The sequence below is a fragment of the Lipophrys pholis genome (assembly GCF_963383615.2).
Source record: "Lipophrys pholis genome assembly, chromosome: 5".
Lineage (NCBI taxonomy): Eukaryota > Metazoa > Chordata > Actinopteri > Blenniiformes > Blenniidae > Lipophrys > Lipophrys pholis.
The window spans coordinates 31,645,154-31,706,101 of record NC_137628.1 but is presented as its reverse complement, the minus strand read 5'-3'; the positions used below and the strand labels follow the sequence as shown (position 1 = coordinate 31,706,101).

The following is a 60,948-nucleotide window of genomic DNA, read 5'->3' as shown; positions in this document are numbered from 1 at the left end:
GTGTTCTTCGAAAACTAAGTTCTGCCAGAAACAAAGTTATCGGTTGTACAACTAAAGAGACAATTCTGGATAAATTATGCAGATATTGTGACAATACTGGTTTTAAAACACCCTCACACGGGCGGCACCATTATGTTGTAATTTATGGTTGGTTATTAGCATTAAATGATTGTAAGTAATAGATTACCGAAAGTAATAAATCACTGGAAGTAATTTATGAAAAATTGAAATTATTAATGGAAGTAAACGGTCATTTACTTGTTAACAACTCCCAAAGTAATTGAGTAATTACTTAAAAAGGGAAAAAAATGAATAAATTATCAAAAAAAATTATTAATAAAAAATAATTAATTTGCATAAATTTGTTATTTATGTATTAATAATAAATCGGGGCAACACCAGATAAACTGGAAATAGCTAATACCAAAATATCAGTCTCGTTTGTAAAAAGTTTATATAAGTTAGTTAATATTTCTGCATAAAATATAACAATCTTAAATAGAATGGAAGGTGTGAGATCCGAGCACAGACTGTTACAAACCAGTGAATTGTCAACAATAAATAAACAATAATCACCAAGAATTAATAATTAATTAATTAATTAATAAAAATGTATTAATTCATAAATAATTCGGAAATCATCTCATAAATAAACACATTCAAATAGCAAACGACATCTAACACAGAGATCTAATCTATTAAACAGCAAACACTATGTACAAAGAGCAACGGACGGGCGGTTCCGTTGGCCTGGTTCTGAGCACCGGAGTCCTAAGTGGAGGTCGGGACCTGCAGTTAGAACTCTTGTGATCAAGGCAGATCTGCTCTGCAGCAGATAACATGCAGTTGTGTGTGAGCTTATCTTGATCAGATAAGAGGAGAGCAGGGCTGCGAGGAGATCCAGGTTAGTGGAGAAAGGGGGAGAATGAGAGAGGAGGAAGACAAGAGAAAGACAGAGAATTCTGCGAGGCTCGGTTCTGAACCCTGGTTCCTCCACACAGAGCTCCCAGTGGGCCTGGAGCTCACTTGGACCTCTGGTTCTGAGTTGGAAAACCAGAGTCCTGGACTTGGTTGGTGCCCGTGAACGCACGTACACAAACATATGAGATGCTGCGGCCTTCTGAGCGGCACATTGAAACACATTGCATTTTCAACAGAACATCATTCTAACTATTGTCTGCCCAGACAAAAGCTCTCACCCTCCGGTTCTGGCTGAAAAAGCACCGTCCGTGGTTCTGTCTGTTCTGGGAGGCGGTGGTAACTGGTTGTTACCGGGTCTGAATTCAGGACGCTGAATTCAGAGGCTTAGCTTCAGCTGCAGGAGTGGACAGCTGAGAGGATGATTTTGGAGAGGAGATGATGGCTCTGGTCTCCAGAATCCCCCAAAAACAGGAAAAATAGAGGAAAGAGATGAAGAAGTCCAAGCTGGGTTCTGCTCGTCTAGCAGGTTGGTGTCTTGTTTCCTTTGGTTCCCACTTGATGCTCTCTATACCATCCTGAGGTAGGAGAGACATGTCTCTCCCTCGATGATCAGATTGAGATGCCGAGAGTGTTGGTAGAAAGTGAGTCTCACCAATTTGAGTTTTGGACCCCTGTAGTGTTCGGGTCGGATTCGGCCATCCCCATTGGTTATCAACCTGGGGGGTTGTAAAACTGGCTTGCTCCCCTGCTGTTTTATGGCCTGTTCATTGTCTCTGGTGATTCTCCTCAGTCAGAGAAACTTCTGGAGGAGTTCACTGGAATCTTCAGCCCAACACCTGCAAGAAGAAGGCTGAAAGCCTAAAACAAGTAATGAAGAGCTATACAGATTTTCATGCATATACAAACACGTAATACAGAATATAATAAAGTATATAAATTCTACATGGATCTAGTGTGACAGAGTAATGGATCGCTGTTAATTCTGTTGCACAACATTCAAACAAATTTCCATAAAATCTTTTTGGAAATTCAACATTCCATCCATCCAACCATTAGTTGCTGGCTTCGTTCATCCTCGGGTTGCAGTCCACAGGAACAGATCGCTGCTTATAGAGATTAAAGTTAATCTCACAGGCTACTTTGGGGACTTTCACGTTGGGATAGTCTGGGACTCGGTTCACTTTGGGAGGGAGAGGCCGAGAATTTTCACACCTTCATTTGGTTCAGGTGGCGTTCACATTCACTTTTGAGACCGGACCAAACCACCTGGAATATGTCATACAATTACAACGGCTGCTGATATAGTCTTCAGACCAGATATCAATAAGCGCCCTTTTCACTAATTCTTTCTCACTATTCCGCGTCTGGCCGCCAGATATTTTCCAACTTTTTCTTTCTGCGTCTGCGTCTTCTGATTTATGCGGTTAGTTTTGTTTAATCTCTTGTTAGCTCCGGTTCAAAGTGTGTGGGCGTGTTCTCGTGGCCCAAACCAAACGTTTTTTGCCTGAAGAGAACTGCAGTCCGAACAGGGGAATGTGAACTCAAACACTAAATGGAACTATTAGAGGATAATATTTCAGGCAGTCATGTTGAAAATGAAGAAGAGGACGACAGTGAACGAAGCACAAGTGCTCGCGGCTCCAGAGACGCCAGTAATTGTCCACCCCAGCCACTAACATCTTTAACCGTTCGCTGCAGCAAGCCACAGTCCCCACCTGCCTGAAAACTGCCATCATAATCCCTGTGCCCAAATCCTCTGCCATCACAGGGTTGAATGATTACCGGCCTGTGGCCCTAACTCCGGTGATCATGAAATGCATGGAGACTAGTGTTAGAACACGTCAAGGCCCATATCCCACCTGGCTTTGACCCACATCAGTTCGCCTACAGGTCCAACAGATCCACAGAAGACGCCATCAGCCACATTAAAAGCCCCAAAACTTACATCAGGATGCTGTTTGTGGATTTCAGCTCTGCTTTCAACTCCATCAGCCCCAGCCGACTGATCAACAAGCTGCCGACACTGCAACTTGGAACCTCCCTCTGCCTGTGGATCAAGGACTTCCTGACTAACAGACCCCAGCAGGTCAGGATGGGCACCTCAACATCCTCCACCATCGTCCTCAATACTGGTGTTCCCCAGGGCTGTGTTCTGAGTCCAGTCTTGTACACGCTGTACATCCATGACTGTGTCGCCATCCATGACTCAAACACCCTCATCAAATTAGCTGATGACACTAACACCAAACGACAAATGACAGTTGTCTTTAAAGGGGTCATATTATCCAGTTTTTCAACACCTTGACATGGTTTTGTTGGTCCAAAAACATTGTATTCCAAGTTTATTGCTCCAAATCCAGTTTTTCTTTGATTTTCCTCAATTTGAGTATTGGATCATAGGAGCTACATTCAGAATCTGCTGTGTCTGTGTGAGCTGGACTGGCTCCGTCCACACATGCCAATCTTGGGAAGAGGAGGAAATACTTCCTCTCGTGGTGCCATGTGCCAAAGCAGAGAAGTCTATTTGTGGGAGGGTCAAAGGGAGGGCCTACCTTGATTGTTTCTTACCCAGTGAGTTTCATACCCTGTGAGTTTCTTACCCAGTGAGTTTCTTACCCAGTGACTCTCTTATCCATTGAATTTCTTACCCATTGAATTTCTTACCCAGCGAGTTTCTTCCCCAGTGAGTTTCAGTGAGTTTGTTACCCAGTGAGTTCCATTGAATTTCTTACCCAGTGAGTTTCTTACCCAGTGAGTTTCTTACCCAGTGAGTTTCTTACCGAGTGAGTTTCTTCCCCAGTGACTTTCAGTGAGTTTGTTACCCAGTGAGTTCCATTGAATTTCTTACCCAGTGAGTTTCTTACCCTGTGAGTTTCAGTGAGTTTCTTACCCAGTGAGTTTTTTTATCCAGTGAGTTTCTTACCCAGTGCGTTTCTTACCCAGTGTGTTTCAGTGAGTTTCTTACCTAGTAAGTTTCTTATTCTGTAGGTTTCTTACACCTTCAGTGAAAATGAAACTTGTCTCTTCTTAATATCTTTTACAGGTATTGCTTCATAGGTGACTTTTTGAAAGAAATTATCTTTGTAATTGGACTTTCCTCATGGAGGTTATTTTGAGCATTCTCAATGTTCTTTACATGACATCTTACATTAACCCACACAGAAAAGAAACTCATGATGCTTGAAGAAATATTGGGAGCCACTGGTGGTGTGTCTTGCCTAAGGACATAATGACCGGGCATAATCGGGTATCGGACCTTTAACTCTGGAACTGGAAGACAATCCACTCTACTAACTAAGTGATATCCACCCGATCTGCTTTTCTTTCTTCCTGATGTGATCTTGCTTTTCAAACATCTTGTCCTTTACTGGAACAGATTCAGTTGTTCCACTTTTCTGTGGTGAGCTGGGTTTCCCCTCGCGTGACTCTGTGACAGATGTTGGTCGCAGAGCTGTGGCTGTGATGCGTTTATAGGACATAGGAGATTTGAGCGCCACAAAATAGAACCATTCGTTTTCTAGATAAAGTTGCATGCTGAACAAGCAGCGACTTCATTCCAGACACAGATTTCAGAATCACTTTTTAATTATATAAAAAAAAAGAAAAATCATTTTTGACAGGGCGAGCCTGCTGCCCCTGACTGCACACCACTGCACTCAGGTTATAACTTATAACCTAAAATGACAGTAAACTTTAAAAAAAAAAAAGCACTTTTTATATAGGCACTGGGTGGAGATAAGGATTAGGTAAAAGGGTGATGTTTTTTCGTCAATATACAGTATATGTGTATTGTAACAAGGACGTAGGGCAGGGGTGTCAAACTCAGATCCTCGTGGGCCGCAGCCCTGCACGTTTTCAATGTCTCCCTCCCCTGAATGTCCTGATGGTTCATCACCACATTCAGCACAAAGCCAGATAACGAGCTGCTCATTGCAATCAGCTGTGTTGAAGCTGGGAGACATGCAAAACGTGCAGGGCTGCGGCCCTCGAGGCCTGGAGTTCGACACGTGTGACGTAGGGGTTTGTAAATATTTACTTCTTCCTACTTCTTTTAAAGCATTGTTTTTTGTTTTGTTTAACATAGATTTTAGTCATTGTTTGTTTTATTATGGATCAACAACGAACTAAACATGACCAAACAAAAGAATTATTATACATCTTAAAACAAATGGAAATCAAATGATTATAAAAACAATTATCAGCAAAAATGCAATTACTTGGATATAAATATATGCTTTTTACTGGGGATGTCCCGATCCGATCGGTAGATATCGGATCGGGGCCAATATTGGTGATTTGTAAGTGATCGGGAATCGGCAAATCCAGCCGATCACCCCGCCAACCTAAAAAAACAAAAAAACAAAACAAAAACTTTTTCACGTCAGCTGCCGTAAAGCGATCCCCGTTTGCGACCTGCCGTAAACTGAGGTTAGCAGCCTAAAGCCATTGAGAGGATAAAATGTCAGCAGTCTGGAGGGATTTTAAGGTTGATAACCAAACCAGTCCAGCGGCCAGTTGTACTATTTGCTTCGTCACAGTCCCGAGAGGCAGAGCACCAGAGCTTCACCACAGTCCCGAGAGGCGGAGCACCAGAGCTTCACCACAGTCCCGAGAGGCGGAGCACCAGAGCTTCGTTTAACACAACTAATTTGATAAGACATCTAAAAAGTAAACATGCGGCGGGGTACGCTCAGCAAAGACCATCATTCGTTGAAAAAAGATGACGTAATCGCCCCCCTCCTCCCCCCACCGCTGTCCGCTACGTCACCTAATAACTACAACAATCAGGGACGACAAGCTCCAGTCGATCTGCAGAAGCTAGAAGCAGGTGGAGCGGGGCCATAGACCTATAAAACTAGAGTTATATATAATAATTTATGTGCAGAAACCTACTTCTAAATTTCTATGTGGTCTATCTTCTTCTGCGTTTTTGTTGTGTTTGCTGAGTCACAGCGCCCCTAAAGGCAATTGGGAATTGGGTTCTTCTGATTGCTTTTACTGAATACTGTTTATGTTGTAGTTTTTTATAGTTTATATGTTAGTCAAACTGATTCACTGGGTTTCATTTTTTTTATTTGCCACAAAATCCAGGTGAAGTTGTTTAAGTTAACATAAATAAGAGAAACAAGACTGCAGAGTGTAATTGGTTTTTTTGTTGTTGTTATGACTGAATAAAGTTTAGATAAGTTCTTAAGTCATTCTGAGAAGAATTTTGATTCAATAAGTGAGTTTTACAATAATTTCTATCTAAACAAAGCTTCTGCCAATAGTGCTTTTAGCTTCAGACATCTTAGTTGCTCCAAAAATAGACTGTTGAGTATCTTTGCAATAGCAATGTGATACTCATTTCTGAAAAATCGGATCGGTATCAGGGGCCAAAAAGTGTGATCGGGACTTCCATACTTTTTACTGCTCAATAAAAAAGCGACACAATAACTTAAGTGATGAAAATGTATGCAGTAAATGAAGTTATATTGCTGTAGATTGCAAAGGTTTCTTGTAAGTTGTGAAGATAAGAAGCGGGAGGAATGTGTGATGTTTCATTTCTTCTGGGATTCAAGACTTATCAGGTTTTATCATGGCGTTTCACAATAATCATTCAGGTCTGAAGTGTCCATCAGATAACTGTCGTGGCTTTCGGTTTCAGTTTCTGGAGATTATTGTGCCACTGACCCAAATTTACATTTACAGACTGGCCTTTACTGGCAAAGAGTTCCCCCACAAAGGCTAAAATCAACATATTAAAGATTGATTAATGTCATTGGAGGAAAGACTTGTCACTCAACTCGATGTAATGTGGGTCAGTCCTCTCATCCCAGTGATATTCAGATGAGCTGTAAACCCATAGCTTTGAAAGCAAACTGGAAATCTGCTCATCTGCTGAGCAGACTTAAAAAAAAAAGTGATGGCACGTTTAGCCCCGATTAATACCTAAAACATGAGTTCCTCGAAACGTATTGAGAATGGCTTACTACCATCCACACAAGTAATGGTATTGGCAGGTAACTGACTGGTTAGCGAGCTAATAAAACTAGTTGACAGAGTCCCGGTGTGTGTCAGTAAAAGTGAGCGGGTTGTTTCCTACCTGGAGATGTTTCTTCAGGTTAAACGTTGACACACTTTCACGGCTGGGAGGCATCATTTGTATTGTCCAGAGAGGTTAAGAGCCTTCTCCGACGTCAAAACAAAATGATGTCGGAGTTTCTTTCCCCGGGAGCAGCCATGACCAGAGCAGCTGCCGGCAGTATCCAGGGCAACGCATGGTTTTTCCATTGTAATCCCGCTAAATAATCCCAGTTTTTATCTAATATACCTGTAACGAGAATACGCATTTTTTTATGTACTGTAACGGATTACAGTTACATTTTTTTGCATCCTAATTACGTAGCACCGTTAAATGTAGTCCGTTACTCCCCAACCCTGGATGTACGCTCCAAAAATTCATGTTCCTGCAGTTCTGTCAGGCGAGACCCTTAACCTAATGGGAGGCTGCAGAAACGTCCACTTCAGTGAACTCTGTGTTCTTGAGCATTCAACATGAAACATTATGAACTTACTGTAAAAATGAATAACTTGTGTTTTGTGTTTGCACATTTTGAAAATGTCCATTTCCAAGGAAATGGTAATAAGAATCCAGGCAACTAGTTAGTTGTTGTTTTGGTAATTAAACCACACACACATATGCACAGAGAGAACAATGCGCCATAAATAATAACAATTGGAGAACACTGACATTCGCGTGGACAGACGAGTCGGATTTTTATTACAGTGACCGTCAACTATAAAACTACCAAGTCCCAGGAGAAGATGGACTGGGAGTCATGACACTCTGGAGGCAAACATTGTTGTTATTGTGCATCTACTGAGCATGAAGAGAACAACTATTTATTAGGGTTGTGTTGTGCATTAGCAGCGGCAGAATTTCAGAACAAGATTTTTTTCTCCCATTTCCCGCCACTTCCAGTGATAAACATTGACGCCCAAAACGCCACAAAAGTTTCCTGTTTTCACTTGAAAATGCTGTCGTCCAAATGGTGCCTTAGAAGATATTTATCTTCCCAGAATTATTCCAATGAAAAAGGGTCACATTTTCTTCATGATTATTTATAGGACCATGAGTGGGTTGGAAAGTCTTCTGTTTTGTAATGGAAATCAAGTATTCAAGGATTTTTAATGGCTATCACTGGGAAAGAGGTACACTGATACCATTAGCTTTCTACAACAATTTCACATAAGCGTCAGAGGCCAAACACCATTGTGTTTAACATGTATTTCCACAAATCCAGCCTTTGTCCTGAATTTCAGCCAGTCTAAAAGTCTCTCTTGTGAGCTCCACTGAGAACAGCCTGTCTCTGTGTCTCCTCCAGGCCCTTCTCAGGGAGACGACCAGTGTTGCCAGGTTGGGCGGCTTTCTGCCCTATTGGAATTCCCATGTTTTGAAGGTGCAGCTCAGGAGAAGATCTTACCGAAGTTGCTGGCTTTGGTCCATCTCCTGTAGCCCTTCCCAGTGAGATGTAAACCGGTGGGCGGAGCTGGATCTCTTCATGAACCCTTGGATCCGAGCCTGAAGAGCTGCGGGATCTTGTGCACGTCGAAGGCATTTAGGTTTATTGGAACCGGCTCAGTTTTCAAGACCTCTCCTGTCTTGTTGTCTTGCTCTCTCTGTCTTTAAGGATTTATCAGCGAACCCAGGTACAGAGAGAAATTCACTTTTTAAAGGTCAAACCTTTTATGGTTTTTCAACAATTTCACACAGGTGTCAGAGGTCCAACAACATTGCATGTATTCATAGTGTCTTTCCCCAAATCCAGCCTTGGTTCTGAATTAGAGCCCGTCTGAATGAGTCTCCAGCTTAAAATATTGTGTGTCTGAGTGTGCTACTTAGTTTGGTCCTATGTCTTGTTCCAGTCTGCCTGCATACATGCTTCCTGAGTCACTGTGGTTGTGCCCATGTGATTCTAGTCTTGAAGAGGATTTTGACTGTGTGCCTCACCTGTCTGTCTCTTGCTGCCAATGGAGAGCAGCGGAAGCAATTTCCTCTGCTCATCCATCTCTTTGAGCTCAGCCTCCATGCGGACCTGTTGGATTGTTTTCGATCCCTGGTCGGCTCTCTCAGAGACCCAGTTGTTCTTAGGAAAAACAAATGGATTTTATGAATGTGAATCAATGAGGTTGTGTCAGACTTTGCAGTTTCAGTTCAAATAACCAAAGCTTATTCTGAAATATCTTCAGAGTTTTAAGGAATCTGACCAATTCACAAACAGCTTTTCTGAAGTGCTTGGAAGCTTGTCAGAACCAATAACTTAAATTACCTGGTTACTCCTGGTTATCAGATTTTTAAGGTCAGGTAAACATGATCAGTCACTCTTATTGAGTTATTGTGGATGAACCACCAAAACTAGCTTGATGCAATTATTTAATTCAGATCGACTAGTTTTGCTCCTCTAATCTTGACAGTCTAGTTCTGATCCATTTCAGTTTCTGAAAGCTTGAAGCTCCTTAAGCAAACACATTTCACTCAGGTATATTAGTGTAGTGTCGGGAGTGTGTTTTGCTGATACCTGTGCTTCCAGCACTTCAGGATCCTTCGCATTCAGTGACATGTTGATGTCACTCTTGCTGGGGGAAGGCAGCCATGTCTGCTCAGACTGATGAGCCTCCACATGTTGCAGAGCCTCATCAAGTTTCTGAGGCATCTCAGTGTTCTGAGCCTCCTCATTTTGCTGGTCCTCCTCAGACCCCTCAGCCTCCTGCGACTGATGAGCCTCCTCCGACCGAAAAGGCTCTTCATGCTGCTGACCCTCCTCACGTTGCTGAGACGGCTCAGTTTGCTGAGCCTCCCCACGTTGCTGAATATCCTGAGACTGATGAGGTTCCTCATGTTGCTGAGTCACCTCAGACTCCTGAGCCTCCTCAGACTGCTGATTCTCCTCATGTTGTTGATGCTCCTCATATTGCAGAGTGTCCTGCAACTGACGAGCCTCCTCACACTCCTGAGCCTCCTCAGACTCCTGAGCATCTTCAGACTCCTGAGCCTCAACATGACTGCTGATTCTCCTCATGTTGCTGATGCTCCTCACGTTGCAGAGTGTTCTGCAACTGATGAGCCTCCTCAGTCTCCTGAGCCTCCTCAGACTCCTGAGCCTCCTCAGACTCCTGAGCCTCCTCAGACACCTGAGCCTCCTCAGACTGATGATTCTCCTCCTGTTGCTGATGCTCCTCACGTTGCAGAGTGTCCTGCAACTGATGAGCCTCCTCAGACACCTGAGCCTCCTCAGACTGATGATTCTCCTCATGTTGCTGATGCTCCTCACATCGCAGAGTGTCCTGCAACTGATGAGCCTCCTCAGACTCCTGAGCCTCCTCAGACTGATGATTCTCCTCCTGTTGCTGATGCTCCTCACATTGCAGAGTGTCCTGCAACTGACGAGCCTCCTCAGACTCCTGAGCCTCTTCAGACTCCTGAGCCTCCTCAGACACCTGAGCCTCCTCAGACTGCTGATTCTCCTCATGTTGTTGATGCTCCTCATATTGCAGTGTCCTGCAACTGATGAGCCTCCTCAGACTCCTGAGCCTCCTCAGACAGATGAAGCTCCTCAGACTTTTGAGTCGCCTCATAATGCTGATGCTCCTCAGGTAGCCAAGCCTCTTCAAACTGAGCGTGGAACTGTTGCTCTTGAATGTGGCTGCCGCTCATCTGCTCCTGCAATTTGAGGTAGAAAATGGGAGGATAATGAGGGGGCGGCCATTAAAACTAGCAACACAGAAAACCAGACAAAGATTCACCGAGATGGAGGCAAGCACGCACGCACGCACACTAACAAACAAACACACAAACAAACAAACAAAGAAGCCAAAAATGCAGGATCTAGCAGAAACAAGAAGTCCAATGATGTGTGATCAGATAGACAAAGACACCATTAACATCCACGGAAGCACACAGGAAGGAAGAAGTCACAACGCTCTTCAGAATCCAGGAAACAACTAATTTGGGTTTCTTTTGTTTCATTTTAAAAAAGTTCAAATTGGCAAAGCAGATTTTGGCTTCAATCTCTTTTAAAAAACGGTATTTTACTTTATAGACACAATCTCAGTATTAGTATTTTTGGACTACAGTCTCAGCCCACATTTCCATACTTATTGTCAGCAGTGCACCAAATGAATTCAATTTCTTTTGCTGAGCCAAACCAGAGGATCTGAGTGGATTCTGGAGAAGGAGTAGAGGCATATTGACTACATATGCAACATACTGTAAAAGACAGTGCTATAGCAGATGAGTTAAGAATTACCCCATCATTTATTTAAGTGGTATTAAAGGTTGGAGCTTGAAGTATCAGATCATTCATAGTACTGGTCTAGATTCTGCCTGGACCTAATATTGCAGTTTTGTGTTATTTACATGTAATTAATTCAAATTCTAAGAACTGAAGGCACTTACCTGTGGACTGTGGTATTGAGGAGCAGGGAGTGGGCAGTAGTAATAAGGAGCAAGAGGAAGGATTGGGCTGTAGTAGTAACGCGCAGGAGCAGGGAGTGGGCAGAAGCAGTAAGGAGCAGGAGCAGGGAGTGGGCAGTAGTAGTAAGGTTCAGGTGCAGGGGCAGGGGCAGGTGCAGGGGCAGGGGCAGGACCTGTATCTCCTCTGTGTCAAAGCAGTCTTGCACACTGACATAATGTGCGCCGTTGTTCCTTTATCCTTGCACAACTTGCATAGCAGGTCCTCCCTCATCCCCTACCTGTGCAAATTGACTAGGGTTGGTCAGGCATCAAACATTGCTCGGAGCAGAAAGGATATCCAGAAGGGCTCCAGCTGCCACACTTTGCTCCATGTCAAAGATCTCTTGGGGAGGTTCCTCCTCGCCCAGCCTCCTTGAGTTGCGAGCTCGCTGGATTTTGATCTTCTCCTTTCTTCTTCAAGGTTTCAGACTTCCTCTTGGATCAAGGTTCTCTTCTGCTTAGCGGTGGACTTTCTCCACTGCTGATTCTAGACCCTGTGTTCCACTGCAAGGGTTTCCCATGATAGCCTTGTTCCTGAGAGAACATTCTGCCTGGATGGTTGCAATGTTGGCACCCCACTTGTGACCAGATCTGGTCCCGCCTCCCTGGTGAGCTGGTCTTGATATTCCCTATATGTCAGGGACAGTCTGCACTTGGCGACTTTGAACTCCTTCACCACTGATGGCAGCGGAAGCTGAAGCTGGAGCTCGCCTGATCTTATGTAAAGGATGTAAAGCTCCAGGGTATTCCCAACCATCTACAAAGGAACTTGTTGAACCTCCTCTCCATTTCTTCAACAGCAGACTGGGGCATCACTTACACAGTGAGAAGCCACATGAGTCACAGGAACGATAACCAATGATCATCCCATTCAGTGTCCTCTTGAAAGTCCCTCTGAGTTCTGAGCATATATACCAATTTTGTGCATCATATTGTTTCACCATAATCAAGAAATTGTTGATGAAATTAGATGTAAGAGATTTTTACATGATATGAATTTGTACTGTTTTCAAACAAAGCCTTTGTCTTTGACACTGTTATCTGCTTCATTCCCTTTTAGCTGAATGATTCTGACTGCAGCTACACACTTACAAACACTCTTCAATCAGAGTCTTAAAGAAACGTCACACATTGTCCCATTTTCACAAATCTTTATTGTATAAAAGACGACTCATAAGCACACATAACAACAAACAGTCAGTCAGAAACACAACCAGCCCAGATGATGAGCTGAAGCAGAAGGAATACTTCGCAGGAGTTTAGCATGCATGCTAACAGCCAAACGGGTTGATGGAGCAGATGAAGCGCATTTGAACGAAACAGTTGGTGCTCCTCCAATTAGCTAAAATGTGAAACAAACAAAACTGCATTAGCACATTGTTGTGAATGTCATCTTTGTCAACCAGAGCTGATCCAACAATGACTTACTGCTGCTGAGCAAATTCAGGCAGGCGCTGCTGCTGGAGTAAGAGGGTGGACTTGTGAAGGAGAATCCCTGACGATCGATCCACATCCACTGACCCTGAGGGACAAAGATCACTTCAGTAAGAGAGAGTCTCTCCAGCTTCTGCTGGTGACCTCCGTTGGAGCAGGTTGTGGGTTCAGACCTGCAGGTTGAAGCCTCCCAGCCATGCCTGGCTCTGACCGGCCCCCTGAGTCAACTGCTGCAGGACCTGATACTCTTGAGGGCCGTTGGCCGTGGCCAGGTGACCACCCAGACGGATGCAGGTCTCCTGTTGGACAGAAGAAGCATCATGTCATTGTGTTTCGCTGCAGCTGAATACAAAGCTTCTGTTTTCATGAACTGAATGTGACAGAGCCATGATCATGTACCATCACCATCCAGTGGCATCAGGAAGTCACTCTTTATACAATTAGCTGGAGAAACAGTCAAACACCTCCAACCAGGTCCTCAGAGTAGACTGTCATCACTCCATAGCTCTGTAACTGCTGCTATTATCTAATTGGTGTTTTAGATTAAAGAGCAAATGTTGGAGCATAAATGTGATTTCTAATTGGTTGTTTACAATCTTTTATTTTGAAGTTGGGGAGGAAGTTACGCAGAAATGAACCATGTACACTTACAAGCATCTCACAAGTAATTATGTGTTATGAGGTGACTTCAACTGTCTTCACTGATCCTGTAATAATCAATAGAGCCTCTAGAGGGCACCTTCAAACAGCCTCCACCCATCAACACCCAGCATGCTCATGGTCTGCAGTCAAGTAGAGTTTCTTCCCACAGAACAGGATAAGATGTTGGTGAAGAAAAGCTCTGATGTGAACATCAGCAGTACCTCAGCATTGTACCAGTTCAAGACCTTGTTGATGAACTTGAAGCAGCGAGAGTTGTAGTTGAACCAGCCACTGGGACAGAAGTTAAAACGAGCTGCAGGAAGACAGAAAGAGTCTGCTGAGTGAAACACTTTCTGATGTCACATTTCACAGCCTCCATTGAAAAACAGTTAGCAGAGATGTACCACACCACACTACACATGACTCAGTATGTATTTGTTGGACTGACGATGTCACTAATGTGTTCACATGGAGAAGTGATGATCAAGTCGCTCTTACATTCAGGATCCGCTCCTTCCTCTGACACGAGACCTGCACAAGCACAGAGAAACTCCATCAGCAGGTTTGTTCATGTACATACAGGAGACAAAGGCGTGGGCACATTGTTCACTTTGTTTAGAACATATCACAACATATGAATAGCTGCAGATGTGACGCTGTTTCTGGAGACAGGGACGGGGACGTCTGGCACCAACACTTTATCTTTGCTCTTCGCCTGCAGCTCCACCTCTGTAACACTAAGAGCTTCATCAGACCTTCGACTTTTTACTGGAGACACTGACAAACAGTCAGAGTGATCAAATTGAAGACATCAGGAAGCAGCTGCCCACAGCACTACAACACCCCGAGTACACCAGGATCATAAACAGGCATTTTATTTATAAGTTACCATGTTGCAACTGTCACACTGCTGCACACTTTCTCTCTGACAACATGATATTTTTCTCTTCCACACTGTTACAGTTGACTGAGAAAGTCCTCAGCTCCACACACTCACTGCTTCTCCTCATTCATCAAATCAGTGACCTTGTGAGGAGACGACAGTGAGTCATGGTCACTACAAGGAGCCTGGAAGATCTAAAAAACACTCCTCACACTCACTTGGTCTTCAGTCTGATGTTGTTCCAGTTACAGCTGGTAGTCTGCTAGATCGGACTTCTCCAGAGGTCTGCTGCAGTGTTCTTACACTGGTTAAATCTACGATTTATTATATATTGATCTGACAGGTGAGGTCCACCATGGAGCAGAAGAAGCCAAACACAATGAAGGAAACTCACCAGGGCCAGCAGCCAGGTCTTCCTTCAGTTCCATCACTGCTGCTTCTGTGGATAAAAACAAGCAGAGTCCATGTCAGACAGAAGCAGGTCTGACTGTCTGACTGATTACATTCAATCGAACAGCTTCAGTACTGACCTGAAGCGGCTTTGTCCTCAGCTGGAGCTGCAGAGAGAAACACAACACAGTGAGTAGGAGCAGCACATGACTTCCTCTTCTGTCTCTCCTGACGTCCTGAATGACTGAGCCATGATCACATTGATGATCTGACCTGCGGATGCAGCACAGAGCAGAAGAGAGAGGAGCAGGACTGTCTTCATAGTGACGATCAGCTGATGATCTGTCTGCAGGAAACTCAAAGTACCAATCAATCTACAGAGAGAGACGAGACGCAGGAGCTCCACTGAATGAGAAGCAGTGCAGCAGCAGTGGAAGCTGTCAGGTGAAGGCCAGGAGCTGTTCAGGTATCAGCTGAGTGATGGTCTGATGACAGGAGCTGCTTCTGCACTTTATATACACAACCTGGAGCTCAGCAGGGGAGGTTCATGTGCACGTGAAGAGCTACACAGTGTTTTTCCATAACTCAGCTCTGCCAGCAGGAAGAACTAGAAATTAGATCAAGTTTCCCAGCAACGTTGAAGCGTTGGCACTAACTGCACCCTGATTAATTACAATTGATTAGCTTCATAGGCAGTTATAGTATGCATATCATCTGTGTGTTCTGGGAAACAATAACTGTGGTGACACATTAAGTGAAAAGAAAACACAAAGTATCTGACCTCTTGAGAGATGTACGGTTAAGTGTCTCAGAAAACAAAATATATTAAAAGAAAATTCAGCTATCATATAACCTACCACATAACCCTGGATTTGTCAATGAGCTAATAGTTTGTGCTATTGAATGTCAAATCAAGAATGGTTTGGGGAAACCCCTTACAGCATTGCTACACACAGACTAGAATACTAAACAAGAAACCAGTGACATTTATTCCTGTGAATCTTACAGCTGAATGGGTGAAAAATCTCCAGCAGGAGGAACATTGTGAGTCTCCACGGTTCTTTAAGGATGAAAGAATGACATTGCATCGATACTAGCAGGTGGTTTTCTGTGACAAATACTGCCATTTTAGTTTCTGCATCCATGAATTCTTTATATTCATCACACCTCAGTAGCAGGAAAGTGTGCAAAGCACAAAAATTGGTACCTAATACTAATCACATTATATAAATGTGAGTAATTATATTAAGTACTGCAGAGCTCTCAAACTGCACCAAAAGTGACATGTAAAAGTCAAAATGTAGTTCCCACAATTAATGGTGAATGGACTTTTCAACTAATGTCATGGAGGAAAGACTTTTCAACTATTCAACTAGATGTAATGTGGGTCAGTACTCTCATCCCAGTGATATTCAGATGAGCTGTAAACCCATAGCTTTGAAAACAAACTGGAAATCTGCTCGAATGCACTTTGAACACACACATTCCATGTGTTATCAATATGAATCACGTTAAGAGCTCAAGTGCTGATAAGATTTACCGGTAGCCTTATATTTGTTTTCCGGAATACTGCTTATCTGATAAATCTCAATGAAAAGGGAGTTCAGAAACGTGACCAAACAAAACTTCAGACCTGCCAACCTTTTCAAAATATTTTTAGTACCACTTGTTTTGTGTGGCATTTTTTCGCAGACCTTTGCAACTCTATTGCTTTGCACGCAGTAATTTCACCATTCACTGGCTGGAAATTGGTTATAAAAAAACAATAAAACCTATATTTCTGATAACAATACTTTTAATATAGAAAATATTGACATTTTGCACTCATCAACAGAAAACCAAAAAATACTATGTCCTTATCATGACAGCCTTTCAATGAAACACTTTCAAAACATGAAAATGCTGTTAACAAACCAAGGTAACTATATTATTTAAAAAAATAAAGATTTTGTTGTCCATGGCAGTGGTTGCAAAACTTTGCAAAAGCTTTGGTGGTTACATGTTCAAACTGTATAAATAATCACATTCCTCCTTACAGTATATACAGGCCGACTCTATCTGCAATGGATATATATAAAGGCTAAAGCACACACACACACACACACACACACACACACAAATGGGTCGCTGTGGCTTTATCAGCGGCACATTGAAACACATTGCATGTTAGCTTCACGCTAATCTAACAACTTCTGCCCAGACAAAAGCTCTTACTGTCCGGTGGTGCTGTGCAATTCTGTGAGGCTGCAGTAACTGGTTGTTACCGGGTCCGAAAAAAATTAAAAAACTCCTATGAATCCTATTCAAACACTTTGCTTGGTGGTTTTTGAGGCCGGATTGGAACCGTTAGCGTCCAGTTTTGGCCCACGGGCCTTATGTTTGATTAAAGTGAAGTTCACAGTGCAGCACCGTGCTGCACGTGAGGCTGTCCGCTCTTTAAGATGCGTTAACAGTTAAAACCTCTCCATACATCGCGATTTGTCCACCCTTACCGGGTCCCCTGTACAGGTTTGACCATACACATATTTTAGAGGCTTTGAGCAAGCTGGGTGCTATGTTTTCGGCCTTCTATTTCCAAAATTGATCATCCAAATGACGACTGGACGGCTCTCCATACATATGCCATACTTTCTGTATTTTGTGTCTGCAGACTATGCGTGGAATGCGGGTGCTCCACAATTGCATCCATACTACACTCTGAGCTCACTTCCGTGTGCATTCCATAACTTAGTGTGGCGAGATAGATATATTGTTGTACTTGCACTTCCGGCAACGCCACCTGGGGAATTGCACCCCAGGAAATACTAACTACAGTTTATAATATTAGAGTCACACAGGTTCAATGATACTGTGGGGGCGAGACGGTCCCAATTAAAACAAATGTTTATTTCACAATAAATACAAAAACCAAAAGATCTACACACCAGTTAACCACGTGCAAAAACCAGATGGGCGAGGAAAGGGGGATTAGGCCAGGGCTGGGGCTTACCATGCGGCATGGCAACCAAAGGGACAGGGGTCCTCAACTGAAATCACCCGCGACACTTAATAAATCCCAACTCTTGGCTCTGTGGGTCCACAGAGGTAAAAATAGCACTGCAGAGACTATGTCAGATTTATCTGTGAAGGTTTATAACCGTGGTGGTGTTAGTCTTGAGAAATTGCTGAACCTGGATTAGTGGAGCTAAGTAATGTGGTTCTACCTGTACTGAAGCTGCTAACGGAGGAGCTCATCTCCCTACGATCTCCTGTGAGATCTCTGACTACACACAGGGGTTATTTCTCCTAAACAATACTCGACAGAGGCTAAGCCATGCTAAGTAGTGTTAATAGAGCTGGATATGAGTTTACAGTGACTATATTTCCCTGAACGGTTAAACTCAAGCTTTGTAACTGCTCAGGTTGTCTAAGGAGGTGGAGTTAGATTTCTGATGGTGGCAGGGTTAGTACATGCACCTGATAGGATCTGAGCATGCTGTCACTAAACCCTACTGATAAAAAATCTCCTCTGCTCCTGGGGTGGAGGTTCTCCCCCCTCGCTAGGGGAGGAGTTAACCTTACTCCGAGGGAGTAAATGGATTGAGTGGCTCTGCTGTGCAGGCCGTGACAACACTGCCCTCTTCTGGTTGGTCCAGAAGGTGCAGTGAAAGGTCGTCTCTCTACCAGTCATTCTTTTGATGGGAGTGAAACCTGTGGAGTGGTGCACGGTGGACCGAATGGTTACCAGCTCCTGGCTGGAGGTTCACCTCTTCATCTGTACCACTGCTGTTGCCATACCTGAGTATGTGGGTGGTGCTGTGGTTCACTTGGTCAACCTGAGAAGATGACTGGGAGTGGTTTGGTAAATGGAGGTTGGTCTCCATTACCAAGATGTCGTACAGAGCAGCCATGACACTGGGTGTGACATGAGTGCTTCTGTCTGAGTCGACGGAAGTTGGGAGGCTCCAGTAGCTGAACGCTTGGTTCAGACGGAGGACAGCAGCCGTGGTGGCTGTGTCAAGGTGGAGCTGGAAGTCGTCGACATGAATGTGAAGCGGGCCCTGACAGACATTTTCATCATGATCATGATGACTGGATGGAACGGTCTGAGTCGTGGTGAAGGCTTTCTCGCAGTGGGAGATCTGTCTCTCCACGCTGTTAAGCGGTCTGCAGGCGTAAGCCAAAACTTTGTCTGTGTCATGTGACTGCGCTGGGGCAGCACTGAGACTATGAGTGGGAGAGTCTGTCTGGAGGAGGAACTCTGTGTCCTGGTCTCGGTGGGCCAGACAGGATGCTGAGCAGAGTTTCTCTTTTGTGAAGCATAAAGATGTTTCTGCAGGAGTTTCCCACTCCAAGGGCTTGTGTTCGCTAAGGAGTTCTCTGGAGGGTCCAGCACTCACTGCACAGTTCCTGGTGGACTGTGAGGAGTGGCTGCAGACCACATGGAGGCTCCTAAGTCCTGACACGTTAGTCGGGACTCTGAGGTTTTTAATGGCGTGAACTTTCCTTGCTCGGTGTTCAATCCCATCAGCGCCACCTATGAGCCCGATGTGTTCAACTCTGGTGCGGCAACCCTGAACTCTGCTGAGAGCAAGTCTGGTTCCAGCTACCAGGAGTTGATAAAGGACGTGTCGTGTTCTGGCTAAACGTTCCTCAAAGGTGCAGTGACGCATGAGGAAGTCGTCCACATAGATGAGATTGCCGTGAGCGGCAGTGTTGCTCATCGTTGTGTGGAGAAGGATGGGCGACATCGAACCGCACACTGTTGTGGAGGTTGTTAACGAAGAGGGACTTGAAAGTCTGGTCTTCGTCCAACCCCGGTGCATTGCGGCCTTGGAAGTAGGCGGTCCTTAGGCGCCTGTAATACTCTCTGGGAGGCTCCGCCCCCTTCTGTGTGATTGCAAGTGCACTAAAAGTTGCAGAGGCAGGATCATTGTACAGAGAATACTCTTCCCTCAGTGCATGACAGAGGGCTGAGTAATGGTCTCTGATGGCAGGTGGGAGGGATTCCATGAAAACATGGACGCTCCTGGATGTCGTCTTCCAGAGAAGCTTCAGCTTCTCCCGTGACGAAGGATGAGGCAGGTCGAGGAGGCAGCGTTCAACCTCCCGGAGGTAGTCCTCTATACTACCCTCTGGGTTGTTTGGGTTGAACTGCTCTATGTCCTCTGCAAGGGACTCAAGTTGGCGGGTCCGAAGACCGCGTTCCCTTGGGGGAGCGGACTGGTCCGAGTCATCTGAGCTGGACCCCCCTGGTTCTCTCCGGCGGAGAGAGTGAGGGCCGCGATGACCATGAGGGTCTCCAGTGAGTGGAGGACCAAAGCAAATAGCGCTGGGAGGTGCTGGAAAATAACTCTTTACTCTCTCCTGAAAAGGAATGAAAGAGCTGTGAGAGCGCATTGTGGTGCGGCTGAGCACCGATGGATGTGTGTCATAGCACACCGGGACCCTGTGGTCCTCAAGGTGAAAAGCTGGACGGACTGGGTGTCGGTTCAGTGGTAGAGCAGTGCAATGAGGCCTAACACATCCGGAATGGTGAGCTCTACCTGACCAACCGGGTTCCTCACATAGCTTAACAGCTGCCTGATCTTTGCTTCACAGGTCTCTGAGCTGTAGCTGTTGAGGTTTCTTCTCTCCTCTGTGGAGAGGCATAGGAGACCAGCGACCACAGTCTGCAGGGCTGGGTCATGTGGCTCCCGAGGAGTCTCTGCTCCGAGCACGCAGTGTCTCTGACTACTCATGGTAGGAGTCACGCGAAAGCTGTGTTTTGAAAAGTGCCAAAATGTTGTTAATGCACAGGTGATGGTTACACCTGTGGCTTACAACTCTATAGGTGGCTGCTGATGCACAGCTGAGCTGAACCTGTGACTTACACACCTATAGTCAATGCTAATTGCTCTAACTGTAACCTCTCAAGTTAACAGGGTGTTTTAGCACCTTGGATGAGCAATAGCTGTGTTAGTGTACTTTTCTCTATGCCAGAAACAAGAAAAGCATGAAAATGCAAGAAAAAGGCTCTAACCACTTCACAAACACAAGTGACTTTGCTTAGCAGTGCTGTAACGTGTTCTTCGAAAACTAAGTTCTGCCAGAAACAAAGTTATCGGTTGTACAACTAAAGAGACAATTCTGGATAAATTATGCAGATATTGTGACAATACTGGTTTTAAAACACCCTCACACGGGCGGCACCATTATGTTGTAATTTATGGTTGGTTATTAGCATTAAATGATTGTAAGTAATAGATTACCGAAAGTAATAAATCACTGGAAGTAATTTATGAAAAATTGAAATTATTAATGGAAGTAAACGGTCATTTACTTGTTAACAACTCCCAAAGTAATTGAGTAATTACTTAAAAAGGGAAAAAAATGAATAAATTATCAAAAAAAATTATTAATAAAAAATAATTAATTTGCATAAATTTGTTATTTATGTATTAATAATAAATCGGGGCAACACCAGATAAACTGGAAATAGCTAATACCAAAATATCAGTCTCGTTTGTAAAAAGTTTATATAAGTTAGTTAATATTTCTGCATAAAATATAACAATCTTAAATAGAATGGAAGGTGTGAGATCCGAGCACAGACTGTTACAAACCAGTGAATTGTCAACAATAAATAAACAATAATCACCAAGAATTAATAATTAATTAATTAATTAATAAAAATGTATTAATTCATAAATAATTCGGAAATCATCTCATAAATAAACACATTCAAATAGCAAACGACATCTAACACAGAGATCTAATCTATTAAACAGCAAACACTATGTACAAAGAGCAACGGACGGGCGGTTCCGTTGGCCTGGTTCTGAGCACCGGAGTCCTAAGTGGAGGTCGGGACCTGCAGTTAGAACTCTTGTGATCAAGGCAGATCTGCTCTGCAGCAGATAACATGCAGTTGTGTGTGAGCTTATCTTGATCAGATAAGAGGAGAGCAGGGCTGCGAGGAGATCCAGGTTAGTGGAGAAAGGGGGAGAATGAGAGAGGAGGAAGACAAGAGAAAGACAGAGAATTCTGCGAGGCTCGGTTCTGAACCCTGGTTCCTCCACACAGAGCTCCCAGTGGGCCTGGAGCTCACTTGGACCTCTGGTTCTGAGTTGGAAAACCAGAGTCCTGGACTTGGTTGGTGCCCGTGAACGCACGTACACAAACATATGAGATGCTGCGGCCTTCTGAGCGGCACATTGAAACACATTGCATTTTCAACAGAACATCATTCTAACTATTGTCTGCCCAGACAAAAGCTCTCACCCTCCGGTTCTGGCTGAAAAAGCACCGTCCGTGGTTCTGTCTGTTCTGGGAGGCGGTGGTAACTGGTTGTTACCGGGTCTGAATTCAGGACGCTGAATTCAGAGGCTTAGCTTCAGCTGCAGGAGTGGACAGCTGAGAGGATGATTTTGGAGAGGAGATGATGGCTCTGGTCTCCAGAATCCCCCAAAAACAGGAAAAATAGAGGAAAGAGATGAAGAAGTCCAAGCTGGGTTCTGCTCGTCTAGCAGGTTGGTGTCTTGTTTCCTTTGGTTCCCACTTGATGCTCTCTATACCATCCTGAGGTAGGAGAGACATGTCTCTCCCTCGATGATCAGATTGAGATGCCGAGAGTGTTGGTAGAAAGTGAGTCTCACCAATTTGAGTTTTGGACCCCTGTAGTGTTCGGGTCGGATTCGGCCATCCCCATTGGTTATCAACCTGGGGGGTTGTAAAACTGGCTTGCTCCCCTGCTGTTTTATGGCCTGTTCATTGTCTCTGGTGATTCTCCTCAGTCAGAGAAACTTCTGGAGGAGTTCACTGGAATCTTCAGCCCAACACCTGCAAGAAGAAGGCTGAAAGCCTAAAACAAGTAATGAAGAGCTATACAGATTTTCATGCATATACAAACACGTAATACAGAATATAATAAAGTATATAAATTCTACATGGATCTAGTGTGACAGAGTAATGGACCGCTGTTAATTCTGTTGCACAACATTCAAACAAATTTCCATAAAATCTTTTTGGAAATTCAACATTCCATCCATCCAACCATTAGTTGCTGGCTTCGTTCATCCTCGGGTTGCAGTCCACAGGAACAGATCGCTGCTTATAGAGATTAAAGTTAATCTCACAGGCTACTTTGGGGACTTTCACGTTGGGATAGTCTGGGACTCGGTTCACTTTGGGAGGGAGAGGCCGAGAATTTTCACACCTTCATTTGGTTCAGGTGGCGTTCACATTCACTTTTGAGACCGGACCAAACCACCTGGAATATGTCATACAATTACAACGGCTGCTGATATAGTCTTCAGACCAGATATCAATAAGCGCCCTTTTCACTAATTCTTTCTCACTATTCCGCGTCTGGCCGCCAGATATTTTCCAACTTTTTCTTTCTGCGTCTGCGTCTTCTGATTTATGCGGTTAGTTTTGTTTAATCTCTTGTTAGCTCCGGTTCAAAGTGTGTGGGCGTGTTCTCGTGGCCCAAACCAAACGTTTTTTGCCTGAAGAGAACTGCAGTCCGAACAGGGGAATGTGAACTCAAACACTAAATGGAACTATTAGAGGATAATATTTCAGGCAGTCATGTTGAAAATGAAGAAGAGGACGACAGTGTACGAAGCACAAGTGCTCGCGGCTCCAGAGACGCCATTAATTGTCCACCCCAGCCACTAACATCTTTAACCGTTCGCTGCAGCAAGCCACAGTCCCCACCTGCCTGAAAACTGCCATCATAATCCCTGTGCCCAAATCCTCTGCCATCACAGGGTTGAATGATTACCGGCCTGTGGCCCTAACTCCGGTGATCATGAAATGCATGGAGACTAGTGTTAGAACACGTCAAGGCCCATATCCCACCTGGCTTTGACCCACATCAGTTCGCCTACAGGTCCAACAGATCCACAGAAGACGCCATCAGCCACATTAAAAGCCCCAAAACTTACATCAGGATGCTGTTTGTGGATTTCAGCTCTGCTTTCAACTCCATCAGCCCCAGCCGACTGATCAACAAGCTGCCGACACTGCAACTTGGAACCTCCCTCTGCCTGTGGATCAAGGACTTCCTGACTAACAGACCCCAGCAGGTCAGGATGGGCACCTCAACATCCTCCACCATCGTCCTCAATACTGGTGTTCCCCAGGGCTGTGTTCTGAGTCCAGTCTTGTACACGCTGTACATCCATGACTGTGTCGCCATCCATGACTCAAACACCCTCATCAAATTAGCTGATGACACTAACACCAAACGACAAATGACAGTTGTCTTTAAAGGGGTCATATTATCCAGTTTTTCAACACCTTGACATGGTTTTGTTGGTCCAAAAACATTGTATTCCAAGTTTATTGCTCCAAATCCAGTTTTTCTTTGATTTTCCTCAATTTGAGTATTGGATCATAGGAGCTACATTCAGAATCTGCTGTGTCTGTGTGAGCTGGACTGGCTCCGTCCACACATGCCAATCTTGGGAAGAGGAGGAAATACTTCCTCTCGTGGTGCCATGTGCCAAAGCAGAGAAGTCTATTTCTGGGAGGGTCAAAGGGAGGGCCTACCTTGATTGTTTCTTACCCAGTGAGTTTCATACCCTGTGAGTTTCTTACCCAGTGAGTTTCTTACCCAGTGACTCTCTTATCCATTGAATTTCTTACCCAGTGAGTTTCTTACCGAGTGAGTTTCTTCCCCAGTGACTTTCAGTGAGTTTGTTACCCAGTGAGTTCCATTGAATTTCTTACCCAGTGAGTTTCTTACCCTGTGAGTTTCAGTGAGTTTCTTACCCAGTGAGTTTTTTTATCCAGTGAGTTTCTTACCCAGTGCGTTTCTTACCCAGTGTGTTTCAGTCAGTTTCTTACCTAGTAAGTTTCTTATTCTGTAGGTTTCTTACACCTTCAGTGAAAATGAAACTTGTCTCTTCTTAATATCTTTTACAGGTATTGCTTCATAGGTGACTTTTTGAAAGAAATTATCTTTGTAATTGGACTTTCCTCATGGAGGTTATTTTGAGCATTCTCAATGTTCTTTACATGACATCTTACATTAACCCACACAGAAAAGAAACTCATGATGCTTGAAGAAATATTGGGAGCCACTGGTGGTGTGTCTTGCCTAAGGACATAATGACCGGGCATAATCGGGTATCGGACCTTTAACTCTGGAACTGGAAGACAATCCACTCTACTAACTAAGTGATATCCACCCGATCTGCTTTTCTTTCTTCCTGATGTGATCTTGCTTTTCAAACATCTTGTCCTTTACTGGAACAGATTCAGTTGTTCCACTTTTCTGTGGTGAGCTGGGTTTCCCCTCGCGTGACTCTGTGACAGATGTTGGTCGCAGAGCTGTGGCTGTGATGCGTTTATAGGACATAGGAGATTTGAGCGCCACAAAATAGAACCATTCGTTTTCTAGATAAAGTTGCATGCTGAACAAGCAGCGACTTCACACAGATTTCAGAATCACTTTTTAATTATATAAAAAAAAAGAAAAATCATTTTTGACAGGGCGAGCCTGCTGCCCCTGACTGCACACCACTGCACTCAGGTTATAACTTATAACCTAAAATGACAGTAAACTTTAAAAAAAAAAAAGCACTTTTTATATAGGCACTGGGTGGAGATAAGGATTAGGTAAAAGGGTGATGTTTTTTCGTCAATATACAGTATATGTGTATTGTAACAAGGACGTAGGGCAGGGGTGTCAAACTCAGATCCTCGTGGGCCGCAGCCCTGCACGTTTTCAATGTCTCCCTCCCCTGAATGTCCTGATGGTTCATCACCACATTCAGCACAAAGCCAGATAACGAGCTGCTCATTGCAATCAGCTGTGTTGAAGCTGGGAGACATGCAAAACGTGCAGGGCTGCGGCCCTCGAGGCCTGGAGTTCGACACGTGTGACGTAGGGGTTTGTAAATATTTACTTCTTCCTACTTCTTTTAAAGCATTGTTTTTTGTTTTGTTTAACATAGATTTTAGTCATTGTTTGTTTTATTATGGATCAACAACGAACTAAACATGACCAAACAAAAGAATTATTATACATCTTAAAACAAATGGAAATCAAATGATTATAAAAACAATTATCAGCAAAAATGCAATTACTTGGATATAAATATATGCTTTTTACTGGGGATGTCCCGATCCGATCGGTAGATATCGGATCGGGGCCAATATTGGTGATTTGTAAGTGATCGGGAATCGGCAAATCCAGCCGATCACCCCGCCAACCTAAAAAAACAAAAAAACAAAACAAAAACTTTTTCACGTCAGCTGCCGTAAAGCGATCCCCGTTTGCGACCTGCCGTAAACTGAGGTTAGCAGCCTAAAGCCATTGAGAGGATAAAATGTCAGCAGTCTGGAGGGATTTTAAGGTTGATAACCAAACCAGTCCAGCGGCCAGTTGTACTATTTGCTTCGTCACAGTCCCGAGAGGCAGAGCACCAGAGCTTCACCACAGTCCCGAGAGGCGGAGCACCAGAGCTTCACCACAGTCCCGAGAGGCGGAGCACCAGAGCTTCGTTTAACACAACTAATTTGATAAGACATCTAAAAAGTAAACATGCGGCGGGGTACGCTCAGCAAAGACCATCATTCGTTGAAAAAAGATGACGTAATCGCCCCCCTCCTCCCCCCACCGCTGTCCGCTACGTCACCTAATAACTACAACAATCAGGGACGACAAGCTCCAGTCGATCTGCAGAAGCTAGAAGCAGGTGGAGCGGGGCCATAGACCTATAAAACTAGAGTTATATATAATAATTTATGTGCAGAAACCTACTTCTAAATTTCTATGTGGTCTATCTTCTTCTGCGTTTTTGTTGTGTTTGCTGAGTCACAGCGCCCCTAAAGGCAATTGGGAATTGGGTTCTTCTGATTGCTTTTACTGAATACTGTTTATGTTGTAGTTTTTTATAGTTTATATGTTAGTCAAACTGATTCACTGGGTTTCATTTTTTTTATTTGCCACAAAATCCAGGTGAAGTTGTTTAAGTTAACATAAATAAGAGAAACAAGACTGCAGAGTGTAATTGGTTTTTTTGTTGTTGTTATGACTGAATAAAGTTTAGATAAGTTCTTAAGTCATTCTGAGAAGAATTTTGATTCAATAAGTGAGTTTTACAATAATTTCTATCTAAACAAAGCTTCTGCCAATAGTGCTTTTAGCTTCAGACATCTTAGTTGCTCCAAAAATAGACTGTTGAGTATCTTTGCAATAGCAATGTGATACTCATTTCTGAAAAATCGGATCGGTATCAGGGGCCAAAAAGTGTGATCGGGACTTCCATACTTTTTACTGCTCAATAAAAAAGCGACACAATAACTTAAGTGATGAAAATGTATGCAGTAAATGAAGTTATATTGCTGTAGATTGCAAAGGTTTCTTGTAAGTTGTGAAGATAAGAAGCGGGAGGAATGTGTGATGTTTCATTTCTTCTGGGATTCAAGACTTATCAGGTTTTATCATGGCGTTTCACAATAATCATTCAGGTCTGAAGTGTCCATCAGATAACTGTCGTGGCTTTCGGTTTCAGTTTCTGGAGATTATTGTGCCACTGACCCAAATTTACATTTACAGACTGGCCTTTACTGGCAAAGAGTTCCCCCACAAAGGCTAAAATCAACATATTAAAGATTGATTAATGTCATTGGAGGAAAGACTTGTCACTCAACTCGATGTAATGTGGGTCAGTCCTCTCATCCCAGTGATATTCAGATGAGCTGTAAACCCATAGCTTTGAAAGCAAACTGGAAATCTGCTCATCTGCTGAGCAGACTTAAAAAAAAAAGTGATGGCACGTTTAGCCCCGATTAATACCTAAAACATGAGTTCCTCGAAACGTATTGAGAATGGCTTACTACCATCCACACAAGTAATGGTATTGGCAGGTTACTGACTGGTTAGCGAGCTAATAAAACTAGTTGACAGAGTCCAGGTGTGTGTCAGTAAAAGTGAGCGGGTTGTTTCCTACCTGGAGATGTTTCTTCAGGTTAAACGTTGACACACTTTCACGGCTGGGAGGCATCATTTGTATTGTCCAGAGAGGTTAAGAGCCTTCTCCGACGTCAAAACAAAATGATGTCGGAGTTTCTTTCCCCGGGAGCAGCCATGACCAGAGCAGCTGCCGGCAGTATCCAGGGCAACGCGTGGTTTTTCCATTGTAATCCCGCTAAATAATCCCAGTTTTTATCTAATATACCTGTAACGAGAATACACATTTTTTTTATGTACTGTAACGGATTACAGTTACATTTTTTTGCATCCTAATTACGTAGCGCCGTTAAATGTAGTCCATTACTCCCCAACCCTGGATGTACGCTCCAAAAATTCATGTTCCTGCAGTTCTGTCAGGCGAGACCCTTAACCTAATGGGAGGCTGCAGAAACGTCCACTTCAGTGAACTCTGTGTTCTTGAGCATTCAACATGAAACATTATGAACTTACTGTAAAAATGAATAACTTGTGTTTTGTGTTTGCACATTTTGAAAATGTCCATTTCCAAGGAAATGGTAGTAAGAATCCAGGCAACTAGTTAGTTGTTGTTTTGGTAATTAAACCACACACACATATGCACAGAGAGAACAATGCGCCATAAATAATAACAATTGGAGAACACTGACATTCGCGTGGACAGACGAGTCGGATTTTTATTACAGTGACCGTCAACTATAAAACTACCAAGTCCCAGGAGAAGATGGACTGGGAGTCATGACACTCTGGAGGCAAACATTGTTGTTATTGTGCATCTACTGAGCATGAAGAGAACAACTATTTATTAGGGTTGTGTTGTGCATTCGCAGCGGCAGCATTTCAGAACAAGATTTTTTTCTCCCATTTCCCGCCACTTCCAGTGATAAACATTGACGCCCAAAACGCCACAAAAGTTTCCTGTTTTCACTTGAAAATGCTGTCGTCCAAATGGTGCCTTAGAAGATATTTATCTTCCCAGAATTATTCCAATGAAAAAGGGTCACATTTTCTTCATGATTATTTATAGGACCATGAGTGGGTTGGAAAGTCTTCTGTTTTGTAATGGAAATCAAGTTGTCATGCCCTCCACTTCTCAAACCTAATTTGGTCCATTGGCACCATCTGGTGGCCTCCCTGCCTCATGGGCATGACCTCACCTCCAATAAACTCAACTGCTTCCAGCTGCGGCGGGGAGTGGCCTCCCCACCTGCACCTCTATATAAACACCAGTTGAACATGAACCGACGCCAAGCCGTAAAATACTTCAGCCTGGTCCTATGCGTAACTGGATTCCTGTCTGCCTCCTGCCTGCCTGGAACTACGATCCCCTCTAACCTTCCCACTCTGCAGCTGAGTCTCCCCACTCCTGTGCCAGACTCCTCCGCCCGTCCTCTTTGGCTGCGATCGTTTGTACTTTGTTTTCTAGTAGTTTTTCCGTCAGGAGTTTCCCGATCGTTTTCTGTTTTCTTCTTAGTTTTAGTTTTTGCCTTAGTAGGGTTTTTTGTTCCCGCCCTTTTAGTTAAATAAATCCGTAATTCAAATTCTGTGTCTCCTGTTTTGCTGTCTGCACTTGAGCCTCAGTTCCGTCTCATGACAAACGGGGCTCGTGCAGCTCAGATGTAATCTATTTACTAATCATGACTGCGAGGCGGACAGTGCATAACAATAATAAAATCAATAAAACAGTCAATTATAACATGCATAAAATCACACTGATAAAACACAGCAATACAATAATTAATATCATGCAAAATACTAAAATCTCATCACATGTCTAGAACACAATACATAGCACTTCTGCCTGAAAACAAACACACATATTTATTGGGAACTTTATAGTCATTGGAGTGGACGGGCCAGACAATAAAATTAGTTAATGCCTGATCGTTGGAAGAAAAGCAAGACAAAATTAAAGCTGCAAGCAGCGTTGGTCGGGACCTCGACCCTTGCCGGACGCCGGCCCGTCGGACTTGCCCCTATTATGGCCTCTTTGGAACCCTTGTCCCGCCATAAGGCCCACAGCAAATTTCAGCTCAATCGAACAAACTTTGTTGGCATCCTAACCGTAAGGCGTGGTCAAAAGTTGGCGGGAACCAGCTAATTAGCTAGTGATCCGTAACCGTAGCGCCCCCATTAGGCCACCCACCAAATTTCAGGTCAGTCGGACAAACTTTTTTAGGATGCTAACCCTAAGGCGTGGTCAAAAGTTGGCGGGAACCAGCTAATTAGCTAGTGATGCGTAACCGTAGCTCCCCCATTAGGCCACACACCAAATTTTAGCTCAATCGAACAAAACGTTGTTAGCATGCTAAGTAGCATGCTTAGACCTGTGATAGACCTGAAAATCACACAGGTTAACCCCACATGTGTTCTTGACCCGAAATCTAGTCTAATCTCACATGCTAACCAGTTAAGCTAACAAGCCTAGCAGTAGCATTAGAAAGCATTAGAAAGCATTAGCATTATGTCACGGTGCACACTAGCATGTTAGCTCCTCCACAAAGCACACATTAGTACAGTAATGGTAGCTCCATTATATAGCCATTGATAGCAGGTCAGCTCATAGTGAAGCACTGTCATGGTATTGCGCAATCCTTGGTTAGACTGAGGGAACATTCCGGAAGCTGTGACATCATCCTTGGTGTTAGATTACACAGACTGGCCTGGCCAGGTGCGGCAGTTAATCAGTGCATGTGATCAGAGTGAGAGGCGAATGATTTTCCGAAAATATTTTGGAAACAACTCCTCCGAATCGATACTTGTCGGGCAGCTATGTGGATAAAAAGATCATTTCCTGAGAGGAATTTTTGTCCTCTTTCAGTCTGTGTGGGTTTGGAATCAGTCACGCGTAAACTTTAGACTGTGGGAGTCCTAGTTTGACGCAAACGCGGGATTTTGCTCCATCAGACTCAATGTTAAATCGTGGGTGAAAAAAAATCAGACAGCATGTTTCTTTCTCGTCAAAAAGGCCCTTTCTTATGGAATTTTCCCCACAATTCTTACATCATCGTGTTCGTAAGGTTCTTGTGGTGATTTTGATGTGCTCGGTTTGTTTCTGCGAGGCACGGTTTGGCCACATTTGATAGTAGTTCGGACTGTTCTGTCACAGCAGTTTTGGAGGTGAAATTTCGGTTTTCCCATGTATCTGGATGGGAGGAGGGAGGAGGAGGGAAGAGGCATGATTCTACTAGGAAACTTTGAGGGCTCATAAAAATGAAACCGTAGCATTAAATAACAATCTGTTCTAAATTTTTGAAGAGGACAATCTCCTCTTTCAAATCATACTGTTTTCAAGCCGATGCGACTTTCGCCCTAGGAGGAGATAGCGTTTGCGTTTAGGGTTTTTGGGCGAAAATCGTATTTTGAAAGGCAAATTGCGGACTTCCTGTTGGATTTAGGTCCAAAGTTAGAGCGCGTGAATCGTAGGTCTCGATGAGACGAACAAATGGGTTTTCGTTTGATCTGTCTACGACATTCCTACGGGCCTCGGTGGCCGTTTTAGTGCTTCTAGGTGGCGCTAGAGAGCCCTTTAGGCAATTTGGTTGTTTTTTTTACATGGTCCTCTGAAGACAAGAATTCTCTATGAGCCTGCAAAATTTGGTGAGTTTTTGAGCGTGTTTAGGGGGTCAAATATGTGCCCGATGAGGAAAAAGAAAAATATAAAAGAAGAAGAAGAAGAAACATTAGAAGAACAATATGAAATTGCCAGGTCTGAAGGCCTCGCCCCCTGCGGGGGCGAGGCCTTTCATGCTGGGGCACTTACTCTTGGCCCTGGGCTTGGCTGGGCCCCCTGCGGGGGCCCAGCCATTATTTTTTGGTTGCGTTCGAAACACAATAGGGACCTTGCCGGTAGGCTCGGTCCCTAAATATCACAGCATATGCGCTGTCTAATAGGGGATAAAAGTGTGAACCAGACACAAAAGATAAGTGAAATTGAAATGTATTAGTTTAAAATTTGTTGTGTATAATGAAAAAAAGGGGTAAAACATGTCACAGAACAAGAAAAATATATTTAATTACGTGACCATTTCACAAACTCGTGAGACTGGGTTGGTGGAGCCCCAAGGATGTAAAGCTCCAGGGTATTCCCAACCATCTACAAAGGTACTTGTTGAACCTCCTCTCCATTTCTTCAACAGCAGACTGGGGCATCACATACACAGTGAGAAGCCACATTAGTCAAAGGCACGATAACCAATGATCATACCCTTCAGTGTCCTCTTGAAAGTCCCTCTGAGTTCTGAGCATATATACCAATTCTGTGTATCATATTGTTTCACCAAGACCAAGAAATTGTTGATGAAATTAGATCTGAGAGATTTTTACATGATATGAATTTGTACTGTTTTCAAACAAAGCCTTTGTCTTTGGCAGTGTTATCGGCTTTATTTCCTTTTACCTGAATGATTCTTACTGCAGCTACTGAAGGAAAAACAGTTAATATTGTGTTCTTTGAACTGATGAGGAAACAAGAGTGGAATTAACCACAAAGTTGTATTGATAATTTCCTTCAGGCAGAATACATGGAATAAAAGCGAGATCTCGGGCTCAAACAACAGACTGTCTGGGAGGATCAGGCATCAGAGGAGAAGAGCCCCGAGTACACAAAAACATTGGTTTATAAGCATTTCTTTCACCCCTCCTTGCACATATGGTGTGGATATCACATGTTGTTTTTACCGAAACTGAACACATACCTATTGTTCTGTCCAGGGAAGTTTTAGATATTACAATCGTACATTCTTCAGATAAGCAGGATGTCAGCTCAATATCTGTGGCAAGCTGAGGTGCCGGCACCGGGAGCATCCTTCCATATATGGTCATGTTATTAACAGTTCTGAGCAGAAGCGATACAAGCTGATTATACTGGTGTTGTGGATATTTTGTCGTTGTTGTCGGTGCTGTTTGGAATAAAGTGTTAAAACAAGGTTTTTCTGTCAGGAGAAGTTTATTGGGGTCCCCAAGGCACAGGATCATGCAGAGTGCATTCAGCTGTCTGCAGGATCGAGTGTGCGTTTCACAAGTTGTGCCTCTGAGTCTTAACCAGTGGGTAGGATAAGGAGGGGTTAGAAGCAGAACAATTGAACTGTTGGGTCTTAGCAATAGCAGACCGTTGAGCTTGGTTCCCAGGCAGATAAGGCCTTGCTGGAGAAGGGAGTGAGGGAATGTTTGCTAGCTGAAAGCCAGCTGGAAAAATGAGTGAACCAAGAGTTAATAGCTTAAAGCCTGGAAGGTAGGAAGTTTATGATGATCAAATATAATGAGTATTAGGCCAAGATATAATTTTACCACGACACTGGTATGCAAATTAATGCGTTGATAACTCATAACACCTGTTTCTTCTTTTACTACACACTTACAAACACTCTTCAATCAGAGTCTTGAAGAAACGTCACACATTGTCCCATTTTCACAAATCTTTAATGTATAAAAGACGGCTCATAAGCACACATAACAACAAACAGTCAGTCAGAAACACAACCAGCACAGTTGATGAGCTGAAGCAGAAGCAATGCTAACAGCCAAACGGGTTCACGGAGCAGATGAAGCGCAAATGAGATCCACAGTTGGTGCTCCTCCTACCATCTAAAATGTGAAAGAAACAAAACTGCATTAGCACATTGTTGTGAACTGAGGTCTGATTGTCAACTAGAGCTGATCCAACCGTGACTTACTGCTGCTGCTGCTGAGCAAATACATGCAAGCGCTGCTGCTGGAGTAAGAAGGTGGTCTTGTGAAGGAGAATCCCTGACTGTCCATCCACATCCACCGACCCTGAGGGACAAAGATCACATAAGTAAGAGAGAGTCTCTCCATCTTCTGCTGGTGACCTCCGTTGGAGCAGGTTGTGGGTTCAGACCTGCAGGTTGAAGCCTCCCAGCCATGCCTGGTCATGACCGGCCTCCTGAGTCATCTTCTGCAGGACCTCATACTCTTGAGGGCCATTGACCGAAGCAAGGTGACCACGAAGACGGTTGCAGTGCTCCTGTTGGACAGAAGAAGCATCATGTCATTGTGTTTAGCTGCAGCTGAATACAAAGCTTCTGTTTTGTCACTGAGTGTGACAGAGCCATGATCATGTACCATCACCATCCAGTGGCATCAGGAAGTCACTCTTTATACAATTAGCTGGAGAAACAGTCAAACACCTCCAGCCAGGTCCTCAGAGTAGACTGTCATCACTCCATAGCTCTGTAACTGCTGCTATTATCTAATTGGTGTTTTAGATTAAAGAGCAAATGTTGGAGCATAAATGTGATTTCTAATTGGTTGTTTACAATCTTTTATTTTGAAGTTGGCGAGGAAGTTACCAGAAATAAACCATGTACACTTACAAGCATCTCACAAGTAATTATGTGTTATGAGGTGACTTCAACTGTCTTCACTGATCCTGTAATAATCAATAGAGCCTCTAGAGGGCACCTTCAAGCAGCCTCCACCCATCAACACCCAGCATGCTCATGGTCTGCAGTCAAGTAGAGTTTCTTCCCACAGAGCAGGATAAGATGTTGGTGAAGAAAAGCTCTGATGTGAACATCAGCAGTACCTCAGCATTGTACCAGTTCAAGACCTTGTTGATGAACTTGAAGCAGCGAGAGTTGTAGTTGAACCAGCCACTGGGACAGAAGTTAAAACGAGCTGCAGGAAGACAGAAAGAGTCTGCTGAGTGAAACACTTTCTGATGTCACATTTCACAGCCTCCATTGAAAAACAGTTAGCAGAGATGTACCACACTACACATGACTCAGTATGTATTTGTTGGACTGACGATGTCACTAATGTGTTCACATGGAGAAGTGATGATCAAGTCGCTCTTACATTCAGGATCCGCTCCTTCCTCAGACACAAGACCTGCACAAGCACAGAGAAACTCCATCAGCAGGTTTGTTCATGTACATACAGGAGACAAAGGCGTGGGCACATTGTTCACTTTGTTTAGAACATATCACAACATGTGAATAGCTGCAGATGTGACGCTGTTTCTGGAGACAGGGACGGGGACGTCTGGCACCAACACTTTATCTTTGCTCTTCGTCTGCAGCTCCACCTCTGTAACACTAAGAGCTTCATCAGACCTTCGACTTTTTACTGGAGACACTGACAAACAGTCAGAGTGATCAAATTGAAGACATCAGGAAGCAGCTGCCCACAGCACTACAACACCCCGAGTACACCAGGATCATTGACCGGCAATATTTATTATTTATGAACTGCCATGTTGATTGTCAAACATTCCATATTTCAGTTGTCAGTCCTTTTTACTTCTCATGTGAAAGCTCACAACTGGGAAATGAGCCTTTACCAACTTGTTATTTTCCAGTTTCCCAGTTGCATAGATGCACCAACAGTCAGAGGTAATAATGGAGGAATTCAGACATCTCTCATTACATTCAGGTTGTCAAGAAGAAAGATCCTGACTGCTCCATAACTGTCACACTGCTGCACACTTTCTCTCTGACAACATGATATTTTTCTCTTCCACACTGTTACAGTTGACTGAGAAAGTCCTCAGCTCCACACACTCACTGCTTCTCCTCATTCATCAAACCAGTGACCTTGTGAGGAGACGACAGTGAGTCATGGTCACTACAAGGAGCCTGGAAGATCTAAAAAACACTCCTCACACTCACTTGGTCTTCAGTCTGATGTTGTTCCACTTACAGCTGGTAGTCTGCTGGATAGGACTTCTCCAGAGGTCTGCTGCAGTGTTCTTACACTGGTTAAATCTACGATTTATTATATATTGATCTGACAGGTGAGGTCCACCATGGAGCAGAAGAAGCCAAACACAATGAAGGAAACTCACCAGGGCCAGCAGCCAGGTCTTCCTTCAGTTCCATCACTGCTGCTTCTGTGGATAAAAACAAGCAGAGTCCATGTCAGACAGAAGCAGGTCTGACTGTCTGACTGATTACATTCAAGCGAACAGCTTCAGTACTGACCTGAAGCAGCTTTGTCCTCAGCTGGAGCTGCAGAGAGAAACACAACACAGTGAGTAGGAGCAGCACATGACTTCCTCTTCTGTCTCTCCTGACATCCTGAATGACTGAGCCATGATCACATTGATAATCTGACCTGCGAATGCAGCACAGAGCAGAAGAGAGAGGAGCAGGACTGTCTTCATAGTGATGATCAGCTGATGATCTGTGTGCAGGAACCTTAAAGTACCAATCAATCTACAGAGAGAGACGAGACGCAGGAGCTCCACTAAATGAGAAGCAGTGCAGCAGCAGTGGAAGCTGTCAGGTGAAGGCCAGGAGCTGTTCAGGTATCAGCTGAGTGATGGTCTGATGACAGGAGCTGCTTCTGCTCTTTATATACACAACCTGGAGCTCAGCAGGGGAGGTTCATGTGCACGTGAAGAGCTACACAGTGTTTTTCCATAACTCAGCTCTGCCAGCAGGAAGAACTAAAAGTTAGATCAAGTTTCCCAGCAACGTTGAAGCGTTGGCACTAGCTGCACCCTGATTAATTACAATTGATAAGCTTAATAGGCAGTTATAGTATGCATATCATCTGTGTGTTCTGGGAAACAATAACTGTGGTGACACATTAAGTGAAAAGAAAACACAAAGTATCTGACCTCTTGAGAGATGTACAGTTAAGTGTCTCAGAAAACAAAATATATTAAAAGAAAATTCAGCTATCATATAACCTACCACATAACCCTGGATTTGTCAATGAGCTAATAGTTTATGCTATTGAATGTCAAATCAAGAATGGTTTGGGGAGCATTGCTACACACAGACTAGAATACTAAACACGAGCCATCAGAGATTTCTTTTCTTTTTTTTTTGCCCTCGTCCTGTTCGGCAGCTTGGGCCAACAATATCATGTGATTGAGAGCCTTCGGAGTCAGAACAGTTTTTGCTCTTGGAACAGGGAGAGACCTGGAGTCTCCTCCTGTTGCTGCCTTTATTAGAAGTTGGCATGGCTGCTGTACACGACCAGGGGGGGAACGCACAAAGAGAGAGAGAAGAGAAGAGAAGAGAAGAGAAGAGAAGAGAAGAGAAGAGAAGAGAAGAGAAGAGAAGAGAAGTTGAGGGGGAGGGGGGAGGGGTTAGCATACAATACCCTTGTTAGTGCTACATATATTATTTGCAGTTATCACACTGATCAAAATACTTTACAACTGTTATTAGATTAAACCAGCCTGAGCAGCTCTATCTAGACAGTAAGATGAAGCAGGACCATGAATTAACAAAGAAGCAACAACAAGAGAGGAACATGATTTTGAGAGTTTGAGCAAATGATGACAGAGAACAAGCAACTTCAGAAGCACCTTTCGTGAGGAGTGGAAGTGTGTGTGTGTGTGTGTGTGTGTGTGTGTGTGTGTGTGTGTGTGTGTGTGTGTGTGTGTGTGTGTGGTTTGTCCACTGGGTGTGGCCGGAACTGTTGTGGGGGGACCCGTAGCGACACCCCGGGGCCCGAGGCCATCGGGCCCGGAAATCGCTACCCCGGCGGACAGCAGCGCCCCCAGGCCCAGAGAGGCCCCAGCGAACCACCCCAGAGAGCCACGCCCCCGCCCACAAAGCACCAGATGGAGAATGCTGAGGGGAATCCCCCCCAGGCAAGAGGAGCCCATGGGAGAAGGATAAAGGGCACAGGGCCCCAGGCCCCGACCCCAGCGCCAAGCCGAGAAAAGGCCGGAGCAGGGCCTCCGGGCCGAGAGCCCCCCCCCACCCCGGCGGCAAACAAACAACAACAACAAACACTTTCCAAAACCAAAACATGCTACAACTCCATTTCCCACAATGCACCTGTCATTGAAAGTGACAGGCTGATCATGTAACAATATATAGCAAAATTAAAATTTGTAACAATTATTTTTGATGTGGATCACCACCACAATTTAACGTGTTCTTCCTTTGATCAAAATGCACTTGTGGACCAATTTTCATGAAGATCAGCTCAGTAGTTTTTGAGATATCTTGTTAACAGACAATCAGACAAAGAAAAATGGGGGATTTAATAACTTCCTTGATGGGAGATGAAGAGGAGGTAAATATCAAAGGAGTAACAATAAAATATAAAACTAATAAATCAGCAAATACCATGTACAAGACTTAACAGTGAATATATTTATACGCAGGACCCTTCTGCTCCTCCTCCTCCTCCGCCTCCTCCTGCTCTCTCTTGCTCCTCTTCCTCCTCCTCCTGCTCCTCTTCTCCCATGAGCATTTCATGTTAAAGAATGACATCACACCTTCTCCTCCTCTTCTCCTCCTCCTGCTCCCTCCTCCTCCTCCTTTCTCCTCCTCTTTCTTTGCCTACTTCTCTTCCTCTTGTCATCTGCTCCCTGCAGAAGTAATGGAAAAGCAGTATCAAAGGAGCTGTGTATCAGTGTGTGGGTGTGTGTGTGTGTGTGTGTGTGTGTGTGTGTGTGTGTGTGTGTGTGTGTGTGTGTGTGTGTGTGTGTGTGTGTGTGTGTGTGTGTGTGTGTGAGAGAGTGTGAGGTTTGTCTACTGGGTGTCATTGGAACTGTTGTGGGGAAGCCTGAGGCCATCAGGCTCTGAACTGTTTCAGTAATAAAAGAGTTTTTGTCCGAGCGCGATGTTGGTCCAGTTTTAACTACAGGAGCTGACAGCTGTTCGTGATGCGTTCAGGTGCATCACGTCAGCCTACACTCCGACATTTTAACGAGCTGCGGCGCTCGTACTGTAGTGAGGTTACAGGCTAAATATGATTAAAATATGATCGATAGTCATGAGCGAACTAGAACACGTATGAGCAGCACGCGGCAGTGCAGACGTTTCGGCAGTGCGGCACCTACATAGTTCGGCCAGGGCGGTTGGCACAGCCGAACCTAATTTCTTCGGCCAGAGGGAACTGGCTGAAGGAAATGGCGTCATTTTGTTCGGCAGGACCCCACACTGCCGAACTTTCGTCTTGTTCTTATGGAGTATGAAGAGGCCTTAAGGTGTGCCGATACTGACTTCTTAGTTTCTGCATTGCTGAACTCTTTATGTTCATCACACCTCAGTAGCAGGAAAGTGTGCAAAGCACAAAAATTGGTACCTAATACTAATCACATTATATAAATGTCAGTAATTATATTAAGTACTACAGAGCCCTCAAACTGCACCAAAAGTGACATGTAAAAGTTAAAATGTAGTGACCACAATTAATGGTAAATGGACTTCACTTACCCACATAGCAGACGGGTCTGGGCCAGATCCAGCATCAAGCCGGCACTGCTGGCTGACTTATGGCATGGCAAGTTGTATGTCAACCAGATGTGTGCCAGGTCCGGCAATGATGGCACCGTTTATAGGATGGCATGCCACATGTGGACAAAACGCGGTTTGGTTTATGTGGCCCGGATCTTTTCATGCCACATATGGACCAATTGTGGTTGACTTTATGTCATCCATATATCTCATAAACATGCGTTTTCTTCAGGGTGAACTTAAAATATTTGTTAAGGCTTACTTTTAAAATGTTTTTCTACTTCTATTGGTTTTTGAAAATCCAACCAAAAATAATGTTTTGTCTAGTTTTTAAAATGTTTTTCTTCTTGTTTGATAAGTGTTAAGATATTAATTCTTAAAATAACTGCTCCGCTTAAAAACTGGGACTTGCTATGAGGAAATTTGCTAGCGCATGACTAACAATCTGCTGAGGTCTGCTCTAATGATAAAAAACTTTAGATGCCGTGATCATGGTTGCGCAATGCTGCCTGTTAAATCTGCTTATCTCAGTGTTTGTAGGAGAGAAAGCCTTTGAAACAGGAACTTGAGTGGGGAGATCGAAACCGTGACTGCAATCTGAGGTAACCCGTTACAACTGGTTCCTCTTGCTGACCTCGCTCAAGTAACCCCGTGACCCCAGGCTGGCTTAGTGACATCCTGTGATCACGAGACTCACCATCTGGACCGCCCTGCCTGCGAGCAGATGAATGCATAAATACACATTTTGCATAGGTAGACACGTCTTTCTTCCCGTGAACTGCGAGCAGTTCACGTCACTCGGTTTAGAGGAGGAACCAGGACCCAGAATTCTGTAAATTGGGATTATTGCTTGCTCACTGCACTTCAATATTGTCTGAAGATTAATTTTTAAGAAACCTGACTCGTGTCTTCCTTTAGTTAGACTGGCAACAAAAGGACTTGTGGTGCGAAAAGACGCACGTGAAAATTGGCGTTAGGAACAGGATGTCAGTTGAAGGACTAAGTCAGAGGGACGTTCTGCACAACTGAATTCCACCCCAGCCGGCTGAAAGACGAAAGGTGAGACATTACCTGTTTCTATAAGACAAAAATGTCAGATTTGGATGTGAATTCAAATTAAGGGTGGAATGAGTTCGTGGAAGTCCTTAATTAAGTGATTTGTGTTCGGTGAGGAAGAAATATCAATGTGAGATAAATAGTTTTGCAAATAATTACCTGATTGCGACAGAGGCGCTTTAATGCGGCCCAGTTTTCAGAATCCTGATTGCAACTGAGGAGCCTATTGGCGGCCCAGTGGTCAGAAGACTAGCCCAAATAGAGGTCTCAGGGAGACCCGGGCTTAGTATATTTATTAAAACTGTTGTGTTGAAATAATTGTGGTGTGTTGAGAAAGGATTTTTGGAAGTTTATTGAAGGATCTTGTTAAGTGATAAAAGTGGGTCAGCGATAGACCACTGAAGATGGAAAGTGAATTTGAACGGGAAATTGAGGAGTATCATTTGGATATCTACGGTGATGGTAATGAGGAAGTTCAACTGGTTGGAGTGCAATTGCAGAGAATATGGCCATTTTACAGGAGTGCAGTAATTGGCACGGACAGAGAGAAAGAAAAGAGTTTGACAGTGGCAAAAGTTTTTATTGGCAGACTGCAGAAAAATGGAAAATTTCCAAATGATAAATTTTGGATGGATGTTGTTGCCGCATTAAAACAATTGATTGCTTTTTCAAACGCGCGAATAAAAGATTTGGACCAAGACATTGAGAAAGGACGACTGTTGACTAAGAGAAAGGCACGAAAGCAGAAGGAAGTGTTGCAAGTCGGACTTGGCTTCTGTCTGCGGTTAGCGCAGGCTGCGACGATGCAGACAAAAGTTATTGCTGACAGAAAAAATAAATCGACTAAGAACAAAACCGACCCTACAACTAATGGTAAGTGAACCAAAACAGCCCATGGGACCAAAGATTGATCTGAACATGTTGCTCCATGACCAAGGTAAGGCTTCACCTGAAGAGAAATCCGGCTGGATCTCTTCCGGGGCAATAAAAGGGGAGGACGGGCTGTGGAAAGGTAAGGGTGGACGTCCCATTCCTTCACAGGTTCTGTTGAAGGTATTCGTTGAAGAAGCCCACTCACCGGCACATGTTGGCCAGAAAACAGTTTTGGCCAAGCTCAGACATTGGTGGCCCCTGCATATGGTTGACTTTGTGACTAACTGTTCAATCTGCAATCAGATGAACCCGAAGAAAGGACTGACTCCAGATGGAGGAAAGTTCCCTGTCCCAGCGGCCGCAGGACAGGAAGTAGTGATTGACTTCACTGACATGGGGGAGAGAGTAAGTGGCAAAAGATATCTCCTGGTCCTGGTGGACCACTACATTCCCACGCACGGCTTTCCTAAATGAATTCGGTCCGACAATGGTACACACTTCAATAACAAACATTTGCAGGCTGTGGAACAAGCACTGGGACTGAGGCATAAATTCGGGTCAGTATATCATCCCCAGTCACAAGGAAAAGTTGAACGTATGAATGGGAATCTCAAACAGAAAATCCAAAAACACACTGGCATGAATTGGCTTCAAGCACTGCCGGTTGCACTGATGTCTGTTCGAAGTACCATCTGCTCCTCTACAGGTTTCACACCCTATGAACTGGAACATGGACAACAATTTCCAGGACCAACAGCAGCATTGTCCCTTGGAGCACGTAAAGTATAAGCCGTACTATGAGGCTCTCAATGCTCTGGTCTCTGCTTTTGCTAGACAGGTGGTGTCAGATCCTCCTGAGAACGACAAACCGCCCCCTCCAGACCCAGCACCATCTCAGTGGCTGTATTTGAAGGTGTTCAAACGAAAGTGGACTGAGCCTAGGTGGACTGCCCCCTTCAAAGTGGTCGAGAGGACTTCTCACGCTGTGAGGCTTCATGGAAGAGGACCCACGTGGTACCATCTCTCACAGTGTACTCCAGCTCCGCCTCTCCAGGAAGAGGACTGACCGTAATCATGCCCAGACACGGTGCAAGACCGATCGGGGTTCCTTCAGGCGATATTGTGTGTGTGTGTGTGTCTTTTGTTCTGGATGTTAGCACCACCGCCGCCTTTGCTCATTTACTTCCTTGATACACCTACAGCCTCTACGGCTAACATTTCTAGACATGCGCGGTCTTCTTCCTTTACTAACACGAATTATCTCACTCCTTTACCCACTTCTAATTGCTCTAAGCTCGTCGTTAAAGACACAATATGTTTCAACTGCTATCCAGAGAGATGAAGGAGGTTTCAGATACAGTCCTGGACCTCTTCACTCAATTCATGACTGCTTGGTTTGGTAAATATAAAGGATTTTGTTACTTCTGCTTTGATTGCTATTGCCATTTTTCTATCTGTTCTACTTACTTGTGACTGTTGCTGTATTCCCTGCGTTCGTTCCCTCTGTAACAGACTTATTGTGACTGCCGTTGAAAGGTCCAGCCTTGACCGCCCCCCTCCACATGCCTATCAAATGGTTCAGACTGATTACTGCGTCTGATTTTGATGATGGATGTATTGAAGAAGATATGTCATATGTTTAACTGATTTATAGCCTGATCTGTTGGCTCAGGCCAAAAGGGGACTGTTAAGATATTAATTCTTAAAATAACTGCTCCGCTTAAAAACTGTGTGAAAGATACTAACTTGCCATGAGGGAATTTGCTAGCGCATGACTTACAATCTGCTGAGGTCTGCTCTAATGATAAACAGGTTTAGAGTAGGAACCAGGACCCAGAATTCTGTAAATTGTGATTATTGCTTGCTCACTGCACTTCAATATAGTCTGAAGATTATTTTTTAAGAAACCTGACTCATGTGTCTTCCTTTAGTTAGACTGGCAACAAAAGGACTTGTGGTGCGAAAAGACGCACGTGAAATAAGCCATCCAAAAATAGTAAAGTAGTACTTTTAAAATGTTTTTTTCTACTTCTAGTGGTGTCTGAAAAGCCACTAGCACACTTACATCACATGCTTCGACACTGCCAGATCACTGTATTTTTTCAGAATCAAATGAGTAAGAAGATGCCTCCAGACTTTACTGAGTTATAACCGTTTCTGTGCTGTCCATCTGAAAAGAAAGCCCTTGATGTCGACCGCACAACCAGCCATCCACCTGACAACCAACCAACCAATCAGCCATGTGCTTTGCTCTCATTGGCCTTCCCTCAACATGTGACCCTGTTTCCTACACTCTCATTGGCCCTCCTAAAAGAGCACAAACAAAACTGAATGTGCCATTTTGTGTGGCGTGAAGTCGTTTTGACGGAGAGAAGAACAGAGAAGTTAAGGTGAGTTTACATTTTTATTTATTTACAAACTGTCGTGAGACTGGGTTGGTGGAGCCCCAAGGATGTAAAGCTCCAGGGTATTCCCAACCATCTACAAAGGTACTTGTTGAACCTCCTCTCCATTTCTTCAACAGCAGACTGGGGCATCACATACACAGTGAGAAGCCACATGAGTCACAGGAACGATAACCAATGATCATACCCTTCAGTGTCCTCTTGAAAGTCCCTCTGAGTTCTGAGCATATATACCAATTCTGTGCATCATATTGTTTAACCATGACCAAGAAATTGTTGATGAAATTAGATCTGAGAAATTTTTACATGATATGAATTTGCACTGTTTACAAACAAAGCCTTTGTCTTTGACACTGTTATCTGCTTCATTCCCGTTTAGCTGAATGATTCTGACTGCAGCTACACACTTACAAACACTCTTCAATCAGAGTCTTGAAAAAACGTCACACATTGTCCCATTTTCACAAATCTTTATTGTATAAAAGACGACTCATAAGCACACATAACAACAAACAGTCAGTCAGAAACACAACCAGCACAGTTGATGAGCTGGAGCAGAAGGAATACTTTGCAGGAGTTTAACATGCATGCTAACAGCCAAACGGGTTGACGGAGCAGATGAAGCGCAAAGGAAAGCCACAGTTGGTGCTCCTCCAATCAGCTAAAATGTGAAACAAGCAAAACTGCATTAGCACATTGTTGTGAACATCATCTTTGTCAACCAGAGCTGATCCAACAATGACTTACTGCTGCTGATCAAATACAGGCAAGCGCTGCTGCTGGAGTGAAAAGGTGGACTTGTGAAGGAGAATCCCTGATGGTCCATCCACATCCACCGACCCTGAGGGACAAAGATCACATCAGTAAGAGAGAGTCTCTCCAGCTTCTGCTGGTGACCTCCGTTGGAGCAGGTTGTGGGTTCAGACCTGCAGGTTGAAGCCTCCCAGCCATGCCTGGCTCTGACCGGCCCCCTGAGTCAACTGCTGCAGGACCTGATACTCTTGAGGGCCGTTGGCCGTGGCCAGGTGACCACCCAGACGGTTGCAGGTCTCCTGTTGGACAGAGGAAGCATCATGTCATTGTGTTTAGCTGCAGCTGAATACAAAGCTTCTGTTTTCATGAACTGAATGTGACAGAGCCATGATCATGTTCCATCACCATCCAGTGGCATCAGGAAGTCACTCTTTATACAATTAGCTGGAGAAACAGTCAAACACCTCCAACCAGGTCCTCAGAGTAGACTGTCATCACTCCATAGCTCTGTAACTGCTGCTATTATCTAATTGGTGTTTTAGATTAAAGAGCAAATGTTGGAGCATAAATGTGTTTTCTAAATGGTTGTTTACAATCTTTTATTTTGAAGTTGGGGAAGACGTTATGCAGAAATGAAGCATGTACACATACAAGCATCTCAAAAGTAATTATGTGTTATGAGGTGACTTCAACTGTCTTCACTGATCCTGTAATAATCAATAGAGCCTCTAGAGGGCACCTTCAAGCAGCCTCCACCCATCAACACCCAGCATGCTCATGGTCTGCAGTCAAGTAGAGTTTCTTCCCACAGAGCAGGATAAGATGTTGGTGAAGAAAAGCTCTGATGTGAACATCAGCAGTACCTCAGCATTGTACCAGTTCAAGGGCTTGTTGATGAACTTGAAGCAGCGAGAGTTGTAGTTGAACCAGCCACTGGGACAGAAGTTAAAACGAGCTGCAGGAAGACAGAAAGAGTCTGCTGAGTGAAACACTTTCTGATGTCACATTTCACAGCCTCCATTGAAAAACAGTTAGCAGAGATGTACCACACCACACTACACATGACTCAGTATGTATTTGTTGGACTGACGATGTCACTAATGTGATCACATGGAGAAGTGATGATCAAGTCGCTCTTACATTCAGGATCCGCTCCTTCCTCAGACACAAGACCTGCACAAGCACAGAGAAACTTCATCAGCAGGTTTGTTCATGTACATACAGGAGACAAAGGCGTGGGCACATTGTTCACTTTGTTTAGAACATATCACAACATGTGAATAGCTGCAGATGTGACGCTGTTTCTGGAGACAGGGACGGGGACGTCTGGCACCAACACTTTATCTTATCTCTTCACCTGCAGCTCCACCTCTGTAACACTAAGAGCTTTATCAGACCTTCGACTTTTTACTGGAGACACTGACAATCAGTCAGAGTGATTGAGGTGACATCACCATGACAACCAGCTGTTTCCCTGCAGCCTTTACCTCACACACTCACTGCTTCTCCTCATTCATCAAACCAGTGACTTTGTGAGGAGACGACAGTGAGTCATGGTCACTACAAGGAGCCTGGAAGATCTAAAAAAACACTCCTCACACTCACTTGGTCTTCAGTCTGATGTTGTTCCACTTACAGCTGGTAGTCTGCTGGATAGGACTTCTCCAGAGGTCTGCTGCAGTGTTCTTACACTGGTTAAATCTACGATTTATTATATATTGATCTGACAGGTGAGGTCCACCATGGAGCAGAAGAAGCCAAACACAATGAAGGAAACTCACCAGGGCCAGCAGCCAGGTCTTCCTTCAGTTCCATCACTGCTGCTTCTGTGGATAAAAACAAGCAGAGTCCATGTCAGACAGAAGCAGGTCTGACTGTCTGACTGATTACATTCAAGCGAACAGCTTCAGTACTGACCTGAAGCGGCTTTTTCCTCAGCTGGAGCTGCAGAGAGAAACACAACACAGTGAGTTTAAGCAGCGCATGACTTCCTCTTCTGTCTCTCCTGACGTCCTGAATGACTGAGCCATGATCACATTGATAATCTGACCTGCGGATGCAGCACAGAGCAGAAGAGAGAGGAGCAGGACTGTCTTCATAGTGACGATCAGCTGATGATCTGTGTGCAGGAAACTCAAAGTACCAATCAATCTACAGAGAGACGAGACGCAGGAGCTCCACTGAATGAGAAGCAGTGCAGCAGCAGTGGAAGCTGTCAGGTGAAGGCCAGGAGCTGTTCAGGTATCAGCTGAGTGATGGTCTGATGACAGGAGCTCATTCTGCTCTTTATATACACAACCTGGAGCTCAGCAGGGGAGGTTCATGTGCACGTGAAGAGCTACACAGTGTTTTTCCATAACTCAGCTCTGCCAGCAGGAAGAACTAGAAATTAGATCAAGTTTCCCAGCAATGTTGAAACGTTGGCACTAACTGCACCCTGATTAATTACAATTGATAAGCTTAATAGGCAGTTATAGTATGCATATCATCTGTGTGTTCTGGGACACAATAACTGTGGTGACACATTAACTGAAAAGAAAACACAAAGTATCTGACCTCTTGAGAAATGTACAGTTAAGTGTCTCAGAAAACAAAATATATTAAAAGAAAATTCAGCTATCAAATAACCTACCACATAACCCTGGATTTAATAGTTTGTGCTATTGAATGTCAAATCAAGAATGGTTTGGGGAAACCCCTTACAGCATTGCTACACACAGACTAGAATTCTAAACAAGAAACCAGTGACATTTATTCCTGTGAATCTTACAGCTTAATGGGTGAAACATCTCCAGCAGGAGGAACATTGTGAGGCTCCACGGTTCTTTAAGGATGAAAGAATGACATTGCATCGATACTAGTAGGTGGTTTTCTGTGGCAAATACTGACATTTTACTTTGTGCATCCATGAACTCTTTATATTCATCACACCTCAGTAGCAGGAAAGTGTGCAAAGCACAAAAATTGGTACCTAATACTAATCACATTATATAAATGTGAGTAATTATATTAAGTACTGCAGAGCTCTCAAACTGCACCAAAAGTGACATGTAAAAGTCAAAATGTAGTTACCACAATTAATGGTAAATGGACTTTTCAACTAGTGTCATGGAGGAAAGACTTGTCTATTCAACTAGATGTAATGTGGGTCAGTCTTCTCATCCCAGTGATATTCAACAGGAAACGACGCTACAAACCCGTCCTACAATCGATCGTCACCTTACAAACAAGATGGACAAGCTCGCGGCGCTAACCCGGCATCAGAGGGAACATCGGGAATGTAGCCTGATGCTATTCACGGAGACCTGGCTAACGGAGCTAACACCGGACTCAAACGTTATGCTGGATGGTTTTCAACTGACACGGGCAGACAGGACAAAGGAGAGTGGTAAGAGGAAAGGAGGAGGGCTGGCAGTGTTTGTGAACGATAGATGGTGTCATCCCAGGCACATTACTATTGAAGAACAACTCTGCTGTAAGGACATTGAACTGTTAGCCGTTAGCATGAGGCTGTATTACCTGCTGCGGGAATTCTTGCACGTTATCCCAATAACTGCGTACGTTCCCCCCTCTGCTAACGCCCACTCAGCGTATCACTCGCTCACAAACAGGCTGCAGACACAACACCCATAGGCTCTCCTCCTCATCACCGGGGATTTTAATCATGCCTCTCCTTCCTCTACTCTGCCCAAATTCTAACAATATGTCACCTGCTGCACCAGAGACAATAAAATACTGGACCTTTTCTATGCCAACACCAAGGGGGCATACACCTCATCTCCTCTCCCTCCCCTTGGCCGATCAGATCACAACCTTGTGCACCTCCTGTCTGTGTACAAACCTCTGGTACACAGACAACAGCTGTGACCCTGCACCATTAAAATCTGGTCCGATGAGGCAGAAGAGGCTGTCAAAGACTGTTTTGAGACAACTGCATGGGAAGTGTTCTATGAGGACCACGGGGAGGACATCGACGGCCTCACAAACTGCATCACAGACTACATAAACTTCTGTGTGGATTACACGGTACCCACCAAGACCATACGCTGTTTTGCCAAAAGCAAACCGTGGCTCACTCCTGAAATAAGGGCCCCCTCTCAAGGACAAAAGGAGGGCCTTTGAATCAAAAGACAAGGAGGAGATGAGGACTGTGCAGAGAGAGCTGAGGAGGAAGATCAGGGAGGGGAGAAGCAGCTACAGGAGGAAGATGGAGGAACAGCTGCAGCAGCGGAATGTCAGCGGAGTCTGGAAGGACCTGAAAGCGATCTCGGATCACAAGGACTCAAACACCGAGCTGGTTCGGGACCAGGAGTCGGTGAATGATCTGAACATTTTCTTCAACAGATTTGAACGGCCATCCGCCCCTCCCCCGACCCATTCCATCCCGCTGCAATCACCACCACCAGCTGTCCCCAGCCCCATCCCACCCCCCTGCACACCGCTCTCTGCTTCCCTCAGTGTCAGCCACACCCTCACTCCCACAACTACCAACACACAGCCCCCCTGCTCCAGCCTGTCCGTCACAACAGCCCAGGTGAACAGATAGCTGAGGAGGCTAAAGGTCAGGAAGGCAACCGGTCCGGATGGCATTAGCTCCAGACTCCTCAGAACCTGTGCAGACCAGCTCTGTGGGGTCATGGGGCACATGTTCAACCTGAGCCTTCAACTGGGGAGAGTACCACAGCTCTGGAAGATGACCTGTGTGGTACCGGTGCCGAAGACCTCTCGCCCCAAGGACTTCAACCACTTCAGGCCGATGGCGCTGACATCACACCTGATGAAGTCCTTGGAGAGGTTGGTCCTTATCCATCTGCGCCCCCTGGTGAGCTCATTGATGAACCAGCTGCAGTTTGCCAACCAGCCAGGCATCGGGGTGGAGGACGCCGTCCTCTACCTCATGGAGAGATCTCTCTCTCACTTGGAGAGGGCTGGGAGCACTGTGATGATCATGCTCTATGATTTCTCCAGTGCTTTCAACACCATCCAGCCCACGCTTCTGGGGGACAAGCTGCAGCACACTGGAGTCGACCCGCACCTCACATCCTGGCTCCTGGACTACCTGACCAACCGGCCAGAGTTTGTGAGGACACGGGACTGTGTCTGACCTGGTCATCTGCAGTACGGGGGCTCCACAGGGGACGGTCCTGGCTCCCTTCCTCTTCACCCTCTACACTGCAGACTTCTCCCACAACACATCCACCTGTCACCTGCAGAAGTTCTCTGACGACTCCGCCATCGTCGGCCTCATCACCAACGATGACTCAACCAGCTGGTTTGCACTCGATGACGTCACACTCAAATCACTCACTGCGCATGACTCTCTCTCCTGACCCTCTCTCTAGACATGAAATGGTACTCCATGCCTCACGATGACATTTCCCAGGGGGAGTAGGTTGATGGAAAAGAGGGCGGGGCCCAGCGCTGAGCCCTGAGGAACACCGCAGGTGACGTCGTGGATGTGAGATTTTGCTTGGCCAAACCAGTTGAGTACTGACTCTGAGAGTCCGACGGTGTATTTCAGGTGGTGGAGGAGTACGGTGTGGTCGACCGTCAAAGGCAGCTGTTAGGTCCAGGAGAATGAGCACAGATGGAGAGCCACTGTCTGCAGACATCAGGAGGTTATTGGTGACCCTGACCAGGGCTGTTTCTGTGCTATGGCCGGGACGGAAGCCAGACTGGAACATCTCAAACAGGTTGTTGTGTTATGTGTTTGACCAATCCAAACACTTCATACCTGGATGTGAAAACCCATATCAGATCCATTCTTGTGCCACCTATTGGTCAAAAATTGGCCAGACCCAGATACAAAACAACTCCGATCCGACTTCTCCTCACCCCTTTTATTATTAATGAATAAATAATGAATTTATTCAAATGAATAATTTTTCATTAATAAATTATTTTTGGGAATTTATTAACTTTAAGTAATTAATCAATTATTAGGAGTTGTTAATGAGTAAATGACAATTTACCTTCTTTAATAATTAAAATTTTTCATAAAATTACTTCCAGTGATTTATTACTTTCAGTAAGCTATTACTTACAGTAATTTAATGCTAATAACCAACCATGAATCCCAAAATCAGGAATAACACAAAATGATGAACTGTCATTGCGGCTGGGAAAACAAATTTCAAAGTTCAGAATTAACTTTTGATAAGCAACATTATTCAAAATACAGGAATATACCTGGGAGGACCTCGAACGTCCACCAGGTGGAGGCAAACGTTGGCGGGTCAGTGTGGTGACTGTGATGACCACTAGGGGTGTGCGGCGGCGCGCAAAGGGAGAGTGCAATGGCTTGATGCGTCCACCAGTGAACGTCAAGAGGGATTGCGAATACCCACGCGACCACTAGAGGCGTTTGACTCGCTCTTTCTGGGGACGCGGCGGTTGCTTAGCGGCCAGATAAACAAGACATCCGTCGAGCGCCAGGACGGTCTCAGAGCGAGGCAGTCTACCTAGGGCGTAACGAACGGGCGGTTCCGTTGGCCTGGTTCTGAGCGCCGGAGTTCTAAGTGGATGTCGGGACATGCAGTTAGAACTCTGATGATCGAGGCAGATGTGGTCTTGCAACAGGTAACAGTTGGTTGTTACATGCAGCAGCGTGTGTGAGCTGCGTTAGGGGGAGAATGAGAGAGGGTGAAGACAAGAGAAAGACAGAGAATTCTGGCGATGCTCGGTTCTGAACCCTGGTTCCTCCACACAGAACTTCCAGTGGATGGGAGCTCACTTGGAACTCTGGTTCTGAGGTGGAAAACCCGATTCCCGGACTTGGTTGGTGCGCGTGAACACAAACATATGAGATGCTGCATCCTTCTGAGCGGCACATTGAAACACACATCATGTTAGCTTCACGCTAATCTAACAATATATCTGCCCAGACAAAAGCTCTCACCGTCCGTGGTTTGGACAGCACCGTCCGTGGTGCTGTTGGTTCTGTGAGGCTGTGGTAACTGGTTATTACCGGGTCTGAATTCAGGACGCTGAATTCAGAGGCCTGGCTTCAGCTGTAGGAGTGGACAGCGAGGCAGATGATTTTGGAGAGGAGACGCTGGTTCTGGTCTCCAGAATCCCCCAAAAAATAGAGGAAACAAAAGTAGTCCAAACTGGGTCCTGCTCGTCCAGCGGGCTGGCGTTGGTGTTTCTTTTGTTCCTACTTGATGCTCTCTTCATCAAGCCGAGGAAGGAGAGACATGTCTCTCCCTCGGTGGTCAGATTTAGAAGCAGAGAGAGTTGGTAGGAAAAGTTTCACCAAGCTTGAATTTCGGACCCCTGTGGTGTTTGGGTCGGGTTCGATCATCCTCATTGGTGGCCAACCTGGGGGGTTGGGAAACTCCCTGGAGTCTCTGGCCGGCTCCCTGCTGTTTTATGGCCTGTTCATTGTTGCTGGTGTTTGTCTGGAGTTCAATGGAATCTTCAGCCCAACAGTGCAAAATGTATGAGTGCAAAAGTATTGTTATTAGAAATATAGGTTTTATTGTTTTTTTATAACCAATTTCCAGCCAGTGAATGGTGAAATTACTGCGTGCAAAGCAATAGAGTTGCAAAATTCTGCAAAAAAATGCCACACAAAACAAGTGGTACTAAAAATATTTTGAAAAGGTTGGCAGGTCTGAAGTTTGGTTTGGTCACGTTTCTGAACTCCCTTTTCATTGAGATTTATCAGATAAGCATTATTCCGGAAAACAAATATAAGGCTACCGGTAAATCTTATCAGCACTTGAGCTCTTAACGTGATTCATATTGACAACACATGGAATGTGTGTGTTCAAAGTGCATTCGAGCAGATTTCCAGTTTGTTTTCAAAGCTATGGGTTTACAGCTCATCTGAATATCACTGGGATGAGAGTACTGACCCACATTACATCTAGTTGAATAGACAAGTCTTTCCTCCATGACATTAGTTGAAAAGTCCATTCACCATTAATTGTAGTAACTACATTTTGACTTTTACATGTCACTTTTGGTGCAGTTTGAGAGCTCTGCAGTACTTAATATAATTACTCACATTTATATAATGTGATTAGTATTAGGTACCAATTTTTGTGCTTTGCACACTTTCCTGCTACTGAGGTGTGATGAATATAAAGAGTTCATGGATGCAGAAAGTAAAATGTCAGTATTTGTCACAGAAAACCACCTGCTAGTATCGATGCAATGTCATTCTTTCATCCTTAAAGAACCGTGGAGACTCACAATGTTCCTCCTGCTGGAGATGTTTCACCCATTCAGCTGTAAAATTCACAGGAATAAATGTCACTGGTTTCTTGTTTAGAATTCTAGTCTGTGTGTAGCAATGCTGTAAGGGGTTTCCCCAAACCATTCTTGATTTGACATTCAATAGCACAAACTATTAGCTCATTGACAAATCCAGGGTTATGTGGTAGGTTATATGATAGCTGAATTTTCTTTTAATATATTTTGTTTTCTGAGACACTTAACTTAACTCTCAAGAGGTCAGATACTTTGTGTTTTCTTTTCACTTAATGTGTCACCACAGTTATTGTGTCCCAGAACACACAGATGATATGCATACTATAACTGCCTATGAAGCTTATCAATTGTAAATTAATCAGGGTGCAGTTAGTGCCAACGTTTCAACATTGCTGGGAAACTTGATCTAATTTCTAGTTCTTCCTGCTGGCAGAGCTGAGTTATGGAAAAACACTGTGTTGCTCTTCACGTGCACATGAACCTCCCCTGCTGAGCTCCAGGTTGTGTATATAAAGAGCAGAATGAGCTCCTGTCATCAGACCATCACTCAGCTGATACCTGAACAGCTCCTGGCCTTCACCTGACAGCTTCCACTGCTGCTGCACTGCTTCTCATTCAGTGGAGCTCCTGCGTCTCGTCTCTCTGTAGATTGATTGGTACTTTGAGTTTCCTGCAGACAGATCATCAGCTGATCGTCACTATGAAGACAGTCCTGCTCCTCTCTCTTCTGCTCTGTGCTGCATCCGCAGGTCAGATTATCAATGTGATCATGGCTCAGTCATTCAGGACGTCAGGAGAGACAGAAGAGGAAGTCATGCGCTGCTTAAACTCACTGTGTTGTGTTTCTCTCTGCAGCTCCAGCTGAGGACAAAGCCGCTTCAGGTCAGTACTGAAGCTGTTCGCTTGAATGTAATCAGTCAGACAGTCAGACCTGCTTCTGTCTGACATGGACTCTGCTTGTTTTTATCCACAGAAGCAGCAGTGATGGAACTGAAGGAAGACCTGGCTGCTGGCCCTGGTGAGTTTCCTTCATTGTGTTTGGCTTCTTCTGCTCCATGGTGGACCTCACCTGTCAGATCAATATATAATAAATCGTAGATTTAACCAGTGTAAGAACACTGCAGCAGACCTCTGGAGAAGTCCTATCCAGCAGACTACCAGCTGTAAGTGGAACAACATCAGACTGAAGACCAAGTGAGTGTGAGGAGTGTTTTTTAGATCTTCCAGGCTCCTTGTAGTGACCATGACTCACTGTCGTCTCCTCACAAGGTCACTGGTTTGATGAATGAGGAGAAGCAGTGAGTGTGTGGAGCTGAGGACTTTCTCAGTCAACTGTAACAGTGTGGAAGAGAAAAATATCATGTTGTCAGAGAGAAAGTGTGCAGCAGTGTGACAGTTATGGAGCAGTCAGGATCTTTCTTCTTGACAACCTGAATGTAATGAGAGATGTCTGAATTCCTCCATTATTACCTCTGACTGTTGGTGCATCTATGCAAATGGGAAACTGGAAAATAACAAGTTGGTAAAGGCTCATTTCCCAGTTGTGAGCTTTCACATGAGAAGTAAAAAGGACTGACAACTGAAATATGGAATGTTTGACAATCAACATGGCAGTTCATAAATAATAAATATTGCCGGTCAATGATCCTGGTGTACTCGGGGTGTTGTAGTGCTGTGGGCAGCTGCTTCCTGATGTCTTCAATTTGATCACTCTGACTGTTTGTCAGTGTCTCCAGTAAAAAGTCGAAGGTCTGATGAAGCTCTTAGTGTTACAGAGGTGGAGCTGCAGGCGAAGAGCAAAGATAAAGTGTTGGTGCCAGACGTCCCCGTCCCTGTCTCCAGAAACAGCGTCACATCTGCAGCTATTCACATGTTGTGATATGTTCTAAACAAAGTGAACAATGTGCCCATGCCTTTGTCTCCTGTATGTACATGAACAAACCTGCTGATGGAGTTTCTCTGTGCTTGTGCAGGTCTTGTGTCTGAGGAAGGAGCGGATCCTGAATGTAAGAGCGACTTGATCATCACTTCTCCATGTGAACACATTAGTGACATCGTCAGTCCAACAAATACATACTGAGTCATGTGTAGTGTGGTGTGGTACATCTCTGCTAACTGTTTTTCAATGGAGGCTGTGAAATGTGACATCAGAAAGTGTTTCACTCAGCAGACTCTTTCTGTCTTCCTGCAGCTCGTTTTAACTTCTGTCCCAGTGGCTGGTTCAACTACAACTCTCGCTGCTTCAAGTTCATCAACAAGGTCTTGAACTGGTACAATGCTGAGGTACTGCTGATGTTCACATCAGAGCTTTTCTTCACCAACATCTTATCCTGTTCTGTGAGAAGAAACTCTACTTGACTGCAGACCATGAGCATGCTGGGTGTTGATGGGTGGAGGCTGCTTGAAGGTGCCCTCTAGAGGCTCTATTGATTATTACAGAATCAGTGAAGACAGTTGAAGTCACCTCATAACACACAATTACTTGTGAGATGCTTGTAAGTGTACATGGTTCATTTCTGCGTAACTTCCTCCCCAACTTTAAAATAAAAGATTGTAAACAACCAATTAGAAATCACATTTATGCTCCAACATTTGCTCTTTAATCCAAAACACCAATTAGATAATAGCAGCAGTTACAGAGCTATGGAGTGATGACAGTCTACTCTGAGGACCTGGTTGGAGGTGTTTGACTGTTTCTCCAGCTAATTGTATAAAGAGTGACTTCCTGATGCCACTGGATGGTGATGGTACATGATCATGGCTCTGTCACATTCAGTTCATGAAAACAGAAGCTTTGTATTCAGCTGCAGCGAAACACAATGACATGATGCTTCTTCTGTCCAACAGGAGACCTGCATCCGTCTGGGTGGTCACCTGGCCACGGCCAACGGCCCTCAAGAGTATCAGGTCCTGCAGAAGATGACTCAGGGGGCCGGTCAGAGCCAGGCATGGCTGGGAGGCTTCAACCTGCAGGTCTGAACCCACAACCTGCTCCAACGGAGGTCACCAGCAGAAGCTGGAGAGACTCTCTCTTACTGATGTGATCTTTGTCCCTCAGGGTCAGTGGATGTGGATCGATCGTCAGGGATTCTCCTTCACAAGTCCACCCTCTTACTCCAGCAGCAGCGCCTGCCTGAATTTGCTCAGCAGCAGTAAGTCATTGTTGAATCAGCTCTGGTTGACAAAGATGACGTTCACAACAATGTGCTAATGCAGTTTTGTTTGTTTCACATTTTAGCTAATTGGAGGAGCACCAACTGTTTCGTTCAAATGCGCTTCATCTGCTCCATCAACCCGTTTGGCTGTTAGCATGCATGCTAAACTCCTGCGAAGTATTCCTTCTGCTCCAGCTCATCATCTGGGCTGGTTGTGTTTCTGACTGACTGTTTGTTGTTATGTGTGCTTATGAGTCGTCTTTTATACAATAAAGAGTTGTGAAAATGGGACAATGTGTGACGTTTCTTTAAGACTCTGATTGAAGAGTGTTTGTAAGTGTGTAGCTGCTATCAGAATCATGCAGCTAAAAGGAAATGAAGCAGATAACAGTGTCAAAGACAAAGGCTTTGTTTGAAAACAGTACAAATTCATATCATGTAAAAATCTCTTACATCTAATTTCATCAACAATTTCTTGATTATGGTGAAACAATATGATGCACAGAATTGGTATATATGCTCAGAACTCAGAGGGACTTTCAAGAGGACACTGAATGGGATGATCATTGGTTATCGTTCCTGTGACTCATGTGGCTTCTCACTGTGTAAGTGATGCCCCAGTCTGCTGTTGAAGAAATGGAGAGGAGGTTCAACAAGTTCCTTTGTAGATGGTTGGGAATACCCTGGAGCTTTACATCCTTTACATAAGATCAGGCGAGCTCCAGCTTCAGCTTCCGCTGCCATCAGTGGTGAAGGAGTTCAAAGTCGCCAAGTGCAGACTGTCCCTGACATATAGGGAATATCAAGACCAGCTCACCAGGGAGGCGGGACCAGATCTGGTCACAAGTGGGGTGCCAACATTGCAACCATCCAGGCAGAATGTTCTCTCAGGAACAAGGCTATCATGGGAAACCCTTGCAGTGGAAGACAGGGTCTAGAATCAGCAGTGGAGAAAGTCCATACCTAAGCAGAAGAGAACCTTGATCCAAGATGAAGTCTGAAACCTTGAAGAAGAAAGGAGAAGATCAAAATCCAGCGAGCTCGCAACTCAAGGAGGCTGGGCGAGGAGGAACCTCCCCAAGAGATCTTTGACATGGAGCAAAGTGTGGCAGCTGGAGCCCTTCTGGATATCCTTTCTGCTCCGAGCAATGTTTGATGCCTGACCAACCCTAGTCAATTTGCACAGGTAGGAGATGAGGAGGACCTGCTATGCAAGTTGTGCAAGGATAAAGGAACAACGGCGCACATTATGTCAGTGTGCAAGACTGCTTTGACACAGAGGAGATACAGGTGGCGCCATGACAAGGTGATGGTAGTGCTCACAGACATCCTAAAACAAGGGAGGAGGATGAAGCAACCAGTCAAAGCAAGACCACTGCTGGACATCATTGCCTTTGTGAAAAAGGGTCAAAGACCTGGCATCCACAGCCCAGCCAGCCCACTTCCCAGATGCGGTACTGTCCACCACTCTAAGACCCGATATCATCATGTGGTCTCCAGAGGGGAAGATGATCATCCTGGTGGAGTTGGTGGTAATGTGGGAGGAAGGCTTTGAGGAAGCTGCAGAGAGGAAAACAGCCAAATACCAGCAACTTGTCCAAGAGTCAGAGTAACGGGTGGATAACATGCTTAATAACGGCGGAAGTCAGCTGTCGAGGAATCCCAGCTCAAAGTATATGGAATCTATTGACAAAAGTTTTACTGAGAGGCCACTTGAGGAAAGCAGCCACTCGTAAGCTCTGGAACAAAAGACGGCAGTTAGTGCTTCTGCCTCACAGCGAGGAGACCCTGGTTAAAAATCCAGCTCCGGCCATTCTGCAGGGAGTTTGCATGTTTTCCCTGCGTGAGCGTGGGTTTCCTCTGGGTACTCTGGTTTCCTCCGACAGTTCAAAAAGCAAAATGTTGACATGTTAGTTTTTATAAACAAGTAGACAAAAGTAGATGTAAGGTAGTTATGCCAGAAGGTATCACTCTTGCACCATTTGTTTCAAAAGAACACATTGCAGTCTGTTAAGTTTGTCCTTCTTAGGACACGGTAGTAGTGTTGATACTTTGTGCTCAGAGCCGCTATTTCTTCATATTGTTTTGTCTTGCTCTGCTAGGATTCTGTTCGGTTGAAGCAGTATGGTGCCTGCTTCTCCCTCCATGCAACACTCCACCCATCCCAAAGAAGTCAGAGAGTTGAAGGAGTCTGGTGACGGACTTGCAGAGGAAGTGGGTTACATAGACAAAAGATGAGACACAGTGAGTCTGATGTGTTCTATATATTTCAAATTCCATGATTACATCTGACAGAAAATATTTTTCATTAACGTGATGTGAATATTTGTCCGCGTGTATTTATTGGCATGTATGTATGTATGTATGTATGTATGTATGTATGTATGTATGTATGTATGTATGTATGTATGTATGTATGTATGTATGTATGTGTAACAGGTCTCAGGCAGAGTACCTGGAGTCAAATCTTACGTAATGTCTTTTATCATCCAGTGCGCATCCATGGAAGGAGGTCAAATCATTACCAGAATAGATGGACCAGCTCAAAGGATTCAAATTGTATGAACAGCATGGCTCGGTGAGATTTGGGAATCTATCACGTCAAAGGTCAAAGTGTCACGAACTGGAACCCTCCCATCAACTGCAGGAAACTTCAAATATTAATTTATTGGGGCAATACATTATCAGACACAGCGGCTCCTGGAGAAGTGGTATATTTTCCCTCTGAACAGGGAGTGTTTATCAGGGCTGCAGCAAGAAAGCTGCCATTAGCTGCCTGCTAGCACACTGCTTAACTCTGCTCCGGAGCTCGAGGCGAATATAGTATATTTGTATAGTAACTATCCAGAAGCACAGTGTGAGCACATTGACTTGGGTAGTGGTGAGTCTGTGTGCCACGGCTCAGTGTCTCACACAGTGATGTTGCAATCGGACAGGCTAGTTAGCATCGACATGAGCTCACGACTAACATGGTAGCAATGCTAACTCAGTTCCGCAAAGAACGCTGGTTTTTCTCAATGTCCGTGAGCCACCAGCGCGCTGTCGTGTCAGCTCACATAGAAATTGTAAAATGTGTGTGCATCTGTGCCAAACAGTGATAACATGAAGCATTTTAAATGACCATGACCAATCATGGAAGGTGTGGTGCATCAAATAACCTTGTAATCCATTGGTTTCCATGGTGACAAATGTGGCATTGACAAAGATATGCGCTCTACCGAGTGCCCGTTCAAGCTTCTGATATGAGTTTGAAATGCAAGCCTCACTTTTTTATTAATGTCTTTGATAGATGAAGAAATACTGTTGTATTTGCTGTGTCAATAAAACTTTGATGAAAATGTAGGCATTTATATTGTTGATATTGTGTACTTGTGTTGGATTGTGTATTGAACTTGCTGCCATTTTGCATATTTTCAGAGGGGATTGTTTTTACGATTGCACATGTTGATATTCAATTACACAAGTTCTAATATGCAGGCCTGCAACTTTGTCTGATTGATATGCCATGAAATACTGTGAGAGAATATGTAATACGTATGTTGTTGTGGAATTAAAGCTTCAACTGAGCAGAAAACAACATATGGTGTTGTATGTTATAGAAAGAGTTACCAATGTTCTCAACAGCACTTAATCAAAGATTGATGATCATGTTGTCAATGATGAAGAAATAATTTTAGCAGGCTTCATCCACGACGTCGACATCTGCTGCCCGTCGGCGGCTGCTCAGGGAGGCATTCTGGGAGTCTCTGTTTCCCTGGTCGGACCCAGGATCACGGTCCCGCCACCAGCCTTAGCGGCCGGACTGACCCGTAGCCCACGGAGCTCCACGCTGCCACACCGGGAAATGCTGCACAGTCACAGTGAGTGCTGGCCCCTGCTTCCACCTGCTCCGGTTGTCCACGTCCACGCTTTCCCTCCACCTACTTAATCATAGGAGACTCTTACACTCGTGGAATCCACTTTGCAATTGCCACTACTCCCTGTTTTTCTGGTGCCACTGTCCCGGTGAACCTGGAAAAACTCCCCGGACTGCTGCACTCCCTCCCAGCCACTGTCACCCGGGTCTTGATCCACGTTGGATCGAACGATACTGGTCGCCAACAGTCCAAAGTGACCAAAGAGGACTTTAAAAGCCTTTTAAACATTCTTAAATCTTGTGAGAAGTCTGTTTTTGGCAGTGGTCCATTCTCAGCGCTGCGCCATAGCGCAGGGCGATTTAGCAGAATCCTCGGCCTTCAATCCTTGGCTTCAGTCCGCCTGCAGAGTATTGATTTTGACTGTGTAATTATTGCTGGTGACTTTAACATCCATGCTGACAATCCTCAGGACAAAGGGACAAAAGACCTGTGTAACACTCTCAACAACTTTGGGCTGACTCAGCATGTGACAGAGCCCACACACAACAAGGGCCACACTCTGGAATTACTTATCTCCAAGGGTCTGAGTATTTCCAAGGTTACAGTGTCTGATGTTGGCCTGTCTGATCATTCCTGTGTCTTCTTTGAGAGCACTGTGTCAGTGCACACAAATATTTCTACAAAGGTTATCACTAAACGGTGTTTTACTGAAAATACCATTGAAATATTTAACCAGGTTTTCTCTTCAACACCTGCTCTGTCCTGGGGTTCACTCGATGAGCTGATAGGTAGCTTTAACGCTAAAATTGTAAATGTTATAGATGCCATTGCTCCCACTGAGGTGAAGGTTATATCTGGTAAGAAAACATCTCCATGGAGAAATGCCACTCTGGTCAGAAATAACAAAAGAGAGTGTCGGAAAACTGAACGCAGGTGGCGAAAATCAAAACTCCAGATTCATTGTAACATTTATAAAAACAAACTGTACACTTACAATTTACTGTTGAAGAATGCAAGACAGTCCTATTTCGCTTATATAATCACCAAAAACAGTCACAATGCACGCACCTTATTTGCTACCATGGACAGGCTGACAAACGCTCCTGTGTCAGTAGCCCCTGAGTTTCATTCTACCAGGGCCTGCAATGACTTACATCATTATTTACAAAAAAAAGCCAGACCATTAGACAAGCAGTCAGCGCCCCCACAGCAGGTTCAGGACATGAGCTGTGTCAACTTAAAACCAATTTAAACACCATGGCACAATTCTGTCCCAATAACCACAAAAACCTGGAGGACATTATACTTCAACTAAACTCCTCTTCCTGCTGCCTGGATATTTTGCCAATAGGATTTCTCAAAAAAGTCTCCCATGTACTGATGACAGATCTTTTGCAGTTTGTGAACTTGTCTCTTACGTCAGGTGTCTTTCCACAGGTGTTAAAAACTGCTGTGATTAACCTCCTTCTACACAAGTGCAACCTAGACAAGTCTCAAATGAACAGCTACAGGCCGATCTCTAATCTCCCATTTTTAAGTAAGATCGTTGAAAAGGCTGTTTTTTAACAATTAAGTCATTACCTAACAAAAAGTAACCACTTCAGTGCCTTCCAGTCAGATTTTCGACAGCACCACAGCACTGAGACGGCTCTCATTGAAGTGTTTAATGAACTCGCTTAAATACAGACAGTGGCAGGATCTCAGTCCTCATGCTGCTAGATCTCAGTGCTGCGTTTGATACAGCCGACCACCACATATTAGTCTACCGACT

At 44.4% G+C, this 60,948-nt stretch overlaps 4 protein-coding genes across 4 annotated transcripts; 1 reads left to right on the top strand and 3 right to left on the bottom strand.

The window, feature by feature from the left end:
- Nucleotides 1–12,551: 12,551 nt before the first annotated feature.
- On the bottom strand, nucleotides 12,552–15,284 carry LOC308110445 (ladderlectin-like). Its single transcript, XM_080464725.1, has 8 exons — nucleotides 15,039–15,284; nucleotides 14,906–14,932; nucleotides 14,770–14,814; nucleotides 13,991–14,023; nucleotides 13,714–13,805; nucleotides 13,024–13,149; nucleotides 12,845–12,938; nucleotides 12,552–12,758 (listed from the first exon to the last, which is right to left on the bottom strand). Exons 1-8 carry the CDS (start codon nucleotides 15,085–15,087, stop codon nucleotides 12,688–12,690), a joined length of 537 nt encoding a protein of 178 aa, XP_080320851.1. The 5' UTR covers nucleotides 15,088–15,284; the 3' UTR covers nucleotides 12,552–12,687.
- A 17,342-nt stretch (nucleotides 15,285–32,626) lies between these two features.
- On the bottom strand, nucleotides 32,627–36,024 carry LOC308110444 (ladderlectin-like). Its single transcript, XM_080464724.1, has 8 exons — nucleotides 35,767–36,024; nucleotides 35,634–35,660; nucleotides 35,498–35,542; nucleotides 34,510–34,542; nucleotides 34,238–34,329; nucleotides 33,551–33,676; nucleotides 33,366–33,465; nucleotides 32,627–33,276 (listed from the first exon to the last, which is right to left on the bottom strand). Exons 1-8 carry the CDS (start codon nucleotides 35,813–35,815, stop codon nucleotides 33,206–33,208), a joined length of 543 nt encoding a protein of 180 aa, XP_080320850.1. The 5' UTR covers nucleotides 35,816–36,024; the 3' UTR covers nucleotides 32,627–33,205.
- Nucleotides 36,025–43,180: 7,156 nt separating this feature from the next.
- On the bottom strand, nucleotides 43,181–46,244 carry LOC308109481 (ladderlectin-like). Its single transcript, XM_080463057.1, has 8 exons — nucleotides 45,999–46,244; nucleotides 45,866–45,892; nucleotides 45,730–45,774; nucleotides 45,089–45,121; nucleotides 44,812–44,903; nucleotides 44,122–44,247; nucleotides 43,943–44,036; nucleotides 43,181–43,856 (listed from the first exon to the last, which is right to left on the bottom strand). Exons 1-8 carry the CDS (start codon nucleotides 46,045–46,047, stop codon nucleotides 43,786–43,788), a joined length of 537 nt encoding a protein of 178 aa, XP_080319183.1. The 5' UTR covers nucleotides 46,048–46,244; the 3' UTR covers nucleotides 43,181–43,785.
- Nucleotides 46,245–52,670: 6,426 nt separating this feature from the next.
- LOC308110510 (ladderlectin-like) lies at nucleotides 52,671–55,616 on the top strand. The gene is made up of 8 exons (XM_080464835.1): nucleotides 52,671–52,914; nucleotides 53,021–53,047; nucleotides 53,139–53,183; nucleotides 54,139–54,171; nucleotides 54,357–54,448; nucleotides 55,013–55,138; nucleotides 55,224–55,317; nucleotides 55,404–55,616. Exons 1-8 carry the CDS (start codon nucleotides 52,866–52,868, stop codon nucleotides 55,472–55,474), a joined length of 537 nt encoding a protein of 178 aa, XP_080320961.1. The 5' UTR covers nucleotides 52,671–52,865; the 3' UTR covers nucleotides 55,475–55,616.
- The last annotated feature ends 5,332 nt before the right edge of the window (nucleotides 55,617–60,948 follow it).

Excerpts from the sequence above, each read along its gene's own strand:
- LOC308110444 (XM_080464724.1), bottom strand. The coding sequence starts at position 35,815 with ATGAAGACAGTCCTGCTCCTCTCTCTTCTGCTCTGTGCTGCATTCGCA. Across the intron at positions 34,330-34,509 it reads GGAAGGAGCGGATCCTGAAT|CTCGTTTTAACTTCTGTCCC; the intron begins GTAAGAGCGACT and ends GTCTTCCTGCAG. Across the intron at positions 33,466-33,550 it reads TGGGAGGCTTCAACCTGCAG|GGTCGGTGGATGTGGATGGA; the intron begins GTCTGAACCCAC and ends TTTGTCCCTCAG.
- LOC308110510 (XM_080464835.1), top strand. The coding sequence starts at position 52,866 with ATGAAGACAGTCCTGCTCCTCTCTCTTCTGCTCTGTGCTGCATCCGCA. Across the intron at positions 54,172-54,356 it reads GGAAGGAGCGGATCCTGAAT|CTCGTTTTAACTTCTGTCCC; the intron begins GTAAGAGCGACT and ends GTCTTCCTGCAG. Across the intron at positions 55,139-55,223 it reads TGGGAGGCTTCAACCTGCAG|GGTCAGTGGATGTGGATCGA; the intron begins GTCTGAACCCAC and ends TTTGTCCCTCAG.
- LOC308110445 (XM_080464725.1), bottom strand. The coding sequence starts at position 15,087 with ATGAAGACAGTCCTGCTCCTCTCTCTTCTGCTCTGTGCTGCATCCGCA. Across the intron at positions 13,150-13,713 it reads TGAACTGGTACAATGCTGAG|GAGACCTGCATCCGTCTGGG; the intron begins GTACTGCTGATG and ends TCTGTCCAACAG. Across the intron at positions 12,939-13,023 it reads TGGGAGGCTTCAACCTGCAG|GGTCAGTGGATGTGGATCGA; the intron begins GTCTGAACCCAC and ends TTTGTCCCTCAG.
- LOC308109481 (XM_080463057.1), bottom strand. The coding sequence starts at position 46,047 with ATGAAGACAGTCCTGCTCCTCTCTCTTCTGCTCTGTGCTGCATCCGCA. Across the intron at positions 45,893-45,998 it reads GCTCTGTGCTGCATCCGCAG|CTCCAGCTGAGGAAAAAGCC; the intron begins GTCAGATTATCA and ends TTCTCTCTGCAG. Across the intron at positions 45,122-45,729 it reads AGACCTGGCTGCTGGCCCTG|GTCTTGTGTCTGAGGAAGGA; the intron begins GTGAGTTTCCTT and ends GTGCTTGTGCAG.